The sequence below is a fragment of the Mesoplodon mirus genome (assembly GCF_964341445.2).
Source record: "Mesoplodon mirus genome assembly, chromosome: 1".
In the NCBI taxonomy this organism is placed as follows: Eukaryota; Metazoa; Chordata; class Mammalia; order Artiodactyla; family Ziphiidae; genus Mesoplodon; species Mesoplodon mirus.
In genome coordinates, this window is record NC_138976.1 from 225,511,628 (window position 1) to 225,582,459 (window position 70,832).

A 70,832-nucleotide genomic window follows, 5' to 3' on the forward strand; every position below is an offset into this window, starting at 1 on the left:
AAACTGCAGCACATCAGCCAGAGGGTAACCAGGAAAACATATCTAGATAGCAAAGGAGATTTTTTTTTTTTTTTTTTTTTTTTTGCGGTACGCGGGCCTCTCACTGTTGTGGCCTCTCCAGTTGCGGAGCACAGGCTCCGGACGCGCAGGCTCAGCGGCCATGGCTCACGGGCCCAGACGCTCCGAATCATGTGGGATCTTCCCGGACCGGGGCACGAACCCGTGTCCCCTGCATCGGCAGGTGGACTCTCAACCACTGCGCCACCAGGGAAGCCCAGCAAAGGAGATTTAATGCAGGAAATTGGTTCCCCCAGGGGATGGAAAGGCTCAGGAATCATTCAGGGACAATGCAAGTCCAGGAGCGGTGAGAAGGCCCTCCATCCCTGGGCTGAGAGAGAGAAGGAGGCCATGGTGAGTACCAGAGCCAGGGGCTGGGGTCCCCTGGGAGAACCTGGGCCACAGAGGGCCTGTATGGCAGTGCTGGAACGGCAGACAAGATGGAGATGCTGTTGGAGATGCTGGTGGAGGGAGAGAAGGATGAGAGGGATGAGAGGAATACCCTGTCTTCTCTTCTCCTCCTGCCTTTCCGTCCCCACCAGTGCCTCCCATTGGAGACCTCACTGAGAAGGGAGATTGCAGGCTGCAGGCTCCCCCTTCAACATACAGCAGAACAGGGAAAGGATGAGGAATGGATCTGAGGGCAACCAGGCCCAGGGCTGGCACATCCAGGTGCTGGGCACCTAGCACTGGTCCATTATCACAGTGCCCATAGCAAGGGCCATGGGTACAGATGGCCTGGCTCTGTGATTCTGAGTATTGCTTGGTGATTAGACTATCTACAGAGAGAAAGGAGTTTGTGGCTTAAATAGTTGAGGACTTTAGATCTAAATGTGAAAATTACCCAATTCCTATAGAGCAGGAAACTGAAATGGGAGTAGATAAATGTTTGGAAAAAAAATTTTTTTTTTGGCTGCACCGTGTGGCATGCGAGATCTTACTTCCCCAACCAGGGATCGAACCGTGCCCCCTGCATTGGATAGGTGGAGTCTTCTTATTTTTTTAATATTAATTTATTTATTTGGCTGAACTGGGTCTTAGTTGCTGCTGTGGCATCTTCATTGTGGCAGCCGGGATCTTTTTTAGTTGCGGCATAAGGAATCTGTAGTTGCAGCTTGTGGGATCTTTTAGCTCAGGCATGCAGAATCTTTAGTTGTGGCATGCGGGATCTAGTTCCCTGACAAGGGATCGAACCTGTGCCCCTTGCATTGGGAGTGTGGAGTCTTAACCACTGGACCGCCAGGGAAGTCCCAGAAAAAATTTTTTAAATTAGAGACTTGGCTTAAGTAAATAATATTCTAACAGACCTCAAAACTTTGTTTTGTTTTACAAGAAAGAAATATTTCAGTTATTAAAGCTGATAGATTATTTTGATGAATGATAGTCATTACACTTATAAACCTAAATACAGAAAATAAGAAAGAAGCTGAAGATATTGAGAATGAGGAAATAATGAAGATACATATCATATATAAATATATGAGAAAAAATAAAGAATTTAAAATAAAATACCTAGTACAAGAGACAAATTATTAATTTTTAAATAAATTATCTGTAGATGCATGTTTGATGAGAAAAGTAAAAACCACAACGGATTTTAAGTTCCTTCCATATGGCTGATTGGTGTTCACAAAGCTTCGTGGGTTGCAGGTGAACATAAGTTGATAAAATTAAACCAATTCTTTAATAGGACATTTCAATGAACATTTTTATGACTTAGTTGGTAACAGAAATATTAAATAAATAGAAATATCAAACAGGACTATAAGGGCTAAGAAATTCTTTAGTGAAATTCCTTAGTTCAGTAGAAGATTCAGCACCAAAAACTAAGGCATTGATGCTAAGAGACATTTACTTAAGACAAAAGTCACCTACCAAATATCAACTGAATGTGCAACGTTGTTGAGAGCCTGATGTGATTCTCTAAGACAAATTATGGTTCAGGCAATTACGGTTTCATCAAGCAGGTAATAGCTAGCCAGCCAAAAAGCAAAAACAAAAAAAAACATGGCAAAAACTTTAAAAGATCAATACGTTATTTGGAAACTGCTAAAATGGTTTATTGATTTATTTTCTCAATCATTTATATCCCTTGATAAGTCATGGTAGTAGCTCTGTAATTTAGTTTATTCCAATATGAAATAGACTATATTTTTGCTGATTTGATTTGCATTTGATTTACATGATCCTTCCTGCTGTTCACTATTTTCAGATCACAGCTGCACGGGGAGCTCATTTCATGGAGGAGAGGCTGCAGCTGAGTTTCAGTTGATAAGTTGGGAGAGGGCTTCAACCCGTAAACGTGAGCAGGGATGTGTGAAAGAACTGATACAGGGGCTCATTGGACAGTCACATGTGGACAGGGAAAGCTTACTCGTCATTCCTTCAACAAATATTTATAGGACACCTGTGTGCCAGGCACTGTCTTAACTGCTAGGAATAAAGCAGGGAGCTGAAAAGATAAAGACCCTGCCTTTCATGGATCTTACGTCATTGAGGACAATGTTCACGTACAGAGGGTTTTTTTTTTAAAGAATATGAGAAAGAATATATATGTGTATAACTAAATCACTTTACTGTACAGCAGAAATTAACAGAACATTGTAAATCAACTCTACTTCAATAAAAGTTTTTTAAAATTGAACAATTTTGGCCTTAAAAGTTATACAGGGACTTCCCTGGTGGTCCAGGGAAGGGTAAGACTCCGTGCTTCCACTTCAGGGGTAGTAAGAAGTGGTTTGATCCCTGGTTGGGGAACTAAGATCCCACATCCTGCGCAGTGTGGCCAAAATAAAATAAAATAAAACTTATACAAATCCCTACCACCATGGGACACCCCAGTCCTGACCAGGTTGACACACTGGAGAAAGTATTTTACGGGTTGATGTTTGCTGCACTTGACCGTGAGACGCAGGCTAGGGTTATTCTGTGTGCCATGAACAAGGATGCATCCCGTAGGGGGCCAACAGGTGTCTGAGGAAGCCAAAAATCAGGTTTGTCTCACCCTTTCTGCTCCTATGTGTTCCACATTACAGAAAATGCAGTGAAAGTTATTAATTTTACATGTTACGATATGAAAAATGTTAGGTGTAGTTCACTTTAATTTTTCAAATGAATGTGTGTGACGGGGCATCAGAGAAGGAAGCATGCATATGTCAAAACTTTAAAAAGGATTGAGATGCACAAAACCAAGGGGTGCTTCACAATGGAGTTTCTCATCATGGAAAACAGTAATAACAATCTCTGCTTTCCTTCCACTGCCCTCAAAAGGCAGGACATAAATAAAGGGAATGGTGCTTATCACAAAAGTACCCCACCCTATACCACCTCTTTCCCAGAGAAATGTTTATAATTTGAGGTATTTGCTATAATATGTAAAAGAGCCATTTTAAAATATGCAAGGAAAGACAAAAAAAAACCCCTATGTTTGCTTGACTTATCATATTTGACAGTTATGTTAAAAAGCATCTGAAAACTCTAAAGTAACTTTACCAGTTCTCAAGTAGCTTGGGGCTGTTAGGCTGGAGGCTTACAGCCCTATTCAGAACAGTGCTGTGTTATGGATTCCGCAAAGCTAGGTCTGATTTAAATGGCTCTCTCCTACTGTGGCCCCAGTGCCCTTGTCAGCTCCCTCCATATGACTTTGGAAAATGCCGTTAATACTTCTTGGAAAACGGACAATCCGGACATGGTGCTCCCATCCGGCGCCCATTCTGGGAGTCACGTGGGAGCTGATGGGATTTCGGTAGGAGGTAACTGTTAGTGTTAGGACCACACACGGAAGAAAACAGTCCTGAGCTGAACAGGGTGTAACACTGGCTTTTAAGTTCTGGGAAGGCCGGGACTATGCCTTAATCCTTTCTGAATGCCCTGCTCCTAACAATGCCTTCCCCACAGAGTATCTGTTGAATTGAGATACTAATAAGCAAAGCATCATTAAACGCAACAATCAGCCATTATAGTCATTCCATCTTTTGAGAAACACATGTGGACTGGTCTGAGCAAGAAAATGAATGTTACATCCTAGTTCGACTTCTTAGCTCTGGTACTGTTGTTATTGATACGTTATTGCTCATGGTGATTTCAATTAATTACATAATAACTGAGTTACTTTTCCTGGGGGACAAGAGGGCAGGGAGGTGAGAGAGCTTGGAAAATTGGAAAACAGAGTTCCTTGGCACTTGGACTTGAATCGCAGGTCTATCATTTTCCGTGTGATCTTAAAAAAAATCACTGGTTTTTCTGAGCCTCAGTCTCCTTTTCTGTAGTAATGGAGACCACAACAGTATCTAAGTCAAGAGTGGCTGTGAGGATTGTGAAGAGGTCTGGCCACAGACCATAAAATCCAGTGCGGATATGAAAGGCTCTCTGTAATATGATTATAACTGTGTGTAGGCACGGCCGGCAATTGATTCAGAGAAATAATCAACTGAACTTACAGGGGACAGCACACAGGATCCTGTCCACTGTACCATGGGAGGCCAGGAGAGGGAAAGGTGTTTCACAGAATCTCACTTGCTTTACCTCTTGTGTCTTCTGGTCCCCATCTCTAGGATTCCATAAAGTCGTGGTTTTCCTTTTCATCTGTTATGTTAGTGTTTTCTAAGCCTTATTTTTTCCCAGATTGCTTAGATGTTTTTTTTGTTTGTTTGTTTGTTTGTTTTTAATTTATTTGCGCCAGGTCTTAGTTGCTGCATGCTTGTGGGATCTAGTTCCCCTAACAGGGATCAAACCCAGGCCCCCTGCATTGGGAGCTCAGAGTCTTAAGCCCTGTGCCACCAGGGAAGTCCTACTTAGGTGTTTTTTTAATCAACTTTATTGAGGTGTAATTTACTCAGGTATAATTTACTATGCATCCAAAACCCATTCTGATGAGCTTTGACAAATTTACATATTCATACAACCACATTCAAGACACAGAATATTCCTTATTACCCCCAAAAGTTCCCTAGGCCTCACCCCCAGTCAATCCCCACTCCTGCCCCAGGTAACAACTGATCTGCTTTCTATCACCATGAATTAAATAAGACTTTTGTCTAGCTTTTTGTAAATGGAATTGTACACCTATTCTTTTGTATTTCACTTATTTTGCTCAGTATTTTCAAGATCCATCTATGTTATTGAATGTATCAGTAGTTCATTCCTTTTTATGCTGAGTAGGAATATTTATGCTATTCTATAAATATACCACAATTTTTTTATCCATTCACCTACTAAGGGACATTTTAGGTTTTTCCCCAGTTTTTGACTATTATGAATAAAGCTGCTGTAAACATTCATATATGAGTCTGTGTGTGTACATCTATTTCCATTTCTCTTGGATAAATACCTTAGAATTGCTAGGTCCTATGGTAAGTATATGTTCAACCATATAAGAAATTCCCAAAATGTTTTCCAAAGTGACTGTACCATTTACAATTCCATCAGCAATATATGAGTTTGCTCCACATATCAATACTTGGTGTTACTAGTCGTTTTAACTTTAGTCATTCTCACGGGTGTGAAGTGGTCACCACTGTGGTTTTAGTTTTCACTTCCCTGATTACTGATGATGTTGAGCACCTTTTCATGTGCTTATTGGCCATTTGTATTTTTTTTTTCTGTGAAGGGTGTGTTCAAATTTTTTGCCCATTAAAAAAAGTAGTTTGTCTTTTTTTTTTAATACTTTTCTGTAATGTGATTATTTATTTATTTATTTATTTATTTATTTATTTATTTATTTATGGCTGTGTTGGGTCTTCATTTCCCTGTGAGGGCTTTCTCTAGTTGTGGCAAGCGGGAGCCACTCTTCATCGCGGTGCGCGGGCCTCTCACTGTCACGGCCTCTCTTGTTGTGGAGCACAGGCTCCAGACGCACAGGCTCAGTTGTTGTGGCTCACGGGCCTAGTTGCTCCGTGGCACGTGGGATCTTTCCGGACCGGGGCACGAACCCGTGTCCCCTGCATCGGCAGGCGGACTCTCAACCAATGTGCCACCAGGGAAGCCCAGGTTGTCTTTTTATTATTGAGTTGTAAGAAGCCTTTTTATTTTCTGAATACAAAGTTCTTTATCAGTCCTATATATTGAGAATATTTTCTCCCAGTCCCGGGTTTACTGTTCCATTAGCAATATCTCTCAAAGAGCAGACGTTTTACATTTTGATGAAGTCCAATTTTTTTTGGTTTGTGCTTTTTGTGTTTTTTATCTAAAAAATCTTTGCTTACTCCAAGGTCATAAAGATTTCCACCTATGTTTTCTTTTAGAAGTTTTATGATTTTATTTTTTATATTAGGTCTGTGATTCATTTCGGGTTAATTTTTGTGTATGTTGTGGAGTGAAGCTAGGGTTCACTTTTTCTCTTTATGAATAATATGAGCATCCAGTTGAACAGTTTATTGAAAAGGCTATATTTTCCCCCACTGAATTTTCTTGGCAAGTTGTTGAAAATCAATTAACCATACGTGTGTGGGTCTATTTCTGTCCCCTCTGTTCTGTCCATTGATCTCTAAGTCTATCCTTATGCCAATACTGTACTGTCTGGATTCCTATCCCCGCATAATGTCTTGAAGTCAGAAAGTGAGGTCCTCTAACTTCGTATTTCTTTCCAAGTTTATTTTGGCTCTTCCACGTCCTTTGTATTTCCATGCAAATTTTAGAATCAGCTTGTTGATTTCTACAGGAAAGCCTGCTGGGAATTTGACTGGAGTTGTGTTATATCTATGAATTGGGTAGGGAGACTGAGTCTTCCAACCCATTAAAATGGTATATGTCTCCATTTATTTGGGGTCTCTTTGGATTCTCTCAATAATGTTTTATATTTATATTTCTCAGGGAATAGGTCTTACCCCAAATTTTTTAAATGTATACTTAATTATTCATGGTTTTGGAAGCTAATTTTAAAAACTTTGAACTTCTAATTGCTAGTATATGGAAATACAATTGATTTTTAAATATTGACTTTGTAACCTGAGATATTATTTATCTCACTTATTAGTTCTAATAGCTTTTTTTGTAGGTTCCTTAGGGTTTTCCATATATGTGATCATGCAGTTTGCAGTAAAGACGGTTTCACTTTTCACTTTCCAATCTTTCTGCCTTTTATTTATGTTTTTTGCCTCATTGCATAGGCCAGAATACCCAGTTCACTGAGGAAAAGAGGCCATGAGAGTCAGCATCCTTGCTTTGTCCCCAAACTGGGGATGAAAGCATTCAGTTTTTGCCATTAAGTATGATGTTAGCTCTAGATTTTCCCAATATTTCTTTATCAGTTTGAAGTGTTCTATTCTTAGTTTGCTAATAGTTTGTAACATCAATGAGAATAGAAACTTTTCAAATGTTTTTTCTACATCTGTGGAGATGATCTTTTTTTTCTTCAATTATCCTGTTATGGTGAACTACATTAATTGATTTTTGAATCTTAACCAACCTCGAATAGCTGGGATAAATCTTGCTTTCTGTATATTGCTAAATTGAATTTGCTAGTATTTTTTTCAATGAGAGATAATATTTTCTTTCTTTTTTATAATGTCTTTGTATGGTTTTGGTATCAGAGTAATGAGATTTTATGAAAGGAATGGGAAAGTGTGTCTTCCTTTATTTTCTGAGAGTTTGCAGAGAATTCATATTCTTTTTCCCTCTAAATATTTGATAGAATTCACTGGTGAGACCAGCTGTGTCTGGAGTTTTCTTTATGGGAAGGCTTTTAATTAAGAATTCAATTTCCCTTCAGTTAATTTACTTTCAGTATCATTGATTTTCTTCATTGTTTTTCTGTTTCTCTTTAATTGATTTGGGGGCTGGTATTTTTTCTTTCCTTCCCTCTGCTTACTTCCAGCTTAATTTGCTCTTTCTTCTACGTTATTAAGGTAAGTGATTAGAATATTTATTTTATATTTTTCTTTCCTTCTAATATAAGTATTTAAAGCAAATTTCCCTCTAATTATTGCATTAGCCAGAATGTCATAAATTTTGATTATTATGTATCCATTTCAATTGGCTTAAAATATTTTCTAATTTCCATTATGATTTCTTTTTTGACTTGTGGGTTATTTAATAGTATGTTGCTTAATTTCTAATTATTCAGGGATTTTTTCAAATAGACAAGTCTAGAGAAGGGAAAGACTTGCACAGTCTCACTTGGTTTACCTCCCGTACCTTCCGGCTCCTCTCTTGGACTCGGTGTGCTCAGGTCTTCTCTTGTCATCTGCTATCTCTAATGTTCTATAAGCGTTTTTTTTGTTGTTGTTGTTGTTGTTTACTGAGATCCAGGTGTGATGTCTTCACACCAAGAACACTTTGAGGTCGGCCATGCCTGGAAGGGCCAAGTCTTGATTTGCAGGTGACTTGCCTTATTCACAGCCGATTGGAAGGAGCACCAGCAGAGGGCGCCAGTGACTCAGGCCATGGGAAGTGACTGTCCTGCACTTTATAACCACCCGCTGTGGTTATAAATTTATATGTGGGTATGCTGCCAGGAATAATTAAGGTGAAGATGAACTGGTTGTTAGAGAGGAAGGTGGCCATTTAGAGAGGAGAGCAACCCAGAGAGGCAGAAAAAAAAATAAGCAAGCAAGACTGTAAAAATAAAATGAACTGAGACACATCAACTGAGGACCATTAGTCATGTGGACAGTTATACTATAAGGAACAGAGAACATTTCGCGAATGCAGTCATCTTGTTTCTGACTCATGGGAGGAAAGACAGAGAGAGATGATCAGCAGGGGTGGGGTTGAAAAGGCAAACTGAGTTGCTTGAGTTACTATCTTAGAAAGTATTTCCCTCTTGAATAGAAAGCCAGATTTTAGCTGCAAGCTGAGAAGGACTGCTAGAGCTTTGAAATGGAGCAAGGCCAACAAGGGGGAAATCTGGACCAGTCCAGGCGTTTTGATAGGAGCAAGCTGGTGATAGAAAGATGTAAGGGATTCTCAGTTTTCAGTTGTAATGAGGAAAATGGCTTCATTAATTAGAAACTGTAGCTTTTAAAAATGAGAATGAAAACACACCACATTAAACAATAGATTTTAAAACATATCACACTCTTTTCAAGTTAATGGCCATTTTATTTTCTTTATAAAGGATTGTGTGCCACAACTGACATAAAACATGAATTTCAGTTGAGATGACATGAATGAAACCAAAGTGCTGTATAAAGCTTCAGCTTCTAGTCACCTTGCTTTTCTAGAATTGGCACAGTGCTTGGCACATAGTAAATATTAAAAAGTATTTGTAGAATTGAATTAAATTGTGACAGGGTACTCCCGCTAGAGATCTCAGTTTTTGAGTGGTGGACATAGCATTTGAACTTTGAATTTTCCAGCAAACATGGAAAGTGATGACAATCACAAATGCCAAGAAAACAAGCAAATATCAAGGTGTAAGTTCTTGACGCTGCTACAGTATCTGGAAGACAATCCACGTGTGAGTAGATTCCTCTGTTTTTCCAGCAGGGGGCACTTTAGGATTTCCTTAACTCAATAGGCCCGCATTATAAAGTCTGAAAAAAACCTTTTGTTTACAGGGGAAGAACTTCTCAGATTTGTTTTCTCAGACCTCCTTCTCTGTGTAGTTGGAAGGGAGAACTCGGAGGTGGGAGGGCTCCAGGGAAGAGAGGGCGCTTGGAAGAGCCAGGATGAGGAGTTAGGAGACCGCGGTGCAGTCCCAGCTCTGCACCAACCGGACAGTGACCGTGGTCAGCCACTCCAGCTCCTGGACCTGCTTCTTTGTTTGCAACAGGAAAAAAAAAAAAAATCGTACTCTGAGTGATAAAGCCACCCGACTCTGACAGCATACGGTGTGTCCCACCTGCAGCTTGGGGTCCATAAAAAGCCATGTTCCTTTGTTATTTTATATGATTTAATCAGCCCCATTTCATCAGGGTGAGTTGCTCTCTTCTCCCTTCTTCCCTGAGACTCCTCACTCCCAGAGGCTGCTCTTTACCCTCTGCTTTGTCCCTTAAAGTGGGTGCCATCACTTCCTCCCTGTGTCCCAGCCCCTAGGATGCACGTCTCACCCGCACGTCTGTGATCCCCTGAAGAAGTAAGGCGTTGGGCCTTAGAGGTGCTTTTGAATCTGTAAAGGAGTCAAGGTCGTTTTCCTGGGAAGGCTTCTGGCACGGATGCAGCTTGTCCATCCCTCTGGCTCCCTTCCCCCAGGGGCCTGGTGGCTGACCCCCTCTCACCCACTTCCCTGAAAGGAACCACTCCTACGGTTTTTCTCAGGGAGACTCACTGTCTCCTCTGCTAGAAATAGAAGTGGCTGGAAACTTTTAACAGAAACTTGCTTTCAGAGCATCGCTTTTTACCTCCTGGGCACCGTGCTGCGTCTTTATGATGGCTCATTCCGTCTTGTCTTTCCTAGAGAGGGGTACAGGGAGCGGAGCTCAGAGGCCGCTGTGGGCGGGGATGGGGGATACAGGAGACGACATTTTGTGTGTGGATTGTGTCAAACTGAGTTAAATCGTAGAACACCCAGCTGGTGTCTGCAGAGAACTGCAGGATCGTTTGGGGTGGGAAACTCACACATCTGGTGTCAGAAGTGTTCCGGGCGGGAGTGTTTGTGTGAGTAAAAACCCAGTGGTGGCGGAAGGCGGACAGGCAGACAGAAGGCCTCTTGGGAATACCTGCTCAGGTGCTGCCAGAAGCCCCAAACGACGCCTGCCGAGCTTGCTGGAATCCAGCACAGCTCCGAGAATCACGTTCCCTGACTCTTCCAGTGGTCCGTAAGCCTGGATGCCCTGGGTCAGGTCCTCCCCTGCTTGGGATGCTGGAACGATTCCACTTCCCGCCCACCCCGCCTGGTGCAATGGGACAGCGCAGAGAGCCCTTGTGCTGCCCCCCAGCCCTGTGCTGCCCCGAAGGGGTGTCGGATCCCGGGGAGGCTCTCGGGGCAGTGGGTGGTGCTCAGGCCGGCCCCCCCTGGGGAGGGGAGTTTACTGGAAGGAGGCAGAGTCCCTTGGGACCCTGGATGTCCTCCGACAAGTGGTCCTTTCTCAGGCTCCAGTTGTCCCCACGTGGAGGAGGGAGCAGGAGGAAGAAGCCATTGGACTGAGGGATTCCCTGTTTGACAGAATTATGGTTTAGGAAATAAATACACTCCAGTCCTGCAGAGCTGAACCACGCCTTACCGGACTATCTCCCAGGGAATTTCCACCCACTCCCGGCACCTGTCCCTGCCAGTCAGGAAATGTCCCCGGCGGACTTATCTCCCCGCAGTGAGTGTGGGTGACTGCTGTCCAGAGCCCCCCAACGTTTGCGGTCTCTCTTCCTGAGTCAGTTTCCCTCGGAGACTGCCTAGCTGTCTCCAGCGCTGTTTGCTTTGAGCCTGCGAACAGGGTATTTAAAAATAGCCTTATCTGAAAGCTTCAGTGTGCCTGAGCGGTCCCCATCAGATAGGCCCGCGGTTGTACTTGGCCTGTGTGTCCTGGCAGGGCCACACTACTGTCCTCCTCCAGTCTCTTCTTCTCAACTGCAGACTCGGGGCTCTGACAGAGAGCATTCGGAAAGGGGGAGACGCTCTGCTGTTGCCAAGAAGCCAAAGAGAATGCTGTCTACAGAGCGTAAAAACCCCTTCCTAAATAAGACGGGTGAGATCTGCAGGGGCCGGGGTGGTCTCAGTCTTGACTGATGTCACCAGTGCATGAGGTGCACACTTACTGGGGCCACCAGGCAGCTATTGTAGCATCAGGCTGTGTCTCTGAAGGGAGAAGCTGCACCGTCCCCAAAATGTCACTTCTGTTGTCCCCGTACTCTGATCATCACCTTCTGTTCAGCTTTTCTCCACCAGCCCTGTCACTCAGCGAGTCCCAGGCGGCACCGAGACCGCCAACCATGGAGCCCACCGCTCTAGCACCGCTGTCACCCCCGCCCCCGTGTCCCTGTGTCCCCTCTCCCCTCCTCACTGGGTTTGGATTCCTTGGTTCAACACCACGGTTGCTCCTTTGCAAAACACTTTAACTTTTGATTCCTCGTCCTCCGTATACCTGCCTGACACACCCCCTCGCCACCGTCTGCCTGCTCTGTGTGCGCACAGTGGCATCTAACCATTGCTGGAGGGAAAAACAAAACAAAACAAAACACGCAACCACATTCGCTGGATTTGCATCACACTGAACGACCACAAGCCTCAAATGGGCAGCCGGCACTCCTGGGTGACTTGACTACCCTTCCTAATAAACGAACATGCCCATTCGCTGAGATCATTATTTCAACACTTCTCTCTTCCCAAACCTCCAACATTCCACCACCTCCAAGTCACTCTCCTATTTCACAGAGAAAATAGGAAGGACCCAGTGGGACCCTCCTCCTCTTCCCACCAGAGATCCCCTGACCCACTCGTCTTCAGCTTTCCCTCTCGCCACAGTGGAAGGGGTGTCTTTACTCCCCTCCCAGCCCCCTCTCTCCACCTCAAGAACTTCGCTGCTACAATTACTTTCTTCTCTCTCATGCACCATCAGTTTCTCCCTTCCTAACAGCTTATTGCCATTTGCATGTCTTAGATGCTGGCACCTTTATTATACATTTGTATTATGATTTGATACATTGTTAATATACAGTGCACTCTATTATGTATTTATTTTGTTATACACTGTTTCGAGGAAGCCAAAAATTGTTTCCCTGACTTTATGACTTTGTCCAGCTCCTATTTCTCTGCTCTCTTTACAGCAAACTGCCTCGAGAGAGTCAATTTCTTCAATTTCCATTTTCTCCTCAATCCACACAACTGGACTCCTGTCCCTACCCCTGGACTGAAAGGGCTATTACCGTTGGAATAAAAGACAGATGATCTCCATCTTGCTTGAAAACACTGTTTAGCTCTCTGTCCACCTCTTCCTCGATTTCTCAGCAGCATTTGATATTGATGACTGTCTCCTTGAAACATTTTCTTCTTTAAGGCTCCCTGATGCCCCCTTCATCCGGTTTTCCTTGTACTTTACCAGCTGGTCTTTCTAAGTCTCTTGTGACTGTTCTTATTTCTCTCTCAGACCCCCAGGTGCTGGAGTCTCCACGATGCTGTACTTAGCCCCCTCGTCTATGTCTATGCTTTCTTCCTAGAGGAGTTTATCCAGGTATGGTGCTCTTTAATATCATCCAAACACCCAAATCCACACTCTTAAATTTATGCCTCTGACATTGGCCTTTTCCTGAAGTCTGGGTCCTTATAGCCAACCACCTACTCACTTCCTGCTTGAATGTTTGATAGACATTTAAATATAACACGGCTGAGACAGAACTGTTAATGCTGCCTGTCTCCCCGACCCATGCTCCCCTCAAACTTTCTCATCTCAGTAAACCCCCCACCTCCCAATCCAGCTGCTGGCCAGAGGGCTATCCTTAGTCTCTATTTCCTGCACACACCACATCCAAGCTACCAGTGGACCCTGTTGGCTTTACCTCCAAAGTATCCAAAATACATCCCACACTAGGTCCCAAAGTAAATCCCAAATCAGACCGTGTGTCACCCCGTCCATAGTTGCCATGGGCATCCAAGTCACTCGCGTCCACTGTCATTGACCTCTAGTGGATGCCACGTCTACCCCCCTTCCCCCATACTTTCTACATAGATCTTGCTAACACTTAGATCATACATCACTCCCCTGTTCAAAGACCTCAAAACACTTCTGGCACAATCCCAGTAAAACCCAGACTCCTTACTCTGACCCACGAGGCTGACCCCACTCGAGCCGCACTGCCCACCACACTCCCTCCCGCCTCAGAATCTGGGTCCTTGTTTTTCTCTCCAGAACACTCTTTTTCCTGATCTTTGCGTGGCTGGAGTTTCAGCTGAAATAGCACCTTCTCAGAGAAGCCTTCCCTGACCACGTGGTAAAAGCAGCCCTCTCCCACACAAGGGAGGACATTGCTGTCACCTTTTACCTTCTCTGTGGCACTTAAAAGTATTTAACTTGTTTGGAGGCCAAATTAGAGTCATTTCCCTTTGGGCTGAAAAAGTGTGCAGTCCCATGGGCAGGGGTGGAAAGGCCCAGTGGCTTCTCGAGTGCCCTTTGAACTACATGGCCGACGCTAATGGCAGATCTCCAGGTGCCCATCCATCCCTCAGCTCGTGACCTGTGCTCCATGCAGCCAATTCATACTGGGAGCTCTTTGCAGGAAATAGATCCCAGTCACTCATCCGCTTGGTGTAAGCAGGTGATATGATCTCAAGGAACGGGTAGAGTGCTTCTCTCCAGCTGTTCCTTCTACAGAATGGGATTCCTAATACCTGCTCTGACCTGCAGACATGGACTTCTCCCGGGAATGAGAGACAGGAGCCATTCAAGACATGCCTTCCCTGCCTGCTTTGTCCCTTTAAAGGTTTCTCCAAGTGCCTGTAGACCACCTGTGTCAGTCTCCTGGAGTGTTTGTTAAAAACAGATTCCTAGGCCCCGTGCCAGAGCTGCACATCAGAACCTCTGAGTGGAGCCCAGGAATTTCCTGGGAATGTGCATTTGCAGCAGGTGCCCCAGGTGATCCTCATGCAGGCTTCATTTTGAGCACTGCCACCTAAGATGTTGAAAAAGTTTGACACGAGTTCTCCACACAGGACAGTAATGCTAAGCCCCGTACTTGGATGCCAGAAGTGTGATTTGAAATACGTGTCCTGTGGGTCCGCTATCCAGCCGTGCTCTGAGTTTGACCCATATATTCTGAATCCAATCAGAGTCACCTTTGGAAGTGGCTAATGGAAGAGTGAGTGGATTTGCTTTGGCTCCGGCCTTGGTCAAATTCAGGAATAATGAATGCCTGCATCTCTCAGTTTCACATCTTGAGCTCACATAGCCCGCTCCGGGAAGCTCCTGATGGCAACACCACCAAGCAGCCCTCCTTGGGGGAAGGTGCCATAAAGGAAGGAGAGTGATTCAGGTGATTGTCCCTCCCTCCCTCCTCCCGCTTCTTTCTCTTTCAATTTAGTGCTTGACCCTGTGTGTGCTGTAACAGGAACAAGGTAAAAGGAAGCACATTTCTCCTCTTTATAAATATATTCTTTTGAAATATTTTAATTTCACTTTTTCTAACAGCAATATAGAAACAAACAATCATAAAAAATAAAATTATAAATTGTCCATCGATCACGTAATAGCACTTGGTATTGCTACAGGGAGGAGGCCTGAGGCTGGGTCAGGTCATCTCCAGCTTGCCCGGGATCCCCAGGCCTGTGACCACTGCTGAGCCTGCGAAGGCGTCAGACATCACCCTGCTAGGCAGTGTCATGGAGACTTTGAGTTTTACACCCAGGGGTCCTTGAGGGATGGCAGGGAGACGGGTAGATCATGAGTAAAACTGCAACAGTATCGTATACACGTGGTAAAGCCGGAAGGCTGCGCTGGGGAGCTGGGCACGCAGGTTAGGCTGCGACTGATTCAGGCACCTCTTGACCCACAGGAGGCAGGGACTTCACAAAGCTGAACTGACTGGGTCAGTTGCCTGTGTTCGCCGTGGAGATAAGGATGCTAACAGACACTGGACAGTGAGTAAGAAAACACTCCTGTCTTTCCCCCGCACTTCTCTTCCTGACTCCTCCTCCCCCACCCCTTATGCCCAAATAAAATTCCCTTGGCATGAACTAAGCACAATCGCTGAGACATCTAACCTATTCCAAAAAGTGCGCCTGTTGCAAAACCTATTCCATCAAGTGTTCTCGATCTCAAAGAATCATCAGGTCAACGGAGCAACTAAATTGCCCAGTTGACTCCACCTCAACTGAGTTGACGAAATTCAGGTAAATCACTCAGCTGCGGCTGGACCCAGCTTTTTTAGTTACTGTCATGACTGGTTCCTAGAAAGAAAACTAATCAGTTTGGCCTTTTTTTCAGTTGCGGAATGGGCCTGCCTGTGTGGGTTCAAGGGTGTGTATGTGTACGTCTCTGAAGAGTGAGCGTATGTGCAGGCCGGCCGGTCACCCCAAGACCTCAAGGGCTCTTCTGGAGGATGCCTGGCAGGCACGCCTCTGTAGGACTTGGCAGCGCTCATCACAGAACCCCTGAGGAGACGCATCACTAGCTAGAGGAAACCTCCCTCCTTCCTGCCTGGGGAGGAGCCGGCCCGAGAAGGCCTAGCCTTCCACTGAGGGCTTCTTCATGGACAAATGCTCTGCGCCTCAGACTTCTGCCACTGCTCAGAGCCGAAGCAAAAACAGACCTTGGCTACGTGGTGATACCGTCTTTGAAGGAAGCATAAACCCTCCGGCTCTTGGAAGTCACAAGGAAACACCAAATTCTTTTCTAACTAGGGACCAATCATCCACAAACTCCCACTCCTGGCCCACAAGAGAGAAGCAACCACTTCCCAGTGTGGGTCACGGTGTGTGTGTGTGTGTGTGTGTGCGCCTGGGCCCCACTGAAATTCTACAGGAGGACGAAGCATGAAAGACAGAGCAACAGGATGCCTCACATCGACAGTGGAACCGTGACGGCAGTAGGAATCGTAACTCGGGGGGTGACGGGGCTGAGTGAGTGGAGAGTGGCAGCTGGCAGTTTGTGGGTTTGGCAAAGCATTAGTACCATCTTTGGAGTTCAAGTTCATGGATACGTGATCTGTGTAGTGTAATTAATAATGACTATTATTAACACATCAATATTCTACAGCCGCTAAAGAGCCGTGGAGCCTGAGCAAGACCACTCCCCTCCCCTGGTCTCACTCCCTTATGTAGCAGGGGGCTCGGCTAGATGGGTCAAAGGTCAGCCCACCCCACCACCACCCCCACGGGGCGTTCTACTCGGGTAACTTGCTGAGGTCTCAGTCCTTACCTTGCCGATCCTCCCACTTGCCTTGAGGGAGAATCTTTTAAAATCAAACCCTGAACCTCTGTACTTGACCTACCCACTGGCTTTGCCATTTGGACAAATATCAAACAGTTATTGACAAGTTAGCCACAGGATAGTAACAGTCTGATTCAATTAAAATTAGTTGTTTAAGTCAGGCACAGAATCTCAGTGGAGGCTCAGGGCGAGCTTCTGGGGAGGGCACGAAGGTGACGGAGGTGACACGGTCGGAATCCACCAGGAGGCCTCTGCTGCGCCCCCCCCTCCCCGGGGAAATCCACTCCTAGGCGCTCCCCGGGGTTGTGGCGTGGCAGCAAAGGGGCTCTTTGGAGGTTGGGACTGGTGTTCGTGGCCAGAGCAGGCAGCAGGGGGAGGGTGTGCCTGCTCCCACCCCAGCTACACTGGTGGGACCACACACACTGGAAACAGTGTCCCCGCACTTGGAGGGCCGAGGTCGAAGGCCTCATCCAGGGCACTGGCTGCGGCCCTGGGGCCTGCTTCCCCAAGCTCCACGTGTTATTCCTTTTGGTCTTCCTTTGCTGGTGGGTCCCTGTCGAGGCTGCTGAGTCACCCACTTAGGGTGAATCTGAGCCAGTACTTAGAGGACAGCAACAGTGACGTGGGCGCGGCTGATATCTAATCACCTCCCCCTGGGGGTCGGTGCCCCTGGGGAAGCCTTCTGCAAGAATCACAGCTTTGGTCCCCCTTTGGGTTCCCAGGTCATAGCACCAGTGATTCCGGAAACAGGAACGTGGGTCACTAAGGGGAGGATGAGACGTGTGCCCTGGGGACCCACGTCTCGCTGAACAGCGGATGCAGTAGCCCTTCTGCAGGACTCTGGGTATTAAACCAGGGCCAGGCATGGGGACACCGAGCTCCACAGCTGGGCCCTGAGAGCACGTGTCACAGGTCCTGGGGACGCCCTGCCTCCGGGGAGACCCGGTCGGGTAGCTGGGCCTCAGCTGCCTTCCCACGCCCCACCCACCCACCGCTGCCCCCCACCGTCCACCTCCCAAACCCTCGTTCCGGCTCCACCACCCCGTCTAGGGCTTCTCAGCACAGAGAAAACCTGCGGGAGTTGATGTTCATCTTGGTGACCCCAATGAGCTTGAGTGGCGCGGAGAGACTGAAGGAGGAGGCGAGCGGGGCGTCGCAGAAGAGGTCGGACAGCTCGTCGCGCTCCTCCAGCTCGTAGGTGGCGTCGTTGAGCATGCGCCGGTGGAGGTCGCAGGTCTGCTCGATCTTCAGCTTGTGGATGTCACTGCGCAGGCGCATGAGCTGCCGGGCCAGCTGCTGGTCCTGAAGCCGCATCTCTGTCTGCAAGGGAAGACGGGGGGAGGCGTCAGCGCCGAGCTGGGCCGGGGAGAGGGGTGGGGGGTCGGTGCTTCAGCTCCATAGTCCGGGACCCGCCCAGGCCCGTTAACAGGAGACCTAATGAAGGGCTTGCATCACCATTTGGGGTCCACCTAGAGAGAGCAGCCCGTTCCCAGCTCAGGGAGGTGAAAAGACACAGAGAGTGAGGGGACAAATAAGGATGTGCGTGCCAAACAATCCTCTGTGCTAAGCTAGATACTGTGTCAAAATCCTTCTGCAAGACATGCGTGTCAGCCCTGGCGTAAAGGTATTTCCAGCTGTCTCATTGTTTACAGATATATATAAATGGAGTAAGGGTATAAAGAATTGCATGGGAATGATAAATACCAGATCCAGGCGTCATTTCTGTAGCGCAGCGGTTATCACGTTTGCCCAGATTCAGGAGCACGGTTGCCTTTAGGCAGGAAGCAGGGACTGAAATTGGGGAAGGTATTCAGGGGCTTCAACTCTGTTGAGGATGTTTTGTATCTTATGTTGGGTGGTGGGCAATGCTGTCACAGTATTTGTTAACCATTTAAGAATGTCTGTCTTAAATGCATTTTAAACATTTAAGAATTCGGCCTTGGAACCAGGTGCATTTCGGGGTAGAAAAATTAGCGACTTCACCAATAAGCATTTCATTGCTCTGTTTTCTCTCTTCCATGTTTTGATGTACTTCTACAGATCTCTTTTATACAGAGTTTATAGGTGAGAAAAAAACCAAGATAGAAAGTCTTGCCTGGGGATCAGCAAAGTATTTAATGGCAAAACGGGGTTAAAATTCATAGCGTCCTGTTCATTAGTTTACTTCTCAATCCTTGGGCATCGTAACCCAAATGTATTGCCAATCAGAAATTGTATGGGGCTTCCCTGGTGGTGCAGTGGTTGAGAGTCTGCCTGCCGATGCAGGGGACACGGGTTCGTGCCCCGGTCTGGGAAGATCCCACATGCCGCAGAGCGGCTGGGCCCGTGAGCCATGGCCACTGAGCCTGCGCGTCCGGAGCCTGTGCTCCGCAACGGGAGAGGCCACGACAGTGAGAGGCCCGCGTACTGCAAAAAAAAAAAGAAAAAAGAAATTGTATGGATCTAGAATAGTGCCAAATCAATGCTGGCGGGCTCACCAGAGGGCAGCTGGTCATTCATTCACTTATTTGGAGCCTCCAGCCATGCCTAGAACTGGGCTAGGTGCTGCCTAAGCCCTTCTGAAGGAGGTGGGGGTCCACTTTGCCTGAAAGTCAGTGCCAGCTCACACCACTGCTTTATTTAATATGGTCTTCTGTGAGTTTGGCTTGAAGCACTTCTCTTTGGGGTATCCTGTAATTTGAAGATAGATCTCTTTGAAAGCTAGGAACCCTATGGCTCAGATCTGGACCAAGGAATTGGCCTCAGGAATCGCGTCTTTAATCTGAAAAGATCCTTTTAAGTTGGAGAATTTCAGTTTTGAGCAGGTGTCTGGAAGTACCTGTGAGATGTGGTCAGCAGGGAGGCCTGGTGGGGGGAAGGGGCCATTTTTCTATGGCCAATAGGTCTGGTCCAAGCTCAGAGAACAATTTAGTGTTGAAAACCCATCAGAGTCAGCTGAAAGGTGGGGGGGGCAGGGGTTGATAGTAAGGCATCTGTCCAGGTTCCTTGGGCTGGACAAAGGCCACCTCGGTGGAGACACCTCACACACCCATTGAGCTTGGAGGTGTTCGCCTCTGCATAAGGGGAAGGAAACGGCTTCCAGTGGGGAAGGTGATGCATGTCCCTCACTTATTGGAGCCCAACACCAGAAGAGGCTGATCATTCTGTTTCCTCAGTAAGCTTGGTCCTGAGGGCCCATCACAGCGTGAGCAGCCCACCCTAGGACTGGCTTGCAAGACGTATTTCGTTATGACTCATGAATGTAAATCCACATTGCACCTGATGCTCAAAGACACAGTGTTTGTTCCAGGGCTACAAGGAAAAGCAGCAGTGTTGGCCCCCTTCCCACCTACTCTGTGGGCCACACAGGAATTTTCCAAGGGGACTCCACACCTTAAACCCAAAACTGAGTCCCCGCTTAAGAGGTAACTCCACTGTAATCAAGCCAAATCCATATAGAAATGCGTTTTCTCAGCCCCCGAAGAAACCTGAGCAAGATGTGCAGGGCTAAGAGGCTTTCTTTTCCCCCAGGAGTTTTTCAATTGTGTTAAAATACACAGAACATAAAATTGTACCATCTTAACCATTTTGAAGTGTACAGTTCGGTGGCATTAGGTACTTTTACATTGCTATGCAGCTATCACCACCAACCATCTTCAGAACTCTTTTCATCTTGCAAAACTGGAACTCTGTCTCCATGATATAATAACTCCCCATTTTCCCTCCCCCCAGCCCCTGGCAATCACTATTCTACTTGCTGTGAATTCGACTATCGAATTACCTGTGTACGTGGAATCAGTACAGTATTTAGCGTTTTGTGGCTACCATATTTCACTCAGCATAATGGCCTCAAGGTTCATCCACGTTGTAGCACATGTTAGAATTTCCTTTCTAAGCCTGAATTATATTCCACTGGGTGTATACATCACGTTTGGCTTATCCTTTCATCCATGGATGGATGTCTGGGCTGCTTCCACCTCTTGGCTCTTGTGAATAATGCTGCTATGAACACAGGTGCACAGTATGTGTTCAAGTCCCTGCTTTCACTTCTTTTGGAAGTATACCCAGAAGTGGAGTTGCTGGATCCTATGCTAATACTATGTTGAATTTTTTGAGGAACCGCCATACTGTTCTCTGCACCATTTTACTGCAGCCAGTAAATGTTTTTATTCCAGCCTGTCCAGAGGCAGGAGTCAGCCCCTCTTTTAATTCTCCAGGAAATCCCTAGTGATCCATGGGACTCGGATAAAGAGACATCACAGCAAACCACTTACACACTTAGATTCTTCTGTCCTGAGTTTCCCGACCGCCACCCTCCCTGATGCCCCCTTTCTAGCCCCTCCCCACTCTCAGAGCCTCACCGCCCCTCACACCCCCTCATCCCTTCAAGCAAAACCCAAGAAATCTCCCTCTTCCTCTTGCAGAGCAGCTTGATTACCGCCTTTAGTTACTTCTTCCCTCCCTTGGGGTTTCACCTTCCACCTTAGAAACAGCCCGCCTCTCCTAAGAGCCATTCTTATCTGACTCAGAGAAGCAAACGTGTGTTGGCTGCAGCCAAGCACTGACCACAACACAGCTATTGCAACAGGGCTACGGGTCAGCCGCCACCCCCGTGGTGTGTGTGCTTTCTCACCCCAAGGGAACACACCCTTTCACCAAATACTATACCACAGTTAGAGGATTGCTGGAGTTACAGGCAGCGCCTCTGAGAATCCGACAAGTAACTTTACCCTGCAGAGGCAACGGGCCACCCTGGGAGGGGGGATTGAAATCGGCATATCCCACAGCTGAGCCTTTGCCAGGGAGAGCATTAAACTCATGTTGACAGTTGAGTCACCAGGGCCAGGTTTTAGGGCCAGCATCTAAGTCTTTTTAATAAAGGCTCAAAACTGGGAGGCCCTGCCCAATTTCAACATTCTGCACCTAGGCCTGGAGAGAAAGGACGTACATGGTGAAATTCTTACTTTTCTTTGGCCAATATTCTTCAGTTCATATGGTGCATTACTTATGATCTATTTGCTTCTTACAGCTCTTGGAATGGACAGTATCCAGGCAGACAGGAAAACAAAAATCCCAAGGTGATCAAGGGCATTTTGTTCAATCCCGGTTTCTGAGGCTGGAATCTAAGCTATCCCAGCCCAACAGCCACAACTAGTCTCTGATTGACGCTGAAGAGAGACTGGGTATAAAATCCAGGCCATTTTCTCGGAACATGCTCCCTTCTCTATGAGACTTAATCTTGAACCATGGGAAGAGTTTTCATAACCTGTCTCGTGACTTAGCTCGACTAAACGTCCAGTTATTGTTTTAATCAGCATTGTGTAGAAAATAGAAGCCTGGAAAAAACATGATTCATTATTTGATCTTGGGTTTGGCCTCTGAGAAAGAGCCAGAGACACGCTGTGAGGAAAGAACGTGAGGGTTGTCACTGAGGTGAGCTGCTGGGTGACAACCACAGATGCTGGGAAAAATTAATTTTTTTTTTCAAATACCCCCTAGAAACCATACTGGGTTTGTGAATTGATTTCCAGGGGATGCTGTTGACTCAGGCAGAGGCTGGCACATGTTTTTCGGCCTCCGCTTGCTCTGCAGCCCCAGTCTTGGCGCTGGGGCAGGTACAGGCTGAATCTGGGTTCTCCTGATGCCCCTGGAGCCATTGCCTGCCAGGAGGGAAAGTCAGAGCAGAGCCCCAGAGCCAGGACAGAGAGCAGGGGGTGCTTCAGGCCCCAGCAGGGACTCTCCGTCCCCAGTGGCAAGAGTCAAGCTCTACATACTATATGATAAAGTCTTCGGTTTTCAAACTTGGAAGGTCCTAGGCCAAACTGCCACCTGCACAGGTGAGGCTGACCTTTGGGAAGGACAGGGTGGTGCATTCTGAAGGCCCCCAGGTCTGTGCCCAGAGGCTCTGGGTTCTAGTCTGCTTTGGTCTGAATCTCTGTGTCCCCCTCAAATTCATATGTTGAGACCCTAAAGCCCAATGTGTTGGTATTAGGGGGTGGGCCTTTGGGAGGTGATGGCGGTCATGTGGGTAGAGCCCTCATGACAGGATTACTATTCTTATAAAAGAGACCCCAGAGCGTCCCCTCATCCCTTTCCATCATGTGAGGACACGGCGAGAAGTCTTTAACTCGGAAGACGACCCTCCCCTGACCATGCCGGGACCCTGATCTCAGACTTCTAGCCTCCAGAACTGTGATAATTGAATGTCTGTGGTTTATTAGCCACCCAGTCGGAGATGGTTTGCTGCAGCGGCCTGAATGGATGAAGACAGTCCCAGTCCAGCCTATAAGGAGATGAGTGGCCTGGGGCGGGAGATGTGACCCCTTTGTGGAAAGAGGATGCTCGTCATCTCCCCCCACCTCATAAGGGTTGCATCCTGGACATGAGGGAGCCCTAGAAGCCGTACACCCAAGAAAGGAATTCTGTGAGAGGGGAGAGACGGGAAAGACAGGCCCAGATGAGCACACCCACGTTCACCTGTCAGCCTGCACCTCAGCATCCTTTCACGCCTCCCTGCCCCCCTCCCACTCTCTGCACTCAGTCCTGCAGTCAAGAGGCCAGCGGCCAGGTTTCTCCGCTTCTTCAAACCTTTCAAAGGTACAACCAGCCCGCCTGGCTCCCTTGCTCTCTCCAGCCTTGAACTCCCATTCTGAGCCCCTGGCGCCTTGTGGCAGCCACGCTGGGTCTGTGTCCCCTCCCCCAGAACCACGCCTTCCCACGCCATCATCCACGTGCCCAGCTCGGCCCTTGCCCCCCATCCCTGCAGGCTGGGTGACACCCCAACCATAGATACCTCTTACGGCAACACCTACACACAGCATTGCCTGTCTCCTCACCAGACAGTAAAACACGCAGGAGAGATCAGGCCTGGCGCTCAAAAGGCATTGGCTGAGGTGGAAACACAAGTTGGAATAAAGTAATATATTTTTTAAGTTAAAAAAAAAAAGACATTGGTCGAATGAATGAATGAATGAATGAATGAATTCAATCCTCCTAGAGCCAGGTCTTGATTTTACACAGGTGGGACAATCCTAGGACACCATCCTTGACTTTCCCACCCAGGCTGCCCTCCAGGCTTGGGGAGAGGCCTCGAGTAGAATGAACAGAGCATCAGCTTGTGGGTCCAAAGTCCTTCACCACCACTCACTGGAGGTGCCCCTCTGGGCAAGTTGCTCAAGCTGCCTGAGCCTCAATTTCCTCATCTGTGAAATGGGTGCAATAATATTGCCTGTTCTGCGAATTAAATAAATAAAACATATATAAGACACTTGGTCCAGGACATGGGGTTCCACAAATATTAGTTCCGCTTTATCCATTCTTCATAGTCAGAGCTAAGCCGTCAGTTATTTTTTCTTATTTCCCATACGACATTCTTATCTCTCCTACTAGGTTTAGGATTTCTGGAGGACAGTGTGATTCTCTTTTGTTCCCCAACTGCCTGGAGCTGAACTAGTCACCAACCCATGTTTCCCACACACTTTGGGGGTGATTGCTCACACCTGACACCTGTGTCACCCTTCACATTGTTATCAATACCAAGTACAGCCAGCTGGGCTGGTAGGGCAGTACTGGCATCTCGTCACCAAGTGGTCTGTCCAGAGTCACAGAGCCAGTAATGCCGAAGCACCTCAGCATTTGCCGTGGAGGCATCTCCCAGGCAGGGGTGTCCTCAGCTTGGACACGATGGGTTCAGGCCCACAGGGTGGGCCGGGGACTTCCCCAACTTCCCTGCCACTGCCCTGGACAGCAAGTGGGGGCCTTGCTGGGCAACAGCTAGCCCCGGGATGGCGCCCCCCTGTGCCAGGCTGCTGGAGTGGGGCCCAGGGCACAGCTATTCCCCCTGAGCCACAAGCAAGACTGCAGGGAGGGCTTGCCCCCCGCCTCTCCCGCTAGGGTGTCTCTAGGCAAGAGAGTAGACAGAGACGAGACCCCCCAGCACTTCCTGCTCCGCCATGAGCTCCTTGGGTTGCCTTCTGAACTTCCACCTGCAGGGAGCACCCGCCAGCACAGGCAGGAGTAGCGCTTCATTAAGGGATTGCGTGGAGATCAGCTCTAGCCAGGGCCATTGTCAAATGTGATGGAACAGGGCTGAGGTGCCTGGCATCCTTAGGGAGCCCCCAGAAGACCCCTGGAGCACCTGTGTTGGGGCTTCTAGACTTTTCTTGGGTTCTTGGCTCCCCGGCTTGGAAACGGATGGGCTGGGAGTTTCACGTCTGACACCGAGTGAGCCCAGGAACCAGCCAGGAGCCCTGGCTGCCCAAGAGTCAGGAAGCAAGCCCTGTGGAACTAGGTCTCCTATGAGTGATTAAGGCACCCCTGCACCTGCGGTGTCTATCTATAGCTTCCCACCTGTGCCTTCAAAAGGAGGTGAAGCAAATCTGTTCTCTGCAAGTGTGAGCAAGGCCATTAGGTCTCCCAAGTCGTTTCACACTCCGTTACCCTGGAACCTGCCTCCTTAGGGGGGATGACGGTTTGGGCTTCACCCCGGGAGGGGCCTCACAGCAGCCTCAGTGCTGGGCTGGACCCAGAGCCCATCTCAGGAGGGTGTCTGCTGTGCCCGTGGGGCGTCCGTGACCTGGCTCCCCTTCACGTGCCGGAGCTAGGGGGTGAGTCCGAGCACACCCTGGGTGCTCAGGAAACCTCGGGGACTGCTGAGCGCCCTGCAGTGTGTCCAGCACCAACGTGGGGCCACCGGCCGGACTGTGGGAGAGGCCAGAGAGGGCAGGGGGAGCCCACGAGCAGCAGCTGCTAGTGGACACTCGCAGGACCTCTCCACCCATCTCCCCCTCTGGCTGGAAAATGAAGGCTCACCGCCCCTTGGGTTCCTTCCTGCTCGAGCACCGATGGCTCCGTCCATAGTTGTAACCAGCACTGCGAGAAGCACTTGCTCCGGCAGGAGGAGGCTCTCCTCCTCAGCCCCTGTGCCGGGGGGCGGGGAGGGGGGGGGCGCCCGCCCTGGGGGGAGCCACGTGGGAGGTAGAGAAGCCAGGGCTGCCTGCCACCCGGGCCCCTCCCCGGCAACTGGGCACCTCGGGGCCTGGCCTGGCCCTGCCAGCGGCCAGGAGTGGTGCCCCCCGAGTGCCAGACCCTCGGTGCAGCTCTGGAAACCATCTCCCTGCTGCCGAGGGCTTAGCCACCTGGAGGCAGCCTCGGTGGCCTTTCCCTGGCTTTTGTCAGCTCGCTGGCTGAGTCTGGCTCATGCCTGAGTCTGGCTCATGCCTGAGCCTGGGGACATGGCCAACACCTCGGGGCAGTGCCAGTTTTGGCTTTTCAGCCCCTGGAGGAGCCCCGGGGCAAGGGTGGGTCCAGAGCCTGTAAAATAACACACCCCTCAGAAACGGACAGTCCAGCCCAGGGGCACCTCGGACGTGAACAATCCCGAGACCCTGTGTGCCACCCTCTGTGTCAGGATAATGAGCGTCCTCTCAGAGGCAGGAGAGTGCCTGAAAGAGTGCAGGATGGGGAAGCACTGGAGAACGACAGCCCAGAGTTCCAGGAGTTGAGACAGCACGTTGACTGCTCAACTCATGAACTACGTTTGAGGTTTTGACGGCCCAAAACCTCGTGAACCACGATGCGCCTTCACCTCTTTTGACCTCGGGAGCCCCTGGCTGGGCAGCAGGGGTTCTGAGGCCGGCATATCTGGGCTCCAATCCCTGCTCTGCTGGTTGATCACGGGCGAGTCACTTTACCTCAGTTTCCTCACCCATAAAATGGGGGTAGTATTAGCGCCACCATAGAAGAGGCACATGGCTGTGCGTGCATAGTGCCTGCCCACCTCGGGAGCCCAGCAGGTGCCCTCTGCCCTCTGTGCCCTCCTCACTGTCCCGTCACAACCCCCTGCCACGTAGGATGTATGATCTCCGCTTTACAATGACAAAACCCGGGGCCAGGCTAACGGGGTTTCCTAAACTCACACAGCCAGGATGAGGTAGAACTTGACAGGACGTCTAATCTAGTTACACACTGCATGCTTTGCTGACTCCACCTGCGACCGGTTACTGGCCCTGTCACATTAGAATCACCTGCAGGCACATGCGAAGTCCCAGCCTTATGGCATCTAAATTTCCACAGAGGGCTGGGAGGGATCCATGGTTTTACACAATGCACTGGGTGCCTGATCCAGCAGTCACGACACACCAGCCTGGAGGGTAGATACCACAGCTGGGAGGGTGCCCCTCCGAGGAGCTGGGTTTTAATTATTACAGGACAATGGGAATGGGAATAAGGAGAAGGCTAATGTCAAGCCTTGGAGACGTGCATTTGGTTGCTAAGGAAGTTAGGGATGTGTACTTCCCTTTGGTTAATTTCAAAGTCCACCGTGCCTGGCACTCGGTGATTGCTCAACATGGGCCTCACACCCCAAAGCATTTGGGGACTATATTTACTGCTCCTCTAGCATAGCTCTTGTCTCACGGTGTCACTGTTTACATGTTTGTCTCATCCACAAAGGGCGGGCCCCATAAAGACAAGGGCCCTGTCCCCACCGGCACCAGCACCTAAGCCCAGGCATTCGGTCAACACTGCTCATACTGAACAAACAAATTGGATCGAAGGACGCCCGCCCGCCTCTTACACCCCCAGGACCACCTCGTGCTGTTCTTCTGGTTAAGTGCGGACATCAGGTCTCTTTTCCTTCCCTCTCCCATCCTCTTCTCTGCATTGCAAGATGGCCAAGAGGTGGAAAGCAGGCAGGATGTCCTGGTTTGGAGCCACCTTCATCCCACTGGTTAACAGTTCCTACCTAATGCCAAGCGGGGGATGTCTGGCGACGGCAGATCTCATTTTTTATCTTTTTCTAGGAGATCTGATGCCTTATTTAATCTGGAAGCTATGAGGGGAGGCATGTGTGCCAATTACACTGGCTAGAAGAGGAGCTTAGTTCTTTCCCGTCTTTTGTCTTTTACTTTTATAATCTTTTTGTCTCCCTAATCATATATATTTCTATTTTAGAAATTTCAGAAAGTACAGAAAAGTCCAAAGGATAATATCAGCTCCCAGAAATAAAGATCATTGATGTTTTGGAGTATTTCCTTTGTGGGCCCCTTTGTTTAGCAATTCTTTAGTAACCGCTAAAGGCCAGATTAACGAGATAGCCTTCCTCCTGCAGGAGCAGATGGGTGGAAAGCCCCAGCTACACGGAGGAGACATAGCCTCGGGCAAAGTGACACCTGGGCTAGAAACTCTTGTGCGTCAAACCCCAGCTCAGCCAGCAGCCCCCTCGGTAGCTCTGAGCAAGTTATTATCCTCATTATGGACCGGGCATGGCTGCCCCAATCCCTGCCATAGGGTTGTTATGAGGCATTGCTAATAACTCTCTGTGACCCCTTACATGTGTCCCATTCTAAAATCAAGGCCTGATTTTTTTTTTTTTTCGGCCGTGCCACGATCTTAGATTCCCCGACCAGGGATTGAACTTGCGCCCCCTTCATTGGAGGGTTGGAGTCTTAACCACTGGACTACCAGGGAAGTCCCCCCATTCTGAAATCAGCAGAGTTTCAAATGCAGGCTTTTTGACAACTCGTGGGCCCACTGACTTGAACATCTGATGTGAGCACCTGTACCCAGTACAAAGGAAAGAGATCTGGGTCCAGAGCCAGGAGATGCAGGTCTGTGTCTTGGCTTAGCCACACCCTTACATATGACCTTGGGCAAGTCACTTAACCTCTCTGACTCTCAGGCTTATCATCTTTCTGAGCCTCAGTCTTCTCATCTGTAAAACAGGAATAGCAAATACCTCCAAGCCGTCTCACTCAGATACTGTACATAAACGTGCCTTGAGGACCATAAAATGCTCCCCCAGATGGGCGGGATTCACGCCTCTCACCTCCATCCCCATCAGAAGATGCTCAGTGAGCTTGAACTGTCATTTGGCCACTAACACTCAGTAGCAGTGGATAACACTGGCCTCAGAGGGCTGTGCCTGGACACACCAGTCACGTGCTTGTCAAGCGGGCAGCACAGGTAAGAGAGGGTTAACCCGGAGAGGCCAGCTGGGTCCAGGGCTAAGGGCCTCCTGCCATGGCAGGCCTTAGAATAATTAACACTTGTCAGGTTTCCTTTCCCTTTTTCTAACAACCATAAACACCTTTTTGGCGGGGGTGGGGGTGGGGGGTGGGGGTGGGGGGCTCTGTCTGTGGGGATCATACACCTGCATGAGGCTAAAAGAAAAATATCTGTTGACGCCCAGGGATTCTGGCCACAAAGACAATGCCTTAGGAAGCTGGAATGTTTTGTTCTGGTTTTAGTTTTGGCACCGCACAGGCCAAGTAGACGATTTCTCCCTTTTCTTTATCCTTCATGTTGGCAAGGGGAGCGTTTGAGCAGCACTAAAGAGAGAGGCAGAAGGGAGTGTCCCTTTTTCTCTTGGGCTGCAAGCTCTGGGGCCAAACGCAACCAGAGGTTTGTGACATGTTCTGAATTTCAGGCTCAGCTAGAGGGCTGAGACCCACAGCTTCAGGGCCCCGTCCTTTCTAGCTCACCCCTTCCTGAAGCGTTGCCCCAGCCCCACTCCAGGCCACCTGCACCTAGTGAGGCCACCCTGAAGGTGGAAAGCTGGAGGCTGTGGCCTCTGGCAGCGGGAGCAGCCTGGACCAAGCAGAGCTGCAGAGGCCACTTCACTAGGCCCTGAGTCAGTCTCCCCAGTAAACGATGCTGGGTCTCAGCCTGGGGAGTCAGGTGGCCCGAAGCTGCCGGGCACAGAGGCGGCAGCCCTGCCTGCCATGGCCAGATGGTGACACCTTTCCTGAACACACAGGGAGCTGAGGGTCAAGCCTTCCTGGCTGGAGGAGCAGTGCCAACAGGGCTTCAGGATTCCCACCCTCCTTGTACCCCCAACATGTTACTCTGAAGGAAAATCCTCTACTTGCAGGTCCCTGGGGGTGTCAGGAGCGACAGACAGCGCTTTCCCTGCAGTGAAAGCTGAGAGGAAGGGTGGACCCTGAGGGAGCTGCTAGGACCCTCTCTGGCCTTGGAAATAAGCCAAGATTCAGGCAGTCGCTCTCTGCCTTTGAGCTAACCTCCTAGCAGACAGGGGTGGACCGCCTGTCCTTCCAGACCCGACATCGTCTGCCTCTAGGAGGGTCAGCGTTGACAACAAGAACCTTGCTGGGGGCTTCCCTGGTGGCGCAGTGGTTGAGAGTCCGTCTGCCGATGCAGGGGACACGGGTTCGTGCCCCGGTCCGGGAGGACGCCACATGCCGCAGAGCAGCTAGGCCCGTGAGCCATGGCCGCTGAGCCTGCGTGTCCGGAGCCTGTGCTCTGCAACGGGACAGGCCACAGCAGTGAGAGGCCTGCGTACCGCAAAAAAAAAAAAAAAAAAAAAAAGAACCTCAGTGGTTTCATCACCTGCTCCGGTATAAGCTCTTGATGGTCAGAGACCCGTTCAGGGCACAAACCCACGACTGAGCCCAAACTCCCAGCCAATTGAGTTTGGCATCATGTGGGGCCAATAGCTACACAGCTGACTGAATTAGAGATTTTTCATGTTTCCTTGGCCACATCAAGAGAAAAGACAAATTTGCACACGGGTCTGATAAATCGGTAGAGAGAGCCTGCCCGGGTATAGAGAAAACTTGACTCTGGGCTTAAAATGAAACAAAGATTATTTGAAAGCACTTTTGAAATCACTGTTTTTAAAAAACAGGTTAATTTTTAATGACACCTTCAATGAGTTAACAGATGACGAATTAGGGAAAACAATGACGTGAAGTTTAATGTTTTGACTGAGAGTTAAAACAGGAGCGTGGGCGTGTTGATCAAATGTTCAACTCTGTTTTCAAGTCAGTCAAAGGATTTTATAGGTTGCCTTTGTTACTCGTTAATCTCAGAAGCGGGCTGAACTGCACGTTTCAGTTGGCCTGCCTGCTGGTCTGCATTTGGGCTGCTCCGACCTCAGACTTAAAGTCTTCTGAACTAATTCAGCTCTTGGACCATTCGGTGTTGGGATGATGTGGCTTCATCCCCGGAGCCCACTGGCTGAGTCCAAGCCCAAAGGACAGTTACAGCAGGGACGGGGTTTAGGGCACAGGCTTGGGGACCCTTGGGGGTTCCCTCTGAGGTCCCTTCTTGGTTCTCTGACCCCAGTCTTGCCTGCCTTTCAGTGCTTGATTCTCGAAGGGTGGTCCGTGGGCCAGCAGTATAGCAAGCGCTACCTTGGCGCTTGTTGGAAATTTGGAATCGTGGACCCCATCCCAGACCTGTAGGATCAGAGTCTTCATTTTAACAAGATCAGAATCTTCCCATTAGAGTTGGAGAGCCTTTGCTCTGAGAGTTTCTCTACCTGCAGCTGGAGGAGGCCTGCCCGATGGGGCCCTGTGGGAGGGACACCTCTCACCCCCTGCCTTTCTCCCCAGAGCTCTACTCTCACTGGTGAAGGCTGAGTTCACCACTTACTAGTCATATAATGCTAGGCAGGTCGTCTGACTCTACGAGCCTCAGTTTACTCATCTGTATAATGGAGACATAACAGCAATCGCACTGGTCTGCTGTAGGAACAAGAGACCACAGCGTGAGGGCTGGACTCTTAATTTTGTTTCTCCCTTTGCCCCACCTACTGACTGCCAACATCTTTGTGAGGTCACGGAACAAAATCAACTGCCTTTGGAAGACACTGTAGTACAGTGGTTAAGAAGAGCCTGGGCGAGGCAACCAGACAGGCCATGGGTCAAATTTCTACCCTCTCACTTATGGCTCCATTCCCCTCTGAGCCTCAGTTTCCTCTTCTGTAAAATGGGGCAACAGGAAGGTGATGTGACACTCAGAAGAGGTAAGTCATGCATGTGAAACACCTGGCACACAGTAATCACTCAATTGGTAACAAATCTTAAGATTATTATTATTATGCTTATTGCCCACCTTTGGAAGCACAGAGAAGTGGCGCGGAAAGGGGGAAAATACGCAAATATAAAGCATTATTAATAACGCCGATGTTCCCTGTACTTATTTACAACAGCCTTAGGCAGCCACGTTAGTCCTGACGATTAACGCTCCTCTCCCTGCCTGCGGAGTGTGACTCCATACGTCACCCCTGGGTGCCCTTGGTCTGGTCCACCTTCCTCCCCTCAGCCAGTGCACTCCGGCCAGGGCACTTCACGCTGCTTGGCTTACAATGGGCTTGGCAAGAAAAATGAGTATGGCCTGTAGGTCTATGGCAGTGGTTCTCAACCCAGGCTGTACTTTGAGAATAGCTTGAAAAACTACTGACGCCCGGGGCCCACCCCCAGATGTTGGTTTGACTGGTCTGGGGTGTGGTCTGGGATTTGGGGGTTTCAAGGCTTCCCAGGTAAGTGTAACATACAGCCAGGGTGGAGAGGCAGCTCTCATCCGGCGGACGTGGGGGACAACTTGAGAGAATGCCCGACTGGCTCACACCCAGGAAACTCCTTCTCTGATTTCCACCCCCAACGGGGACCCATGCGGGACGCTAACTTACTTAGAAAGTCAAAGCCTCCACTCCCAGAAGCAATCAAACCTCAAATGAACCCAAAGCCAACAAACTGAATCCTTGATTGATGGGACTATTTTTTTGTTCCTCTTTATGAAAACAAATCAAAGCAGTGCAGCCTCAAAGATTTAAAGAGCAGCTTCGTGTCCATCCGTCCTCCCCTCTTACATGCCCCGAGAGCACCCAGTGGCGATGGGGAGTCTGGAGACGCAGCGCGAATCCCCAGCGGCTGCGTCTTCTCTGCAAGCAACTAACACGCCAGTTACCGGGACAGACATAGTGGAGACGTGTTTTGAGAAACAGTCTCAACATCAAAGATTAAAACCAAAAAAGATGTCTGATTAATCAGATACTTGAGTCCCTGAGCCCTCCTGGCCGCAGTTCTTTACCTTAACTCACAAGGAATTCCAGGCCCCAAAGGGGATTTATTTTTCAGGATTCTGCCCAGCAAACCAGGCAGGCCTCTGCCTACCCTGTAGGACCAGGAGTTACTGGAGGCTCTGGAAGGCGGTTGGCCCTTGGTTGCTGGCTCACCTGTGTCCAGAGTGGCCCGACTGGGCAGCTGTGACCTGGGCCGCAGGTGATGGGCTGGGTGGGGCAGGAGTTGAAAGCACGTGATTAGCATCACACCTGGCTCTGCTGAGACACCACCATGCCCAGGACCAGTGATTCTCCCCTGGGCGACGGGCGCACAGCTCTGCACGCCAACCCCTTTCTCATGTGCTGAGCGACGCCCCTGATGGGAGCCTGCCGTGCCCGTGGGCAGAAAAAAGGTCGAGCTGCTGGCCCCGGCTCGCAACACACGCCCTGTGCTCATACTTATTCCACCTGGATGCCCTCCCAGCTCTGACTTCTGGGCAGTTTCCTACTCAGCCTCCGAGCCTCAGCCCAAAGCCTTCACCCCCGCCAGGCGTGATCAGCCACGCTGCCCCTGGGCAGCTCCCTGTACACCCGTCAGTGTGGGCAGAGCGCTGCTGGGCTGAGCCCGAGCTACTTACAGCAGCGCCCGCACTGCCCTGTGCTTGCCCCATGCAGCCCGCTGCCCAGAGCAGCGCCGTGGGGCGGGGGGTGGCTGCTGAATGAAGAGCCATAGGAGCGGCCAGCAGCTTGGGCAGGTGGCAGGGTGACAGGGATTCAGAGAGGAAGGGGGCAGTCACAATCCAGGAAGGAGTGTATGGGACTCTGATGCCAGGAGTGGCGCTGGGGACACCTTCAAAACACAGGCTCAGGGGGACTTCCCTGGTGGTCCAGTGGTTAAGACTCCACACTTCCAATGCAGGGAGTGAGCCTTCCATCCCTGGTCGGGGTACTAAGAGCCCACATGCTGCAAGGCGTGGCCAAAAAAATAAAAATAAAAAACACACGCTCAGGCTCTCCACAAGGACCTGTGGTTGGGGGCTGATGGGCACATGGACCACATATACCCACACAGTAATGAGGCCCACCCTTGACTAAACAGGAAAATGTGCAGTTGGGAGGGGGAGAGATGGGGGAGAGACAGAGACAGAGAGACAGAGACAGAGACAGAGAGAGAGACAGAGAGAGAGAGAGAATGGCGTCTTTTCTGGGGCTTCCTGGAGGGACAGCCTCTTACTTACCAGCTCCTTCCTGAGCCAGGCTATAGCTTCGTCGATGCTCTCGAAGCCCTCCAGCCTGCTGGTGGACGGGGCCCCATCATCCTGGCTGGCCATGCCATGGGGTGGAGGATGCCGCCTGGGCGCTCCTGGGGGGCGCGAGGGCCCCTCTTCCACACAGCCCCGCTGCCCGGCCACCGGCCTCGGGAAGGGCCACGTCTGCTCCTCCAGCCTGGCCTGCCATTCCAGGTAGGAGGGCCTGCGGGTCTCCAGCCTCAGTTTCTCCGTGAGGGCCTTCAGGCTCCGCAGGTGGTCATCGGGAGACGGGGCTGCTCCTTCTACCCCACTGGCTGCGTCTTCTCCTCGGATCTGGGGCACAGACATTCTAGAACCTGCCTGGGCAGCCAGACATGGGAGGTGGTGGAGGGCACCGTTGGAGTATTGGTGGGCGGCAAGGTCGGGTCCTGCTCTGGAAGGGTCTCACCCAGCTGGGGCCGAGGGTCCCGAGGGCATCGCTAGGACGGGCGCAGCTCCCGGAGTCCAGAGGGAGGACGGGGAAGCTGCGCAGTGTCCACCGGAGCAGCTGCCGACAATCTGGGTTTAAGATGCTGTGGGCGCCATGCTTTGCGAGAGGCAGGAACAGACAAGCGTTAGCAGGAATCTCTGGAGGCAGCTTTGCCGAGAAGACGTATCCGTGCTGGAGGTGAAGGCAGATCGAAGGCTGGAGGGGATGCGGGACAGAGCCCCCTCCTCACAGGGAAGCGCAGGCGGCGAGAAGCCGCTGGCTGGTGTGAGGCCTGCAGGAAGGATTGGAACAGTGTCAGCGCTTATCCCTCCCCTTGATGCGGTCTCAGAAGGCGACACTGAGGCTCAGAGAGGCTCAGACACGGGGCTGCCGACTGCTAGTCCAGGACTGGAAGAGAGGCTACTTCAACGCCCTGAGTCCATGCAAAAAAGTTAATCATAAAAGTGTTGACTCTGTACAGTGTCTCACCACGTATGAAATGTGTCCACCTCTATTATCGCATTTACTACTCACTGCAAGCCTGTAATTACTTCTTTTTTTGTCCCCATTTTACACACGAGGAGACTGAGTCTCCAGAGGTTAAATGACTCACCCAAGAGCTCCCACTGATTAGCAAGGACAGAGCCGGTCTCAGGCCTCTCTGAGCGCAGGCTGTCTGGAGGGGAGGAGGGGGGTCCCCGTGCAGACGCAGGTGAGCCTTGGGTCCAAGCACCCCCTGACCCCACCCCGCCCCGCCCCGTCCACCACAACCCCGTCCTAGGCTCCAGCCCTTCGGGGCAAGTCCTCCTGCACACTCTCAGCTTCCTTCCCCAAGTACAGCACCGTATCTCTCACCTCGTCAGAGGAGGAAGCAAGTAAACCTGCAGCAGCTGAGGGAGAGCCGACCTGCACTCGGGTGGATTGTTAAACGGAGCGAGGCTGTGACTCACCTTCTAGAAAGATGGTTCTCACATTCACCTAAAAGCCCCACACAGCAGCGCCTCCCCGGCCGGGGCTGCAGTCTTCTGATGCGCTTTGGCCTTCCCACCCCCAGGGAGGAGGTGTGAGCCAGGACCTCGCCCCATAATTTGGAGTCACAAGGCAGAGGAGTAGCTCTGAGCCAGAATTAGGCCCAGGGCTCCCAGCCTCCATATCCCACAGTGTCTGGCAGGTGGAGATGGGCCATCAGAATAGGAGACATTTGATTTGGGGCAGGAAGAGGAGCCCTTGGCTTTCAGGGTGAGCTTTAAAGATCTGTGCTGAGGGCATGCCGCCGTGAAAAAGACTGAATCGGTCGGGAACAATGTCCAAGATAAAGCGTACGTGAAACAAAATATATCTTCGCAGCCTGGAGAGGATGCCGCCCTTGGTGTGGAAAAGGCGGGGAAGGAAGAGATTTTTATTGACTTGTGTGTGCCTGAGGAGAAAAGCTGAAACTAAGAGTTGTGATTGCTTGTCTGAGGTGATGGGGACCAGGCATGGGGCGATGGTGGGGAGGCTGGGCCACCAGGGAGACTGTGGGCTCCTCTCTAACTGAGGCTTGGAGCTACTCAAGAAGAGCTGAGCTTGCTGTCTTTCTGGATGGTTCCCGCAACCCCTTCCTGCAGTGGCATCTGACCAGAGGGATGCTCTGAGCCCGGCCCCGGGAATGAGAAGAAATCTTCCACCCCAACCAACGGCAGAGAAACCTAGCTCTTCCCTCCAGCCACACACATGAGAATCCCCTGAGGAAACCTCCACAAACACACGTCCCATGGCCATCCCAGGGGTCCTGATTCAGTAAGTCTGTGGCCGGACTTAGGCATCAGCATATTTTAAAGCTCCCCAAGTGACCTGAGATGACCAGGGTTGAGAACCGCTGGTCTTGAGACAGAAACACAAGACTTGGGATCAGATGGTCTGGCCGTAGGTGCTGCCAGGCCTGCTGAGCCTCAGTTTCCTCACCTGTGAAATGGGGGTGATAATACCAACCTCCTAGGTTTGGGGGAGTGGCACAACTAAGGTTTGTATGTACCCTCTGCAGGCTTAGCATGCCCTGCAAATCTGGGGTATTCTTATGGGGGTCTTCTGTGCAGCCTCACTGTCACACAGGCGTCTTAAGAATCTCTCCAAATCTAAAGACCTATCAGCCACAGTCTCGGGCCCCTCCCAGGCGCCGTCTGCCTCTTTGCTGAGGTGCCAGAGTCTGTTTGGAGTGTGCCGGGGTGGTGTTAACCTACAGGGCGTTCTCCACTGACCAGGAGTGCTGGTTATTTCCAGCGAAGCTTTTTGGAGAGGATCTAGTTGCAGATGAGCCCTGAGATTTGTGAGCAGAAGAAGCTGCTGGGACGTCTGTCTCCCTCCCTCTTTCTGCCACCTGCACCCTGCCTGCAGAGGGAGGACCTGTCAGGAAGGGTCTTCCTTCAGCACCGCGGGGTAGGGGGCGGTGTGGAGGGGACAGCTACGACTGCCTTCTTGTAGCTGCCTCCTGGGCAGGGGGCGGGGGGTGGGGGAGCTTATTTTAATTAGTGGTTTCTAAATCAGTTCAGAGAAGACCTGCACAGAAGGCGTCAGGATGGCTTGGAAACGCTGGCGGGAACGCCAGTGCGCTGAGAATCAGCGGTACTGATCCTTGATCGGCTGAGCTTTAGCGAGTGTGCACGTCCTCTCTCTCCAGCCTCAGAGCTGCCCCGAGAAGCAGGAGGGGTCACCCCATTTCGAGAATGGCAAAATCGAGGCTGGGAAGGTTGAAGGACTCGGGTCAGCCTCTTTCTACTCCAAACGGCATAGGTCTTGGGGTCAGTCCCCCAGGGTCCCAGTTCTGTGATCTTGGGCATGTGGCTTCATGATCACTCTGTGCTTCTGTGTCTTCTCCTGACAAGTGGGAAGAATCAGGACCAGCTATGTAATTTGCTGGGGTTGGTACAAAATGCAATCAGGGCGCCTCGTTAAAAAGTACTAACTAAAAAGATTTTCGGGCTTCCCTGGTGGCGCAGTGGTTAAGAATCCGCCTGCCAGTGCAGGGGACACGGGTTCGAGCCCTGGTCCGGGAAGATCCCACATGCCGCGGAGCAACTAAGCCCGTGCGCCACAACTACTGAGCAGTGTGCCACAACTACTGAGCCCACGAGCCACAACTACTGAAGCTCACGCGCCTAGAGCCCGTGCTCCGCAACAAGAGAAGCCACTGCAATGAGAAGCCCACACACCACAACAAAGAGCAGCCCCCGCTCGCTGCAACTAGAGAAAGCCTGCGCGCAGCAACAAAGACACAACGCAGCCATAAATAAATAAATAAATAAAATTAATTTTTAAAAAAAGATTTTCAAGGGCCCTGTGGGCTGCCCAGGTCCCTGGCTCACGAAGCCGCAGCCCCAGGGTAATAACATCAACCTCACAGGTCATTTTGAATATTTCATAAGGTGACAAATATCGAGTCTTTAACAGCGCCTGGTCTACAGTAAGCCCTAGACAAAGTGACACTCACTGGGGACGTGGCAAAGGCAGAGAGCCTGAGGAGGGAAGCCACAGGATGCTGCCAGACCTGGGGCCTGAGGCATCCGGAAAAACAGGGCCAGATGGTAATCCGACCAGGCCCAGACATGCCCCGCCAGGCAGGCCACTGGGCTGCAGGGGAACGTGAAATTCCTGAAGCAGAAGACAACCCCCGGCGGCACGTCAGCCTTCCTGCAGCAGCAATGTGCCAGTGCTCAGGACCCACGCAGCACACAAGGACTGCTGTTCAAACATGCTCCTGGCTCGCTCTGGGCGCACGGTTGCTGCCACGAATATTGCCGTGCCAGCCGTGAGCTAATTCCCCCAGCTGCTGGGGGAGCCAGGTGGGCGCAGCCCAGTCATTCGGCCAACACCCCATCTATCATGACCTAATCTGTCCACGTGGACAACTTCCAAACCCACTTCGTAGATGGGCTCTGAGGGCAGGGAAAGATGCGCTGACCCATTCTCTCTCTCACTCTCTCTGTCTCTCTGTCCCTCTCTCAAGGGACACTCCCTCCCTCCCTCCCTCTTGCCCTACGTTTTCCTAAGAAACTCGAAGCCCCTCTCTCCCTGTCTGGACCCCAGGCTCGGGCCGGCTCCTTCCTCTACCGGGGTCTCATTTCTCTCCCACGATACGCAACCCTTCCAACACTGAGCACCAGACCTTGCCACGGCCCCCGTGACTTTGCACAAGCTGTTCCCTCAGCCTAGAATGCCCTTCCTCCCTCCTCTGCCTCAGTTCTCAGGGATTTTCCCCTTCAAGTTTTCCTTGACTTGCCCAAGCTGTGTGTGCCCCCGGGATACAACGAGACCACATCGGCCAAACAATTATGTCATCCCAACAATATTAGCTGACGCTTACTCAGAGCGGGTCACTCCAGGCATTGTTCTAAGAGCTAATGTGCACGAACACATTTAATCCTCACAATACCCCCACGAGGCAATATTATGCTTGTCTCCATGACCTAGATGAGGAGACTGGCGCACAGAGAGGTTGAGTAGCTTGCCCGGGGTCACAGAACTAAGTGCGAAGGTGGGATTCGAAACCCTGCAGCCCGGCTCCAGGCTGGCTCATAACACTGGGCTCAGTGGCCCTCTCAGGCCACAGCCTTTCTACCAGGAACTTTCTGCATGGTCTCCTCTGTCGGACTCTGAGCTTCAAGAGGGCGAGGACCAGGCTCTGCACCCTGGAACCCCCAGCCCTTAGGGCCAAGCTGCTCTCTTTAAATGTTTGTGAATGAACAAGCAAAGAGCACGGATGCCTCTCCCCCGGCATCTGGATGGGCTCAGAGAAGCAGAGGGGATCTGGGCTTCCCCACCTGTCCTCACAAGACCTGCCCTGACCTCGGGCGCCTGGACACAGGCTGTCAGGCCCAGCATCGTGAGGTGAGGGGACTTCTGCCCAGTGTCCCCTCCCTCCCCCGGAAAGAGCATTTCTGTTTCCTGTGAGGAAGTCACAGCTCGCGCCTCAGGGTGGCCACATGACTCAAACTGGCCCATCAGAGCCCCCCTGAGTGGCTGTGTCAGAACCACCCAGAAGCCGGCCGTGGCCTCGCGGCTCACCACAGGGAGAGAGTCTGCCTAGCAAATGAAGCCAAGCAGATGAGATAGCTTGAGGCCCTCAACTGGGCCCTGTAGGAAGCAGTTCCACCTGACCTTGATTATAGAGCCTTTATATAGCCTCCTACTTTGAACCAGGTTCCTGACACTCGGAACCAACATAAGCGTGTGTTGGACAAAGAACATAAAATGACACAGTGGATATTTGTTGAGCATGAGACTTGAGCTTAGCCAATCGGTTGCTCAGGCCCAGGATTCTGAGTCTGGGGCCTGTGAGGCCAGGATGGAGGGACGTTGAACCTTGGAGGAAGATGTCAAGTGCAGGGGATGTGGCATCATCTCAGCCAAACCATCCTTACTGAAGGACTGTGGGAGGGTAATATTGTAATATAATAAGAAATATGTATTTGGTCTCCATCCCTGGTTCCTGACACAGAGCTCCTAAAACTCTTGTAATTTTCTACATGATGAAAGCAAGAAGAGTATTTTTTGTTAGAGTATCTCAGTTTTGTTCCCACTTCTTGAAACAGCTCTAGAACACTCAGGTGGAAAGAGGGTCATCTGTTATTAATAAGAAGCCCCCTTCTACTACACCTGAGTTTATGTTAATGAGGTGACTGTTGGCAACCACTCAGGATGGGGGCTGGTTGCCAGGGGAACCAACCCGTGATGAGAGGGTTGGAACTCTCAGCCCCACCACCCCTGACCTCTGGGGAGGAGAGAGGGGCTGGGGGTTGACCTAATCACCAATGACAAGTGATTTAACCGATTATGCCTATGCAATGAGGCCTCTATAAAACGCCAACTGAAGGGGTTCTGAGAGCTCCCAGGTTGGTGAGCACGCCGAGGTGCTGGGGGGATGGCACGCCTGGAGGGGGTATGGACCTCTTCACTTGGATGGTAAATACAAGTACTAAATGCTTCCCTGAGTTTTGTGAGCTATTTAAGCAGATGACTGAATCTGAGGAAGGGGTTGTGGGCAATTCCTGGTTTACAGCCATTGGTCAGAAGTTCAGCTGACAACCTGGGACTTGCAATTGGTGTGTGAAGTGGGGGACAGTCTTGTGGGACTGAGCCCTTAACTTGTGGGATCTGACGCTACCTTTAGGTGGATAGCGTCAAAATTGAGTTAACTCGTAGAACACCCAGTTGGTGTCTGGAGAGAACTGGAGGGTTGTTTGGGGTGGGAAACTCACACGTCTGGTGTCAGAAGTGCTCCGGGCGGGGGTGTTTGTGTGGATAAAAGCCTAGTGCCCCGATGAGCGGATCTCCGACACATCACTACGGGCCCTCTCGCCTCTCGGTTTTCTGAGCCGCCCCGATTCTGCCTGTTTTCTCTCTTGGGTCTCTACCTCCTGCCGACTCTGTGTACACCTTACGATAACACTGCTTTCTGCTGCTTACAACCAAGAGCGCTGACTGAAATGAGGGGGAACATACAGTTCATTTGGGGAGGCAAAGCATAGGACTGACAGCTAAGCAGTGTCATAAAACAACCTGAACACCAAAAGAGGCTCCCTCCCCCCATTTCCACGTGTCCTTTAGAGGGTGCCACCTCCAGCGGAGAACCAGAGAGCGGATGACCATTGTGGACTCAAAGAAGCTTTTACTAAGAGTCCATCTGCATTCATAGTTGGTATGTTTCTTGTCATTTAAAAATATATATATTCATTCATTTATTTATTTTTGGCTGAATTGGGTCTTAATTGCAGCACGCGTGATCTTCGTTGCAGCACGTGGGCTTCTCTTTAGTTGTGGCATGGGGGTTTTCTCTGTCTAGTTGTGGCGCGTGGGCTCAGTAGTTGTGGCGCGTGGGCTTAGTTGCCCCACGGCAGGTGGGATCTTAGTTCCCCGACAAGGGATAGAACCCGCGTCCCCTGCATTGGAAGGCGGATTCTTTACCACTGGACCACCGGGGAAGTCCCTGATATGTTTCTTAATTTACGATCTACTGCAGGCAGCGCTTGATGAGGATGCAATAACAGTTTTCCACGGGGATAAACGGACACGCATGCTGCTGCTTCCAGCAGAAGTGCCACCCGTGGGTCCTCGTGCATAAGCTGACACGCTCTGGTTTAGGCTTGGTGATACACGCAGCGCAGACTCCCTTGCACACGCATGCAGGCCGGCCCTGGCCCCCAGCAGCAGAGCAGCGGGTAACACACAGGGGTTGTGGGCGGGGTTGATAAAGGCAGGAACGGACCCTTAAGACACCCATCCCTGCCAGACCTGCCTTGCTGAGGAAATTCAGATCCTGTGAGGGCCTCAGCCACAGCGCAGCCGATTCTTCACTGCAGAAATGTCCCCGCAGGACACAGAGCCAGCAGCGGGGCCCGCTCCCCGGGGCGGGGGGTGTGAGGGCAGGGCCGCTGGCTCTGTGTCCACTGCCGTGCTTGCTGCTGCGTCTGCTCGTCCACCTTCTACCTCTGTGGGCCTCAGGCCCCTGACGGATGAGCCCGGCCCATCAGTCCCCCAAAGAGAGCCGCCCTGTGGGTGTGTTCCATGTGTCACCAGGCCTAAAACGCTCATTGCAGGGACTCGGGCCCAGGGCTCAGGGGCCGCCCAGCGTCTTGGGAGCAGGGCCTGCACGAAGGGAGGGACGGCACCCACTCTGGCTTTAGCCGGACCAGGCCTGCCTGCCAGCTCTCGGCAGGGCCACACATCCCCACCTTCTACCCACAGGCCGTGACCTGAGAGCGGGTCAGGGGCTGCCAGGGCTGAGGACAAAGGGGACCCCTGCTTCCCGGGCTGCGGGTCTGTCCTCTGGGACCAGAGCCCGTCTCCAGCGGGAGCTCTGAGACTTGGGGAGTCACCTCGCCTCGCCTGTCTGGGTCTCAGCCGGCCCCTCTTTTTTTTTTTTTTTTTTTTGCAGTACGCGGGCCTCTCACTGTTGTGGCCTCTCCCGTTGCAGAGCACAGGCTCCAGACGCGCAGGCTCAGTGGCCATGGCTCACAGGCCCAGCTGCTCCGCGGCATGTGGGATCTTCCCGGACCGGGGCACGAACCCGTGTCCCCTGCATCGGCAGGGGGACTCCTAACCACTGTGCCACCAGGGAAGCCCCAGCCGGCCCCTCTTTTGAAATGAGGGGTTGCAGCGTCCACCCTGCAGCCACCGCCAGGCTGAGGACAGAGTGGGGGGAAAGGGCTCCAGCGTCTGCACTGCGTTTTATAAGCTTCCAGCGGGGCTCAGGCCATGGCTCACGCCTGAACCTTTTTCTTTCCTTTTCTAAAGCAGCGAGTCCCTTTTCGTTCCAGGTGGGTGACAGGTCGGTAGGTCTGGGACAAGGAAGTGCAGCTGGGACGAGGCAGGCTTTTTTAGGTTTAATCATAAAACCCCGATGTTTATCTTAAACTGAGCTCCAGGGCTGGGCCTCAGGACTGACCTCCGGTGGCCAATGGAGGCTGTGAAATCCCGTCTGTGTTCTGTAGACTCAGGGAGCCCTAAGGACCAGGGTTGAGAGGCTGGGGGACACAGCCCTGCAGCCCACGGTCACCAGGGCGCTTCCAGGAGCTGCCAGAGAACGTGTTTTCTCGCCTCCTCTGAGGTTGCCATGGTGACCGAAGCAGGAGGGGACACCCGCTGGTCTGGCCCTTCACAGATCATCTTTCCCAGCTCATCTTTATTCCAGGTCTTGGTCAGAGCTGGTGTTGGGAGTGCCAGAGATGGGGGGGAGACATGGTGCAGAGACAGGACCCTGGGTACAAACTGTGCGTGCAAGGCGGGGGCAAACTGAGCTGGGACGGGGTGTGTGTGGGGGGTGTGTGGCGGGGGGGCTTTGTTGCATGTGTGCTCTGGGATGCTACTGAGGGAAGTGGAGTGGTACCTGACTTCCTCCCATGCACCGGTGATGTACCCCTCAGGGGAGGGCACGCCCGCAGGGGCTGCGAGCTGCCACCAGGAGAGCCCTCCGCTTTCCACGTCCTGGAAGCCACCCGTTTGCTGCCTGGATCACCCCCTCCTGCCACAAACCATTGTGAGACTCCAGCCATTTCCTCTAAGAGCCTGAGGCTGTGCTCCTGCCCTCATGCCTTGCTCCATCAACTGACTTCCCCCTGATCTCACGCACCTGTTCACACGTCACCTCCACAGAGACCAGCTCTGACCAGCCCACTGAGATGTCCCTGCTTCCTTTTTCTTCATAGCTCTCCTCACTCACAGAACTAGGATGTTACACGTTGAATGTAAGTCCCCTGAGGGCAGTGACTTTCTCTTGTTCACTGCTGTGATCCTAGCACTCAGAACAGTGCCTGGCACATAGTAGGTGCTCAATAAACTTGTTGGATGAGTGAATGAGTGGTTGGATGAACCACTCATTCTGGGCAGTCGGTTTTATCCCTTTGTCCATCACAGGCCCTTCAGGAAACTCCCTTCTCACTGGGTCTACAGCTCTGCTTTGAAGCTCATCTGAGAGCTGGCCAAAACCCTCCAGGATACCCCACCTTCCAGGCCATTCTCCGACTGCTTCCAGCATTGGCCTCTGTCACGCGCACGGCACCCTGGCCTGTATGACCTTGAACCGTGGGAGTGTCCGGCTCCCTGCCCACTGTCTAGCGCCTCGATGGGAAGGGCATTCCTTTCTCTTTTGTGTCCTGAGCACAGGGCTCTGCCAACAGCAGATGTTCAGTAAATGCTGAGGACGGCGGCGCTGTGAGCTAGTGAACAAATTCACACCTCCAGATGGTTTCCTGCCCAGTAGAAGACCTCTGGCAGCTTCAAGGTCAGAATGTTTCTAGCGAGTCTGAGTGGGGGGCCGGGGTGGGTTTGGGAGACTGTTCTCAACTTGACGTTTTGGCCTTTCCCCGTAGCCTCAGGTTTGAATCTGATGAGTCTCTGAGCCTAGTTCAAACACCACCCCATTCTACAGTCCTCTGTACCGGGGGTGAGAGGCCCGGTGGGCTGCGATCCTCACTCCCTCACTGCCTGCTCCAGGAGTCCCAGGACTGCTGCTAGGGAAGGGGAATGGGGCCACCGTTTTTGGACAGGCCCAACCTGGGTGGGAAACAGGAGTCCCTGACCGGGGCGTCCGCTCCAGGGACCCCATGCCCACCCCCAGCCCGAGTGACTGCGGCCACTCACTTCCCCTCAGGGCTCTGCTTCTCCCCTGCCAAATGCATGGTTTGGGTGGAACGGCCTTGACACTTCCTTCCTCACCAATAAGCACAGAGCCTAGACCACGGCACCCAGTAGCGTTGTCACCTCATCATGAAATCGCAGCCACAGGGCGCAGGGGGCACAGGGACCCACTCACCGGCGTTCTCTCGGGCGTTGCTCCCAGTGAAGTTCGGTTTGCAACGTCCTGCGCTAATGGCCACGGCTCAGCGTATCGCTCAGAGCTCCTGCGTCCACACCTGGAATCACAGGAGCAATCACAAACATTAGGAAGTTTACAAACGTTTTCCCCACTTTCGATGGCCCGGGCTGGAGCGGCCTTCCTGAGAGTTAGACCCCAGAGAAGTCACAAACCAGAGACGTTTCAAGACTTGCCTGGGGTCACACAGCTCTGTTCGGGGAGCTGGCTGGGCTTAGACCCGTGTTTTCAGACTCCACATGCAGCTTCCATTGTCTAGAAACCTTGCTGTCTCTCTGGGACCTCGTGAGACAAGAGTCTATAAAAATACTTGTTAAGGCCTCTGCACAAAGTGCTCGGTCCACGCTGAATAATTGATGGGCCCTGCCCCCTGCCGCAGAGGACAGCGCATAGGCCTCCTGCCGCGAGGCTGGGGATGGGGAGAACTTCCCTATCGTTTTTGCCCAGTGAGAGAGGTGGCTGAGAAAACCGCCAAGAAAGAGTTGTGCGTCCCTGTGGGTCGGGAAGAGGCCCTGGCTCCCAGGAGCCACAGATCTAATTTACTGCTTCGCTGAAAGGAGCGGGGGGCCTGCTGGGTCACCCGGCGTCGCCGCTGTGTCCCTTCCAAGGCCACGAGGCCCTGGGAAAGGGCTGCTCCACCCCGACAGGCCAGGAGAAAGGTGCCTGAGAATCAGAGGGTCCCACGGGGGTGGTGGGGGGATTAGCCATGGGAAATGCAGAGTCCGAAGCGGAGATTCTCCTCCGTGAGAACCTGACAAGGCAGAGATGCTCAGGAGGGGTGAGGCAGCCTGTCGCCGCCCGGCCAACTGCTGCATGTGACCGCAGGCCTCTTCTGGCCAAAGGCCATGGCAACGGGGATTAGGGGGGAGAAAGCAGACACAGAGTGGCCTTTAAAGCAATTTGCAGAGATCAAAGTAGAAGGCAGTTCGGGCTGGTGCTCTGGCTCTAAGAACAGGGAACATTTTACAGCTGAGCGAAACTCAGGCACCATTTCACAGCTAAAGATGCTGGGGCTATACATCCTCCGCCGTGGGGTACGTCCGCCCCACCAAAGTGTCTCCTAATTGGCATTTGTCTTGGCCCCCATCCAAGGCAGAGTTAGGACTGTCCGAGTCCACAGAATAATGGGCTCCAGCTTCAAATGTGCAGAAGCAACCAGCTCTGGCTCAAATGGGAGAGTGTTGGGACGATTGGCTTTCTGTTTTATTCTGCGTCGAAAGTTCCAGAGCCCAATGGTTTGGCAAGGACTTCCTAAGACGTTTCACTCGCTTATGTAGGGCACCTCACCTGCATAGTCTGTTTGGGCGTGCTGACCTCTCAGGGGGTTGGAGGGCCCTCAGAGGTGCCCTGTGTTTGGGCAGGGCCCATCGTAAGGATGTGGGAGTGAGAGGCCGTTCCAGCTCTGTCTGCAGCTCATCCAAAGTGCAGCCCTGAGCCCCCTCTGGGGCCCAGGGAGAACAGAAAGTAGGGTGTGTGCCCCTGCTCCTTTCTCAGGTCAGCTGAGCTGAACGTAGCTGGGCTGCTGAGCTGCCTGAGTTCACACTTCACAGAGGGCAGGAATCGGGAGCCGGACAAAGAGATAGAGCAGGTTATAGGGATGGGGTAGGGCTGTGTGTTGGTGGATGTGGGATGATAGCCCAGCCCGGACACTTACTAATTCTATGACCTTGGGATCATAGTGGAATCAACTGCAAAGCCTTGGAAGGATCCGATGAGATAGAGTGTATGTGAATTCTTAGTCATGCCTCTAACAGGACGGTCACCTCCCACCCATGACAGCGCTTGGCTGGACCTCTCCTTGGCTGCAGAACCACTAAAGTTAGCCCACACGTCTCTGTGCATTCCAGAATGCACAGGGCATCACTCTGTTGTCTGCCCAGGACTCTGGGCTGCACGTGGTCTTTTCTCGTCGGTGGCTCTGATCAGACACTGCACCTCCTTGAAGACAGGGCCATTGTCTTGCTTCCTTGGTGAGATGTCAATGATTGATCTTAAAACCCCTTTCACAGACATGAGATGTTCTGTGTGGTATCACTGGGCCAGCTGCAACCAGCTGCATTCAACGAGGGACACCCCAACCCCGGCTGGCATTGGCAGCCCGGTGTAGGGTCCGCTCTGCAGACGGGGCTCTGGGAAGCGCTTGGCTGTCTTTCTTACCGCTCAGCACCAGACATCTGAGAACTCGCAGAGTAAATGTTAGAAGTGCATTCTCCTAGGTGAAAACAGAGGTACTCAAGACATGCGGGCCACACGAATTTTGAGACACTCTTGACTCTTGAAGGAGCAAAGTGAAAGCATCTGGTGAGACCTTCGGGGGAGGTATGGTCGGGGCTCCTAGAGAGACAGATGGCTGTGACTTCACTGAGCCCGCAGAACAGGCCGTCTGGACTCTGCTGGACCCGCTGGCAAATAAACAGTGTTCAAAAAATGTCTAGGTGTGTGGCAGAATTCAGTCTGAGGCTTATTTCCATCCGGCCTGATAGGGAGGTTTGCTCTCACCTTCCCCAAAGTTGTCAGTGTCTGCCATCAGACAAGTAAACAAACAACAACACAGCAGAACCTGAGAATTTGGACCAAACTAGTAGGACAGTGTACACAGTAAGGCGGTGTCCCCAGGGTGAGGCACATGGAAATGCTCACAGGACGAGGGAGGTAGCGTCACTTTAACTTGATGATGGACAGGGGCGACCAGGGCCCGAAGTGGCCTCCTGCTCATGGATCCTGATCTAGAACCTTCCTGCATACTCATCACCCTGGACCGCCACAGCTGGCCTTCTGGGGCTGGAGTGCCTGGCTCACGCTCAGGCCCTGCTGGCTTCCTGGAATGAGGAAACACAGCTCAGCCTTCAGTGGGCCCTGAGCTGTGGTCTCCGTGGAGGTCACCGTCTGGGCCCATTATGTACCTGGAGATCGGCTCTGGGCTGGGCCTTCCAGGTCCCAAGGGACGAGCCCTATGACAAAGTCTCTGGGAACTCATGACCAGCTCCCACATCTGGATCAGGATACCTGAGGGGAATTTCTGGCCATACTGGAAAGATGGCCTTGAAGAAGCGGGAGCTCAGTCTGTGCCCCGGGAGAAGCTGAAGCCCACCCCTCCCCAGGGCTCCGCAAAGGCTGCTGGGCAGGGGCCAGGCGTGAAGCGGCCCCTGATGCTGGGGACCTCACTGCCCCCCTACCTTCCGGGATGGGTGTGCCCACAGGGAGACCAGCTGCTGTGCTCTGTGTTCCATTCCTTAAGGAGTTTTTCATGGGCGAGCATAGCTGGGGGGGCCGGCGGCGGGGGACCGTCGGGTAGCGTTCAGAAGGAGAGGAGCCGGGAGAGGGCAGCGCACACTTGTAACTTCTCCTCTCCACTTCCCTGTCCTCTTCTCTCCTTCCGCTCCCACACCTCTCCGGAGACAAGCGTGGAGGGGCTGGGGGCAGAGTGTGGAAGCACTGGGCTTTCGTGCACCAGGGCAGCTGTCCTGGCCACATAGAAGCTGACATTTTCAGTCTTCCTAACTCTTGTCGGCAGCTTGACCCCCTATGGCGGCTCAAACTCTACAGGCTGATGGCAAAGCTCCTTCTAAACCCCATGTCCACCTCCAGATCCTTCCGGGTCCGCATGCCCACTGCCCTCCATTTAGCCCATGCTCGCCTCTTCGGGGTCTTCTTCAGAATTTGCCTTTCCTTCCTTTCTCCTCGCCCCAGTCCAAATCCCAGGGTACGTGTGCATATTAAGAGCCATCCTGGTTAATCCTAGAGGGTCTTCCATTCGTGAGTGAGAACTCTGTCCCGCCTAGTCTACAAACCAGGGAGCAAGCTGCTCCGATGATCATTCATCTTACACCTTTGCAAATAGCTCTATGCCCCAGGCAGGCAAAGAGTGATTGCTGGGGAGAGTGCAGCTCCCAGAGGGTGCTGGGAATTCCAGACGCTCCTGTAGGGCTGAGGGAGTCGTCCAGGGGCAAAATTTACCTAAAGAAAGCCGCCTGTGTGTGTGAGTGAGCAGCCTGACAAGCATTGTCCTGTCATTGGCCTGGGGCTCGGTGGATGTCTCTCAGCAATAGTTAGGCACTGTCTTAATTTACTTCCCCGCCAGAGTCCATATTGGAAGGAGACCAAGCGGGTAGACACCGGAGGTGGGACTGTTAATTTAGTGGAAATCCATGCATGTCATTGGGAGGACAAGACAGGAGCGAGTGCATGAGAAGTTGGGGGTCTTCAAGGGGGCAAGGAGGAAAAGCGGGGTGAGGGAGGACCCTTCTCTCTCTCGGCTTCAGGGGAGCAGGTTGAAGCCAGCCAGGTCGAATGCAGAGCCTGGCTGCTTTCCTGGCTCCACAAGGCCCTCGAGGTGCCAGGGATGTTCCCAGGTCACAGGACAAGCCTCGCCCCACGGCTCTCTTTTAGTCTGGGTCTGACTGGTTTCTTCCCCCTCCCTGGCCTCTCTGCTCAGACGTCCAAAAGCAGCCTTCCTTTGAGAGCACTGTCTTAGGAGTCAGCACGTTGGCTGAATCTCTCTTCTCTTTTCACCAGCCCCATGAGCCGCACCAAGTTACTGAATCTCTCGGAGACCCATTGGCAAAATGGGGGTATAATGTTCCCTCGAGGGTCAAACGACCAGCGGGTGTGAAGGGTTCTCAAGCAGTGCCTGGCTGGCAAGTGCACTCAGGGAAGAGCCGCCATCCTTATGCATTCTGAGTACAGCTTGTGCCTCTTTGCCAGGACCCTTAAAAATCCGCTAGCAGGAGCTCCCACCCTGCAGACGCGGTCAGGACACCTCTGCTCTCCCTGGACTTTGCCCAGCTCTCCACGCTCCATCCCGCCTGGTGGGCGGCAGGACTGTCTCTGGGGCATCGGAAAGGAAGCTGCTTTAGAGCCACGCCCCCCTCGGGCACTTCGGGGATTGCCCTGTTGGTGGGACCTGGGCTCATTCCACCTGGGATTCACCAGGAACCGCTGGGAGCTGGTGCAAACTTAATCTGGGAGAACGCGCCTGTGGGTTTAAGACAGAGGCCGTGATCCACCGACCTGGAAGCAGCCCACCTTCCAGATCTTCTCCGGAGGGACAGGGAATGAAAAACAGATACGAGCAATAAGGGATTTTTTAAAAAGCAGAACAGCCAACCCGACTTGGTGCACAGAGACACCTGCCCCCTGGCCTCGGGCCACAGACCTTCCCGCCTTCTCCCAGTGACCTGGGTGCCCAGCCGCAGGGCTGACCCTCTCATTCCCCGGGGCCCTTCTGGCTGTACAATTCCCTCTGATCGCACTGGCCTCAGCCTTTCAGAGCACCCTCGGGCCCAAGTGCCCTGGGTCACTTCTCCTGAGTTAGGGATTGCATCCTTGGGGCAGGAATAACCACATCGCTGAGCCTGAAGTAGGCAGAGGGGACCAGCGGTCTGGGAGTAGATCCAGAGAGACTGAGCGGGGCTCCTCCCTTTCAGACCTCAAGCCTCACAACTCCACCCAGATCTTCTCCCTGGAAGGGGCCAGCCAGGATATGGGAGATGGAGTCCAGCCGAGCTGTCCCGCTCCCCGTGAGGGGAGCGAGCCCCCAGGAGCGGGTGAGGCAGGACCTCATCTCCTGCGGGCTGGTGGGCGGGGGGGCGGTGTCCGCTCCAGGGCGCATTGGGGTCCGTGCTCCCCCAGCCCCGGACTGGGCTGCTCCCCGCCACTGCCGGCTCTGAGGACCTGCGGCGCTCCGGCTGGCAAGTGCACTCCCGGGTCAGTGCCACCGGCCACAGACACATCACCCCCAGTCCGGCCCCCAGACCTGGGATCGTCCCCGCTGCCGCAAACCCACCTTCCCGGGCGCTCCGAGGCCCATTCCAGGGGTGTCACCGAGGTCCCCGCCTCCTCCTTTCGACGCGGGCTCCCCGCTCGTCCGCAGCCCGAGGCCCCCGCTTCGAGGCTGAGCCGGCTTCTGCCTCCCTTTCTCTCTTGCTCCTGGGAATTCTCAGCACTATTCTTTTTTTAAGGGATTTTTTTTTTTTTTTTTTTTTTTGCGTTGCGTCAGGGCGGTTGCCTGGCGACGGCGGAGCTATTCCACCGCGAGCCTTTCAGTCGAGATCCCCTCCAGCCTCTCATTCAAGTCTCTCCGCCTGCGGCTCCGGGGACGGGGAGGCGCCAGGCCAGAAGACGCGCGCCGGGTCCTAAAGCCCTTCCAGCGGCTCGTTCCCGGCCAGGACCGAACCGAGCAGCCGCCCTGCCACAAGTAGAAGCAAAGCACACGCGATGGCCCAACCCTAGACGAAACCAAACCCAAATAGACTTTAAAAAAACAAAACAAAACGAAAACACAGAAAACCGAAACTAAGGCAGTTTTCCTCCAAGCGTGGCCACGTGGCTTCGCCACTGTCAGCAGTTTGCCTGCGTGGAGGGGCAGGAGAACCCCCTTCCAGCGGTATCGGCAGGCTGGGAGCCTACACTCCACCCACCAGCGGCTTGAGTTCCAGCTGCCAGCAGCAAGGCCCATACTGAGTGCCTAGCACGTGTCACAACACCGTGACAGCCACTCAGTGGGGCAGATGTGAGCATCCCCAGCTTACAGATGAGGAAACTGAGGCTCAGAGAGGAGAAGGAGAAACAGACGTTCTTCCAGATCTGTCTCTCAGACCAGATGGGAGTAGCCCAGGGGGGCCTGCCCCAGACCATGTGTTTCCCCCACTAACCACAGCTTGGCCTTTAGGATCAGTTCTGACGGCAGACAGGGGACTCCAGTTCAGCTGGGGGTAGGGGAGGGAGGGGGTGAGGGGGTGCTCTGCTTCCTCCTGGGACCTCTGTCCCCCAGGGCTGACTACTGGAAGTTTGCCTTACTCTTGCGGCAGCCCAGACATGGCTAAGTTCCTTTCCCAGACTCTTGGGGTTTGCAGGGTCCTTCAGAGTTATCTCATCTGCCATGCTCACAACAGCACTGGGGATGCAGGACAGGCGTCGTTATTTCCAGGGTAGGTGTACACACTGCAAAGTGACTTGACCCAAGGTGGCTCGCCTTGTTTTCTGTGGGACTCGGCCCCCACTGTGCCTGAGACCCTTGTGCTGCCCCCTGGTGCCCGTATCCTTCACTGCAACTCCCCATCTGGGCCCTGTCCCCCTTCCTTCCTTCCCTCTTCTCTAGGACATCCGCTAAGGACTTTGTCTAAGGAGACATCCCACTAATGGGAGCATCTCTTCAGGCGAACGGGCTGGTGATGCTAAAGCAGCAAGTGTACTCGAACAGGGGTTTTCTGGAGAGTCACAGCACTGACCCAACCTCTTGACTCTAGCTCCTAAATATGGATCCAATTCTTCCACTTCTTCCCATCCCCTGGGCCACTGCCCTGGCTCACGTCAGCTCGCCCCAGCTCCAGCACCAGCCCCTTGCTCACGGCCCTGCACCCACTCTTGGCCCCCGACCTCTTCCTCTGAGCCAGCTTTTCCTCCATAGCCAGAGCAAATGCTGCAGAATGGAAAGCCAATCTTGGCTTCTCTCTGCTTACAGACCCCCAACAGCTCCCATCCCTTCCAGGATCAAAACCCAGCATGGCCACCAGGCCCGTGTGGTCTGGCTCTGCCTACCTCTTGGGCCTGGCCTAGCTTGACGCTCTGTTCTCCAGACCTGCTGCTCCGGCACAGGGTGGGCCGCACTTCTGCCTCCTGAGGGAACCTAGGTGACCCTCTCCTTCCTGGGCCAGTTGTCATTTTATCTTTATTTGTGAGGCTATTTGATTAGTGTCTGTCTCCCTCCGAGGCTGTAGGCTTTGAGGGGCAGGCATCATGTCTGCAGGCAGAAGACGTGGTCCCACTCGGGAACTCGGCATCTTCCTGGGCTGGCTGTCCTTGGCCACACGACCCTGGCTGAATACTCAGCGTTTGCCCCACTGCTCACCAGTGTATTCCAGCCCCAGCATGTGGCAAATGCTCCAGTGTCTCCTTAGTGGAGCCGTCCCACCCCACCTGGAGACGCTCTCTCCCATCTTCATCCTCCCAGGCCCTCATTCGGCATGGAGCTCCTGCTTCTTCTGAGTACATTGTCTTCTGTCTTCACACAGACAGGCAGCCTGTCCAGGGCAGGCAGGGTCTCTGCCCCCTGCTTCCCATTCTGCCTGGTCCATACAGGCCTGGATGAGGACCAGGAGAGTCAACAAGGCAGAGACGAGCAAGACGAGGAAGAAGAGCCCGACCTCTGCTGGAACAGTCTCGAGTCTACTGCCTAACCATATGACGGGGTCAACTGAGTTATAGTTCGCGCTCTAGCACAGGATAGCATGTAGCCATCCAAATAACATTCTCAAAAAAAATTTGATGGGCCTCCCTGGTGGCGCAGTGGTTGAGAGTCCGCCTGCCGATGCAGGGGATACGGGTTCGTGCCCCGGTCTGGGAGGATCCCATATGCCGCGGAGCGGCTGGGCCCGTGAGCCATGGCCGCTGGGCCTGCGCGTCCGGAGCCTGTGCTCCGCAACGGGGGAGGCCACAACAGTGAGAGGCCCGCATACCGCAAAAAAAAAAAAAAAAAAAAAAATTTGATGACATAGGAAAATGCTAATGATCTCGTGCTAAATAAATAAGACTGGAACATCCAATGTCAAAGTAAGCAAGACATAATGAAAGCTTTAATTCTAATAATATCTAATTCTTTTATATGTGTAGAAAAAAGATTGGGAGGGTATATGCAAATATTAGCTGTTGTTTTTCTCTGGATGGTGCGATAACAGAGGATTTTACATTTCTTCTACAGACTTGCATTAATTTTTTACATTTTCTGCAGCGAATAGTTTTTGTAATTAGCAATGTCAAGAAACACTATGACAAAGAGAAGATGGCCCCATGTTTGGGGTACATACCTGATGTCTCCTGCTCTGAATGGAGCTGTCTTTTATATGAGGTGCTGTGAGGCTGGGCTGGAGCCCAGAGCAGCCGGGCCACCTGGGAGCGCTTCCCCTCCAGTGGCCCTTTGGATCAGGGAACATTGCGCCGAGCCTGGGAGAGTAAGTCTGGACTTGGTGATAGCACACTGATTCTAAAGTTGCCTTTTGGATCAGTCCTATGGATCCAATTTAGTTTTCAAGAGGCAAGATGAGTGAGGCATCTTCGGATCCTACAGAAGTCCTGTGAAATAGGGCACTCAAGAACTATTCTCCCTACCTTACCTGTGAGGACACCGAACTTGGAGAGGTTAGGGGGCTTACTCAGAGTCACCCAGCTGGTCTGACCCCGAATCTAGGGCACTTTGTTCTGCACTTCACTGACCCCGTTGTCCCTGCAAGCAACAGGCAAGGCAGCCTCAGAAACCACAATGTGCTTGTTCCATGTGCGATGGCCAGGGATGACCTTGTGAGTGAGGTGACTTGTGAGCAGAGATTTGAAGGAGATGAGGGAGTCGGTCAGGAGGTGAGGGGAGGAAGGATGTTCCAGGCAGAGGGAACAGCCAATGCAAAGGCACCTTGTGGGCACACGTGCCTGTGCAGGGGTGCCTCGTGCGGGAGTGCAGTGCGGGGGTGAGAGTGGGTGATGAGAGTTGTGGGAGATGATGCCAGGGAGGTGACAGGGCAGGGGTGCTGGCAGATCCCATGGACCTGGCAGACCCTTGTAAGGACTCGCCTTTCCCCCAGGGAATGCAAAGAATGCACCCCTGGGATGGGTCTCTGCTGCCTTCAGCTCCCACAGCACAAAGCACTCTCTAAATTCGTCTTACCTGTTCCCACCAGCCTTTTTAAGCTACTCACGGACCAACTCTTTTGTCGAAGCCTCCTGTGTATCCTTCCTGGTGATGAAAATCTGGTCCCCGTTCATTGAATGAGAGAAGGAAGGAAAGAAGAAATTTCTGTTTGGTTCTATTTCCGGGAGACACAGAGGGTGATGACACCCTCCCCTGCTCCAGGGAGCAATTAGAACTCGCAGTCCCCGGCCAGGGTCTTCTAGTTTCTACCATCTGCCTTTGGGAGGGACTTTTCCATCATGGGCCCAGCATTTTAAGAGGATCCAGGAAGTGTCTGTCATTTGGAGACATTGACGTTGGCAAGGATAATGTCTCTTTGTTGCCCTTGTCTCTCAGAAGAGGTTGACTCACGCAGAAGCCCTGAAGGGAGGTGGGGGACCCGCTTGCCATCCTGCAGGGAGCCCAGGGGGGGTCAATGAGCATTTATGGGCGGCTCGCTCTGTACCAGCCGGTGCGATGCCTGCCGTTTATTGGTGTAGGAAGTAATTAACAAAGAGCATCCACCTTAGACCTGGAGTTGGGCAGGTGTCAGATGCCGTCTAAGCCCAGCTGAGGAGGGTGAGGGAGCTGTCTAGGAGAGGCAGCGGGAGGCCTGACAAGGAGCGTGGCAGGAGAGGAACAGCACTTGCAAGAGTGTGTTCAGGCCGGAAGGGGCTTGAGCATGGCTGAGAGGAAGAGTGCAGGAGGGCATGACCGGCCAAGGTGAGGTCTTTGAACATGACCCTGAGGGCAGGGGGTTAAGAAGGATGAGTGTCACGGCTTTTGTGTCTTAGAAAACCTGGATGGATGACGGGACAAGACAGGAGGAAAGGAGACCGATAAAGAGAGTGTTTCCATCTTACTAGGGGCAAGAGGTGTTGAGAGTCCGGCAGGGAGTGGCTCACTGCGTTTCCCAGGGGATGCTGGACCGCGGGGAGTTGGGGGAAGAGGCACAGCAGGGGATCTGTAGGCCGGCAGGCTCGGGTTGAAGTCCTAGCTCTTCTGTGACTGGCATGTGCCTGTATGGCGTCACTCAAGTTTTAGTTATAGTTACTTCATCTGTACAGTGGAAATCATTTTAGTAGTACTAGCTTTATACATGGGCAAGAGTGCCTGCCTTGGACCCCACGCATTAGAGAGCCCTGCTCTGGGTCTCCTCCAGGTAAGGGGGCCATGAGGCCAGAGAACGTGCCCACTCCAAATCCATTCCTTTCTTATTCTGTGCTCTAGGCATCCAGGATCCAGGAATTTCCTGCCCAAATGGCCAGCATCTGGGCCTGTGCAGGCCTCTTTCCTGGTCTCTGGAGTGTGGTTGAAGGTTAGACTCTCAGGATGGGGCTTCTCCTGCATAAGCGCAAGGACCCTCAGGTCAGAAAGGAAAGAGGAAAGGCCACGGGTGGGGCTGAGAGCTCACCTCCCTGCCCCTGGCGTTCCAGGGGTCCAAGGATTTGGAATTGAAACCTGCCTTTGAGGTTGTTATAAAGATATGTTTGTCCAGGCAAGCGGAAAGAACAAACATTGTCTAAGAGTTTGTTAGCTTGGTTTACAACTCTCAAATATTTGGACACATGGCGCGTGGGCCTCCATTTATGTGTTGGCTTTGGACCTCTCAAACATTGAGGGTGGGCCTGATTACAGGCCCGGTTTGCTGGTTTGTTTAAGAAGTCTAGGACACTGCACGCAAGTGTGAACTCTTGTCACCCGGTCACTCTCCTCTCCACCATGGCTTGTCCTGCAGAGTTTGCATTTTTCTCTTATGGACATTTGTAAGACTCACCATCTAGAAGATGCTGCAGAGTATTTCCAGGCCCAGCACCAGCACATCTGAGTGACAGCTGGAATGAGGCCTCCCTGGCCCTCCCAACTTTGGAAGGAAAGCAGAAATGATGCCACTAATGATGGTGGTGAAGCAGCCCTGATGGTCAGAGGAGAGCCTTCTAAGCATCATCTCACCTCCTCTGAATGATGGAAAGAGCCTTGGATAGGAACCGGGAGATCCAGGCTCCAGTCTTGGCTCTGTTACTAATTAGACCTTTGTCAAATCCCTGGAACGAGAGGTTCAAGCTCTGGCACCTTCTGACCCAGGATTCCATGATCCTCCCCACCCACCGAATAGAATGTATCATGCTGGGCAGAAGGCAGGACCAGAAGCTGCCAAGTGGGAGGGCCTGGCAGATACTTCAAGTCTGGGTCAGCAAGAGGTCAAGGCCAGCTAGACAGAGAGAAAGAGTCCTGTGGGTTTGCAATGAGGCTGGGGTGAGAGCCAGCAGGTGAGACACTCACAGACAAGGCTGTACCCCCATATCTTGGGTAGCGCCTGCTTGTTCTCTGCCTTTCTTTAATCTGGCGGGTGGGGTGGGGTGAGGTGCTCCTGACCAGAAGGCAGGATGAGGAAGTCTAGGGCCTGCCACAGAAGTCTGCCCCTGATGGAGGCACAGCCCGCCGATTCCCAGTTGCTTCACGAACTCAGCAGTGCTCCTAGTGGCCAATGACTTTATTCTTTTCATTTCCACCAGCCAATCTCTAATGATACAGAGGCCAAGGATGGGTGTCAGGAGAAGTTGTCACATACAGGGATAAAGTTGATCTTTCTATCACTAAGAAAACCTAGACCATAAGCATGGGCTTCAGAGGCAGAAACAGGGCCAAGTCAAAAAAGATAACGGCATGCTTGTTATCCATCACTGGGTAGGAATTCTGGGGGAAACCAGTCTGTGGGTCTTCACGTTCACCCCCTTTCCAAGAATTGTACCGCAAGGACAGACCTCCCTAATCTCCCTTATACTTAACTGCTCTCTCCAGATCAACCCAAACTGACTGCCCCCATAGAAGTTGAAGCAAATGGGAGTGTATCCCACTTTCTCTCCCACCCCATCCTGACCAGCCAGGAGGGGACGAAGTATACCGAGTGCCCAGTTTGGGCTTTGGGGACCTTGGGTCTGATCCTGGCTCTGCCACTCGCTGTTGGGCGGCTTTGGGCAAATATCTAACCCTTTTGAGCCTCAGTTTCCTCACCTACACATCAAGGGTAACAATGCCTCCCACAATGGGTCATTGTGAGGATTAGAAGCAATGCCTATGAAATGCCTGACAGAAGTTTAGCACAGAGTAGGAACCCAATAAATGACGTTTTTTTTTACCATGTCTGTGAGCCAACTGATCCTCTGATTGTGCCCCATCTGAGAAGGGTCGTGTGTGTTGCTCATTCTAGCCTAAACCACAGCATGAGCAAACATGAACCAATCAAGCTGGCAGGATTCCCGAACGTCTTAGCTGCCTTGTTTGTCTTCCCTGAACGTGAAGTAGCTCTGTCTGGAACCTGACACTAGGAAAATAGGACAGAGCACGGAGCAGAACAACATACCCCATGGTTCAGCCACAGTCCTCGGGCACAGACTCAGGGCACGTCCTGGCGGGGATGCAGCCAGCGCCTAGCGTGGTCGCCTGCCACTACCCTGACTACCATCTCATGACTAGGACTGTCTCTGGTCCAAGGACAGAACTGGCAGCAGACAGGGAGAGGCACCCTGAGATGGGCCTACTAATGCCCTCAAGGATGTGGAAAACCAAGGGACGGGTGACAGATGGTGAACACACAGAGAAATTACTTCTGCAGAACCCCCTGTGAGTCACTTTCAGGTTAATGCTTCATGATAGGATCAAAATATTTAGCAAACAGAATCAGCCCTCCTTGAAAATGGTTGTTGTGATGATGCCATAGGCTTATGAGAAGGGGGAGTGGGGGGAGAGAGAGAGAGAGAGAGGAAAAGAAAGAGGAGAAAGTGGAGGAGGAGGAGGGAGAGGAGAAGAAAGGAGGAAAAGAGAAGAGAAGGAAAATATTCAGAATGGTTCTGTGGTCTGAATGTACCACCCCAAAACTCATATGTTGAAATCCTAATCCCCACTGTGATGGTGTTAGGAGCTGGGGCCTTTAGGAGGTGACTAGGTCATGAGGGTGGAGCCCTCATGAATGGGATTAGTGCCCTTATAAAGAGAACCTACAGGGCTCCCTCACTCCTTCTGCCCATGAGGACAGAGCAAGAAGACACCAGCTATGAACCAGGATGCAGGCCCTCACCAGACACCGAATCTGCTTGTGCTTTGATCTTGGACTTCCAGCCACCAGAACTGTGAGAAATGAAGTTCTATTGTTTATAAGCCACCCAATCTGTGCTATTTTCTTAGAACAGCTTGAATGGACTGAGACGGTGGGATACATTCTTCCTCAGTGGCCTGGCATCCCAGAGTCGTGAGCTATGTGAGTGACCAGGACACAGCCAGGACGAACTAACAGCCTGACTCTTCCCCCTGCCCCTCAGGAAAGCCTTGGTTCATGCAGGCCAGGTGGTTTAGCTGTCACAGGAAGGGTCAGGTCAGCCCGGGGCTGGGAATTCTGCAGCGAGTGCCTCCCGCCATGGCACACCCCGAGTGAGGCAGACTCACTATACTCTCTCTCTGTAGGACCCACTCTGTTCTCCTTGGACCTGACCTCATTTTACCAAGCCAGTTTCCCCTGTGGGCATTTCTGCATCCTTGCAAGTCAGGGCTCGTACACTGAAGAGGGTGGATTATCTTTGAAGTTTTCCAAGGAGAAAAAATAATGCATTGGCAGTTGGGAGAGAACAGCATCTCAGAGGAACTGTAAAATCCTCCCCCCATCCAAGCCCGCCCAACTGGCCCCTCTTACCCTGAAGTCCAGCTATGAAAACAATGCAGTCTTATGGGACTCAGAGTCTAAGAGAAATCAGATGGAACCCAAAAGAAATCAGGCAGAAGACAAGTTTAAAATACAGCTGTGATCCAATGCAGGGGCCCTGGGTTCGATCCCTGGTCGGGGAACTGGATCCCTGATGCTGCAACTAAGAAGTCCACATGCTACAACTAAAAGCAAAACAAAATATCGCATGCCACAACTAAAGGTCCTACATACTGTAACTAAGACCCAGTGCAGCCAAAATAAATAAATAAATAAATATTTAAAAAAAAACCAAACATCTTTTTCTGCATTATGTCTTTACAAAAGACGTCTTGCCTTCAGAAGAACCATTAACTTTCTAAAACCCACTCACATAGCAACATGCCCATGCAAACATATCTAGTACCTGCAAAACACTAGGCTCTGGGCTAGATAATTACACTTGTATGATCTACTTAAGTGTTGGAAGGGAGTAGGGAAAATGTTAATAAATCTAGTCTGATGTACCTATTTGCAGGCCCTAGAATACATCAATTCTCTAATCTTTCCCGACGTGTATTGTAGATTCTATTACCCTCTTTCCTCTCCCCAATAACCACCCCTTTAACTTGAATCAGTACCGCTCATCTGTGCTTCCCTGTCACCCGAGACAAAATGCTCCTCTTGACACTTCACCCTGAGGTCACCAACCTGTTGTCTGTCTCTCCTAATAGATTCCAAGCCTGCGAGGTCAGGGGTAGTGTCTTCTTCATTTCCATCCCTGGAAATGTTCCCAATGCCAGCACAGGACTGGGACACAGAGGGTGACTAATCAACGATGCTTGCATAAGTGAAGAAATGAATGAATGAATAAGCACACATTCTTATAAACCCTTGTGTCTAGCTTCCTCTGCCAAAGAAGAAATGGAAGGAAACAAACTAAGTCAGGGATGCCAGAGTGTCCCGGATGGGCCGCTGGTGATGGGGTGGGTAGTTTGAGAGCTGGGTCATCTTTCCTCTCCCGTCCTAGGCACGAGTCGACGTGGCTTCCTTAGTTCACCTGGGACGTGGTCTGGCCACCACTAGCCTCCCTGACACGGACCTACAGAAAGACAGCAGGGGCTCTCTCTCCCCTGTCATTAAAGGGCCTGTGTGATCAATCCTCTTTTCTCAGGAGCTAAAAGAGGGTAGTAGATTATACCATCTCCTTTTGCAGGAAATCAGCGAAGGGTCAACTTTGCTCTGTCGTTTCTGCAGATGGAGAGGCCGAGGAGAGAGTGGGCACTTCCCTAAGTGCCCCGCAGCCTGCATGGGAACCTGGCTGCTGAGCTCGGGACATTAAAATGTTTTCCATTTATGACTTGGGAAAATTCCACAACTTGCCCCAGCTTCCCTCAAGGCCCAGGGGGCTGAGGTGTTTGCACCTGGGTACCTGGAATGTGTGTGAGCTGAGTAGGGGCAAAGCCATGCAAGAGGTCCCCTACCCCGTACCTTTCGGGGCCTGGAATTCAGTCCCGTGTGTGGAGGTGGTCTCTCCCAATGCTGAAGCAGGGGAGCGAGAACTTAGGCCGCTCTGGCTGTAGGCCCCCAAGTAGGCTAGAAACTCCCGTGTGTCCTGTTTGGGAGACTGTTTTAAGCTGGAATGTGGGGCAGGGCCAAGGCAGGACCGGAGTCTGGGGAAAGAAATGAGTTAAGTGGAGGGTACTGAGGGCAGATCAGTGGCGATCCTGCTCTTGGGAGCCTGAGAGGAGAGCTGAGGCCCCAGAGACCCAGGCAGCCTGTGCCTTCTCCCTGCTCGCTCTGGGCCTTCGAACTCCTGCTCTGGGTTCCACTGAGTCACCAGGCTTGGTCTCAACTTCTGCTACTGTCCTGCATGGGGCCCAGGACCGTCCTGGGCACTCAGCCCCAAAAGCCCTTCCACAGACTCAGCCGTGTCCCATCAGGGGTGGCCACAGCAGGCCGGGGTGGCCCTTCAGGGGTCCAGGGAGGGCCCAGAGTTGCCAAGCTGCAGACGTTGCTGATCTCTCTTTAAACTATGGAGCAAGTCTGATTTGCGGCAGCTCAGCCTTCAGGGTTTGAAGCTCCCAGAACAGCTGCTCTCAGCTCAAGCCGGTCATTAGTGGGCTTGTGGGTTGGAGGTCTGGGAAGAGTTTTCCAGGAGGCAGCACATTGGAGCGGAAAGCGGACTGGCCTGTGGGTCAGGAGCCCCGGGATCCAGTCCTGGTGTTCCTGCTCGCCAGCTGGCAACCCGAGCAGATCTCTTTCCTTCTCTGAACCCTGGAAAATGGGGATGGTAGGACCCAGATGAGGATTCTTCAGTCATTCACCAACTATGACCAAGCACCTTCGGTGTGCTAAGGACTGCTGGAGACCCTGGGGACGGAGTGACAGACGAGAACGGTAAGGCCGTTTCTTGTGGGGCTGACCTGTATTCTAGTCGGCGAAGGAGACAGGCAATAACCATCAGATAAACCGATCAACACGGTAACTTTACTTACGGATAAGTACCATCCAGAAAATAAACCAGGGTGACTCAGGGGGAGAACCGGGGTTGGGGGAGTGTCCAGAGAATGCCACTGTCCAGGCCAGGGATGCCTTGTGCGGGGGGAGAGCGCTGGGGTGGCCGTGAGCGGGCAGGTGCCAGATCTCCTGGAAACGGAGCACGTAGGATCCACTGTGACTGGGGAAAAGAGATGGAGAGGATGACTGCTGGGCACTTTGCATGGAGCTACAGAGTCAATGGTGGTCATTGATTTGGGGGACACGTGGGTCTGGGAGCGAAAATTGAGATACTGGTCTTGGACATGTGAGGTCAGAGACCCTGAGTTGACCGCCAGTGGGGATGAGGTGAGGATAGTCAGGCACCCCGTTTCGGAACATGGTGCACAGCTGCAGAGCAGATAGGAGGGGCTCACACACGGTGAAGGTCTCCTGAGGTGTGGACGCAGGTTTCCAGGGCTCTTTACTCACCTCCCGCCCACCCACCCCCTTTCAAACGCACCCCCATCCCCTCCCAAGTGCCGTGAGCACCCCAGTGCTGACCCCAAACTTCCTCTGCCGGTGGTTCTGGGGCCATTCCCACTTCTCAGCACAAAATCCACATCCGTTACCTCCTGGATCCACAGCCTGGCTCCCAGTTAGCTGACCAGTAGGGAAGCAGCCGCAGACTACTGTCCACTGAGGTGTCAGTTACTCTGGACGTCTTATTCTCTGGTCGGGCATTATTCCCTCTTTCGTAGGCGGAGGTGGCTGTGGAGAGGCAAGCGGACACCGCCCCAGCCCAAAGGCCTCATAGATGGAGGTGTTGGGTGTTTTGATTGGGGGCATGGCTTTGGAGCAGTTCAGAACCCTCTGAGGCCTCAGATCTCGGTGTGGGGAGCTTCCCAGGGCAGGGGAAAGCTCCTTTTCCCTGAGGGAGCTTTAGAAGACACAGAGGATGCTGGCTCCTGGGAAAGGGTGCCCCAGAGACACTGCATGGTGGCTCTCACCCTTGGCCCAGGTGTGAAAAGTGTAGGTTTGGGTTCTGGTGATACAGGCAGGGTCAGTGAACTCTGGGATAAAGAAACATCTTAGCAATTCAAGGAGGGAGCGCCACTGTCTCAGCTACGCTAAAACGATGGGGGTCCCTAATGGACACCTGTTCCTGCCCCGATAGGAGACCGTGGACTCGTTGTTAAAGCCCATGGGCACTCTGTCTGGTGGATAACGGTATCTCCCTTTGCAACTGAGGGGCAGGAAGGCCAGTGAAGGAGGGGCCTGGGGCTGTTGGCTGAGTTGGGACCTTTACCCTTGCCAGGGGGCAGGTGAGCTACGACCTGCCCAGGGGTCCCACAGAGAACAGCTCACGCTGAGGGGCTTCGAGGGGACCCAGGGGCCAGTCCCCTCTCCGTGCTGGCAGAGGAAGCCCATGGAGAAGAGAAGAGGCCAATATTATCCCATTGACTCCCATTCGGTTTTCAAATATGGTGCGTCCGCTGCCTTGTTCTTTGGGCACGATCACCCTGAATGACCCAGCCTCTCTGACTCCAAACAGGCCTCCTCTGTGCAGGGAGAAAACACCCACCAGTGGTCCCAGCTTAGTGTCCTCAGCAGAGAGCACGGGCGCCAGAGCCAGACGCTCTGCGTATCCATCCCGGCTCAGCCTTTTTACCAGCTTGTGACTTAGGCAAGTCACTTAGCCTCTCAAGGAATAGAAAATAAATCACCTCATAGAATTGTTTGAGAACTCAAGGAGATAATAGCTGTACAGGGCTAAACACAGTAGGTGAGCACAGCAACGTGCAATCAAAGTCAGCTGTCATTACCATCATCTGCATGGCCACCCCAGGGGTGCTCTTGCTGGCCGTGCTGGGGCCCCAGACCTCTCCGCAGGCCAATCTTTGTTGTCAAAAAGGTGGCAATTATGGCCAGGACCCATTGCCCTTCCCTGTGACTGGGCAGCACCCCTCTTACCAGAAGAAGAGGGAAGGGAAATCTGGCGAGGCACATAGAAACCAGAGAAACAAACACCAAAGCAAAGCTAAAAACAACAACTTCCACAATCTTCCACAGATTGCCCCAAACTGTTTAGTCTAGTGACCCAGACGGTGGTGGTCAACTTAACCTCAACAGCACTTAGCCTGGGGCCGTCCATAGTTGAATGTCACAGGAGTGACAATGGTCTGCTCAGCTGCCATAGCAAAGTAAAACAGACTAGTGGCTTCAACAACAGACGTTTATTTTCTCTTAGTTCTGGAGGCTGGAAGTCCAAGATTAAGAGGTTAGCAGGGTTGGTTCCTTCTGAGGCCTCTCTCCTTGGCTTGCAGACAGCCTCCTTCTCCTTGTGTCCTCGTGGCCTTTCCTCTGTGCATGTGCACAGCCTGTGTCTCTTTTTGTGTGTCTACATTTCCACTTCTTATGAGGATGCCAGTCAGATTAGATTGGGGCCGACCCTAATGACCTTATCCTAATTTAATCACCTCTGTAAAGGCCCTATCTATAAATACAGTCACATTCTGAGGTCCCGGATGTTAGGGTTTCAACATACGAATTCTTGAGGGACACAGTTCAGCCAAAAACTAATTCCATCCACAGAACTCTGAGATGTACAGAATACACAGACTTTAGGAGGACTTCAGAAATCACCAAGTCCATTCCCTAGAATTTGTAGATGAAGCTCAGGGTCCTGCAGCCATTTGTCCAGAGGCACAGAGTAAGTCAGTGCAGGACAGGGGCCAGAGTCCTGGGGCTGCCCTGCTAAGCCGAGTGGATTGGGCAGTCAGTGTCTGTATCGGTAAGAAGTAGGTGAGGAGTTCTCTCGCACTGGGCTGTCTGCTGAGAACTCAAAGTACGATCACGATCATAAACATACTTTGTAAACAGCAAAGCTCGCACCCAGGCATGCCCCAATGTTTAGACAGGCAGGAGAAGGTCATGGTAATAGAGGCTCTTTGTTTTTGAGTCTGTTCCTTACTCAGAATAAGGAGAGGAAACGGGCCTTCTGACTGTGTGCCGGGCTTTCTGCAAACGTTCACATTTATTCTTAATAACAGCCCTACTTCAGACTAGAGATTGCTACATTTTTTTTTTTTTTTTTTTTTTTGCAGTACGTGGGCCTCTCACTGTTGCGGCCTCTCCTGTTGCGGAGCACAAGCCTCCGGACGCACAGGCTCAGCGGCCATGGCTCACGGGCCCAGCCCCTCAGCGGCCTGTGGGATCTTCCCGGACTGGGGCACGAACCTGTGTCCCCTGCATTGGCAGGCGGACTCTCAACCACTGCGCCACCAGGGAAGCCCACTACCCCATTTTGAAAAGGAGAAAATTAAAAATCAGAGGACTGAAGTCACTTGACCAAGGCCACTGTTTGTCAGTGGTGGATCCAGCGCTAAGTTATTCCGACATAGCCACGCTCTCCTCACCCCCAGGGTAAGACCAGGGGCTTTGGGGAGGGCCTTAGCCAGGAACGGAAGCTTTAAACACCAACTTGCAGTGAGGTTCCTGGCTGGGAGAGCACGTGCTCACAAGTGCCTGGAGAGCCTTCCTGTGACATCCAATTTTTATCTGGGAGGCAGTGGATACAACAGGCCATCCTAAGAAAATGAAGTGCAAAGGTTTAACACTGTCAGGATAGTCTCTGACTGCAAACCACGGTGCAGCTGTGCCCACGGGGAGATGCCACACGTCCAGGCTCATGCCCTCCTGGGAGCCGTGGAGCCTGCCTCACTGTCACTTGTTTCATGTGTCCAGCCAACACGATCACAGTGATACTGGTAAACATCTACACGATGTCTACGGGTCAGGAACCATTCAAAATACTTTGTCCATATCAGCTCATTGAATCCTCACAAAACCCTAAGAGACAGGTATTCTTGTCGTCCCCAGCTAGGTCGGGCAACTTGCCCAAGTTGTCTGTGCTTTAAATGTCTGTTGCAGGGTTTGACCAGACTGTCTTGCTCCAGTTGCCAAAGTCTCGACCACTAAGCTATTTCAAGGACATGTGAGGACTCACTCATAAGGATCTGTGTTACTGGGGCATCATGCCTTTATTTATTTATTTTTATTTTTCGGTACGCTGGCCTCTCACTGTTGTGGCCTCTCCTGTTCCGGAGCACAGGCTCTGGACGCGCAGGCTCAGCGGCCATGGCTCACGGGCCCAGCCGCTCCGTGGCATGTAGGATCTTCCTGGACTGGGGCACGAACCTGTGTCCCCTGCATCGGCAGGCGGACTCTCAACTACTGCGCCACCAGGGAAGCCCCATGCCTTTGACTTATAAGAAAAGAACATCTTTCAGGGCCTTTTGAGGGCCAGACACTCTGCAGACCTGTCATCTCCAGAACCTGAAGATCTGGGTTTTGTTATCTTAGTTTTAGAGACAAGGAAGTTGAGGCCCGGGAGGTTAGGTGATGCAGCTAGAATCTCACAGCCGACAAGTTTATAACACTGGGATTGTAACTCTTAGCTGCTCCTGTGCTCTCCCTTCTGGGACCATGCTTCCCAGACTCACAGACGTCCCTTCGAGATGTTTCCCACCAGTGTTTTGGGCTTTGTAAGCTTGATGTCTGAGTGGTAGTAATTTAGTAGGTCAAAACCAGCATTTAAAAAATGAAATAAAACAAAGCACACAGAAGAAAGGGGAAGGGATAGGAATAGAACACAGTAGAATAAATGAAAGGTAAGACTAGGTAATTTGGGGTGAAACTTTGGGTTAGTTATTTACACATGTGTACTGGGTTGTAATGTAAATTGCAGGTCACAGTAAAGAAAGTTTGGAAGCCATTGCTGTGTGCCTTCCAGGCCTTTTGTCTGCAGGCACCTCCTCTAGGGCACAGGGGTTATGAATTTCAAAACCTTAATCATGGGCCCTGTACCCTCTCCAGTTTTGAATGGAGCTATTTCTGAAAAAACAAGTCCTTTTCCTGATTCACTTTGTTATAAAGCAGAAACTAACACACCACTGTAAAGCAGTTATACTCCAATAAAGATGTTAAAATAAATAAATAAATAAATAAATAAAACAAAAAAACAAGTCCTTTTCCTATTGGAGTTCCCAAGGATTAAGGATAAGACTGCAGTTTGGTGAACTTCTGGGTGACTACTAAAAATCACATTTCTTTGCTGCCTCAAGATTTTTTCAGGGCTGCTGTGCCAGAATCTCCCTTTGCTTCTGGGCCACAGTCCACCTGTGAGTACAGAAGATCTGCCCCGCCCCCATCCCCCGCCCCATAACCTGTGTCATCCTGTTTTCTCTCTCTCTTTCTCCTTTTTTTTAAAATTTAGTTTTAGGGCTTCCCTGGTGGCGCAGTGGTTGAGAGTCCGCCTGCCGATGCAGGGGACACGGGTGCGTGCCCCGGTCTGGGAAGATCCCACATGCCGCGGAGCGGCTGGGCCCGTGAGCCATGGCCGCTGAGCCTGCGTGTCCGGAGCCTGTGCTCCGCAACGGGAGAGGCCGCAACAGTGAGAGGCCCGCGTACCGCAAAAAAAATAAATAAATAAAATCTAGTTTTAGTGTCCCCCAGGGTCATACATGTATGTAGTTTGAAGACTCAGAGAGGTTTGCCATTAAAAAAGGGCTCCTTTGCCTCTGCCAGCTGCCTGCTCTCTCCTGCTCTCCAGACTCCATACTTTCAGAAATTTCAACAGATGCGTTACATTGACATTTACCCCCATTTCACCAAATATCAGTAGCATGTTTAGATTGCTACTTCTTGATTTTTTTCAGTTTCAGACATGACCTTTTGAGTTCTTATTATGAAGCAAATTTAGCTCTTTTCAATCTCTCCAGCACACCCTTCTTATCTCACCATCTCTCCAGTAGAGCCAAGGAATTTTTATAAGTATTGACTGTCTGTATTATGATTACCTAAATTCTACTCACAGCTGAGCCATATAGTATACTGTACTTTTTTTTTCAAACACAATAATAGACTTTCCCTGGATATAATTGACTTAATTTTTCATTTGCGTAATTATCTGTATGTTTGTCATTAATTCAACCCTCCAAGCTAGTTGTCCGTAGTGGTGTAAGTCTCTTCTTAATACATTCGAACATATTGGACAATATGATAATATCACCTTCTTGAAGAAATCCCCTAGAGCCCTCTGACCTACTCCAAAGTGCATGGGTTGTTCCTAAGCCTGCATCACAGTTATTTTCTTGAGATTTCTCTTCATTATTTTCTTGGGAATCTCTTTCACCTCTCTCATCTTGGCTGTTCTCTTTCTGGGATCTCAAGTCTTTTTCTTCCTTGATTTCCTTTTTCGTTTTAATGGTGCACATCACCGAGTCCGTTCCTGAGAAAGGCAAAGTGGAACCAATGTTTTGAGACCTTGCATGCCCCAAAATGTCTTTATTCTACTCTCACTCCTAATTAATAGTTTGGCTTAAGACAGAACTCTAGGGCTTCCCTGGTGGTGCGGTGGTTGAGAGTCCGCCTGCCGATGCAGGGGACACGGGTTCGTGCCCCGGTCCGGGAAGATCCCACGTGTCGCGGAGCGGCTGGGCCCGTGAGCCATGGCCACTGAGCCTGTGCGTCTGGAGCCTGTGCTCCGCAACGGGAGAGGCCACAACAGCGAGAGGCCCGCGTACCACACACACACAAAAAGACAGAACTCTAAGTTGGAGATAATTATCCTTAGAATTTTGGAGACAGTGTTCCATTGTTTCCGGGCTTCCATGATTACTTCGAGGAGTCCAGAGCTATTGTATTTTGGTCACTGGTCCTCTGTCCCCTGTTTTTCTCTCTGGAGGCCTGTGGATGGGTATTCTCTGTACTTCATTGTTCTGAAATTCTAGGATGCAGTGGTATACTTTATTTTATCCATCATGCTGAACACTCAGTGGGTGTTTTTGGTGGTGGTGAGAGTTGGCCGGGGTCCTCTTTGGAGAAGGCTGCTGGGATGCTCTGGTTCTCTTTATTCCCCACAGGAGGATGTTGTGGTCAAGAAGATCCCTCTCGGTGCTGGGTTTGGCATGAAGGCATGTTCACTACCATGGTGGCACTGGAGTCTAAGGTGCAGTTGTGTGTGCCGTGGTCATAGGACCAGGCCTGGCATGTACAGAGCGGCTGTGGCCTCCAGACCCAGGGTGCAGGCACGCTTGCTGTGACAATGCTACTGGCGTCCAAGATGCAGGCACACATGGAGTGACTCTGGCTCTGAGGTTCAGGGCACCGTGAACTTGCTGTGGTGGTGGCGGTGCCAATGTCAAGTGTATACAGAGTGGCTTCTGAGCTGGGGTCTTGGCCATGGGTACAACTGTTTTGGAGAGGGGAGGATGGGGTGGGGACATGGCAGCTCTGGCCCTGGGGGGGGATGCAATGGCAGCTCCTTTCAAGGCAGGGAGCACAGCAGTGGCTTCTTCTCCGGGGAGACACAGTAGTATGGATTCCAAGCATCTCTGTTTGCTGAGGTCAGTGTCAGCAAACCCTGTGGAAGTCCTCAGTGGTGAAAGCTTTTGGTGTCTCAGTGGTGACAAGGGCTGCTGTAGTCCTCCTGATCTCCCTTCCCCCACGTGGGAAGGTCCTGCTGAGGGCATCCCTCTTGCCACTGAGCTGTGCCAGACTGGGGGATGGGGTGGTCCCAGGAAGATGCCTCCTATGCTTTACTACGCAGTCGTCCTTGGGTTTTGTGCTCCACTGAGCTGCTGCAAGTTCTCTCTTCCATTCAGAGCTCTGCCAGTGCCATGCTATTCCACCTGTTTGTAGTGCTTTATTAGTGTGTGTGTGTGTGTGTGTGTGTGTGTGTGTGTGTGTGAAGGACAAGCATTGGGACTTCCTAGCGTACTAATTTGCTGAGATCACTTCTCCTCTTTACTTTTGTAACTTCCGTCAGTTTCTTTCCTTAATGTTTGCTCTAGTGATTACAGTAGGCCTCTTCAATTTATCACAATCTACTTTAAATTAATACTGATTTTTTGGTGACAAAAAGGAACTCCGGGACTTCCCTGGTGGTGCAGTGGTTAAGAACCCACTTGCCGGGCTTCCCTGGTGGCGCAGTGGTTGAGAATCTGCCTGCTAATGCAGGGGACACGGGTTTGAGCCCTGGTCTGGGAAGATCCCACATGCCGCGGAACAACTGGGCCTGTGAGCCACAGCTACTGAGCCTGCGCATCTGGAGCCTGTGCTCCAGCAACAAAAGAGGCCTCGATAGTGAGAGGCCCGCGCACCGCGATGAAGAGTGACCCCCCGCTTGCCACAACTAGAGAAAGCCCTCGCACAGAAGTGAAGAACCAACATAGCCAAAAATAAATAAATAAACAAATGTGGGTTTAAAAAAAAAAAAAAACTGGAAATAATAACAGTCCTTTATAAAAAAAAAAAAAAAAAAAAAGAACCCACTTGCCAATGCAGGGGACATGAGTTCGATCCCTGGTCTGGGAAGATCCCACATGCTGCGGAACAACTAAGCCCATGAGCCACAACTACGGAGCCTGTGCTCTAGAGCCTGTGAGCCACAACTACTGAGCGCACGTGCCACAACTACTGAAACCCGCGCACCTAGAACCCATGCTCTGCAACAAGAGAAGCCACTGCAATGAGAAGCCCGCGCACCGCAACGAAGAGTAGTTCCCGTTCGCCTCAACTAGAGAAAGCCCGCGCGCAGCAACAAAGACCCAGCGCAGCCAAAAAATAAATAAATAAATAAATTTTTTTAAAAAAAGAAACTCTGCACAATGTAGCTCCATTTCTCACTCCCCCCTCTTCTGTGCTATTATTGGCGTATATATTTATATGTGCTACAAACCCACAGTGTGATATTATAATTTCTGCTTTGAGCAATCATATGTTTTTTTAAGTTAAGAAAGGATAATATATCATTATATATTCTTTGTTTATTATTATTTATTCTTAAATTCACTTACATGCTTACCATTGCCAGTGCTTTTCATTTCCTTTTGTCAACTGGTTACCATCTGGTATCATTTTCTTTCAGTTATAACGACTTCCTTTAGTTTTTTCCGTAGTATTAGTCAGATAGAAACAAATTCTCTGTTTTATTTATCAGGAAAAGTGTTTCTTTCACCTCCATTTTTTAAAAGATAGTTTTATTGGATAGAAAATTCTTAGGTGACAGTTCTTTTAGCACTTTAAATATGTCATTTCATGGAAATAAAAACAAAAATAAACAAATGGGACCTAATGAAACTTAAAAGCTTTTGCACAGCAAAGGAAACCATAAACAAGACAAAAAGACAACCCTCAGAATGGGAGAAAATATTTGCAAACGAAGCAACTGACAGAGGATTAATCTCCAAAATATACAAGCAGGTCATGTAGCTCAATATCAAAAAAACAAAAAACCCAATCCAAAAATGGGCAGAAGACCTAAATAGACGTTTCTCCAAAGAAGATATACAGATTGCCAAAAAGCACATGAAAGGATG

General features: G+C 51.5%; 1 protein-coding gene across 1 annotated transcript; it reads right to left on the minus strand.

Moving 5' to 3' along the window:
• Nucleotides 1-17,812: 17,812 nt before the first annotated feature.
• FAM167A (family with sequence similarity 167 member A) lies at nucleotides 17,813-51,024 on the minus strand. Its single transcript, XM_082614393.1, has 4 exons — nucleotides 50,424-51,024; nucleotides 44,579-44,678; nucleotides 33,813-34,585; nucleotides 17,813-18,110 (listed from the first exon to the last, which is right to left on the minus strand). The coding sequence occupies exons 3-4, from the start codon at nucleotides 34,170-34,172 to the stop codon at nucleotides 17,847-17,849; spliced, it is 624 nt and encodes a 207-aa protein (XP_082470519.1). The 5' UTR covers nucleotides 34,173-34,585; nucleotides 44,579-44,678; nucleotides 50,424-51,024; the 3' UTR covers nucleotides 17,813-17,846.
• Nucleotides 51,025-70,832: the final 19,808 nt, after the last annotated feature.

What these genes read in the sequence shown, in the direction of transcription:
- FAM167A (XM_082614393.1), bottom strand. Translation starts at nt 34,172, where the DNA reads ATGTCTGTGCCCCAGATCCGAGGAGAAGACGCAGCCAGTGGGGTAGAA. An exon ending in CCTGGCTCAGGAAGGAGCTG is followed by an intron (nt 18,111 to 33,812) that starts GTAAGTAAGAGG and finishes CTTCCCTTGCAG; the next exon opens with ACAGAGATGCGGCTTCAGGA.